Source organism: Lactuca saligna, chromosome 5 (genome assembly GCF_052625555.1).
Source record: "Lactuca saligna cultivar CGN05327 chromosome 5, ASM5262555v1, whole genome shotgun sequence".
In the NCBI taxonomy this organism is placed as follows: Eukaryota; Viridiplantae; Streptophyta; class Magnoliopsida; order Asterales; family Asteraceae; genus Lactuca; species Lactuca saligna.
In genome coordinates this window covers 123,930,396-124,002,484 of record NC_136421.1, presented here as the reverse complement: position 1 = coordinate 124,002,484, position 72,089 = coordinate 123,930,396, and the positions used below count along the sequence as shown (strand labels likewise).

General features: G+C 37.5%; 1 protein-coding gene and 1 long non-coding RNA gene across 2 annotated transcripts; one reads left to right on the top strand and one right to left on the bottom strand.

The window, feature by feature from the left end:
* Nucleotides 1-26,764: 26,764 nt before the first annotated feature.
* Nucleotides 26,765-34,988, bottom strand: DUR3 (urea-proton symporter DEGRADATION OF UREA 3 (DUR3)). The gene is made up of 9 exons (XM_078996322.1): nucleotides 34,636-34,988; nucleotides 34,461-34,568; nucleotides 33,075-33,170; nucleotides 32,901-32,983; nucleotides 31,418-31,638; nucleotides 30,564-30,826; nucleotides 29,519-29,757; nucleotides 27,923-28,572; nucleotides 26,765-27,362 (listed from the first exon to the last, which is right to left on the bottom strand). The coding sequence occupies exons 1-9, from the start codon at nucleotides 34,804-34,806 to the stop codon at nucleotides 27,085-27,087; spliced, it is 2,109 nt and encodes a 702-aa protein (XP_078852448.1). The 5' UTR covers nucleotides 34,807-34,988; the 3' UTR covers nucleotides 26,765-27,084.
* LOC145047950 (uncharacterized) lies at nucleotides 27,043-28,750 on the top strand. The gene is made up of 2 exons (XR_013682584.1): nucleotides 27,043-27,155; nucleotides 27,263-28,750. It is a non-coding gene; the product is annotated as an uncharacterized LOC145047950 (long non-coding RNA).
* Nucleotides 34,989-72,089: the final 37,101 nt, after the last annotated feature.

The following is a 72,089-nucleotide window of genomic DNA, read 5'->3' as shown; positions in this document are numbered from 1 at the left end:
GTGGAGCTGTGTGGTTAACCGACACACTAACATGGACTTGTGAGAAGTGGCAAAGGTCTAAACAATTAAGACTATGATTACGACATCCCTTTTCATAGTTCTAAAATTGTTTAGACACACCTGTAAGCTATCTAAGATAAGGTGTATGATATTGATAAAGTTTTATCAAAGCAATCTAGTATCAGAAATCTGAACTTTGGTAAGAAAGTCAATAAAGTATTGTTTTTTCTAGAAGTTCAGCTGATTTCTGAGTACATGTCAAAGCTAGTGGGAGCATAAGTGTTATGCTAATAATCATCGTGTTAGTGGGAGCATGATAATTATGATAAAGGTTGCAAGTTAGCAATGTTAATTATAGAAAACAAAAGGTTTCAATTGGGAAAAAGTTGTTTTGCTATAATTAAGGGAGAGGAAATTATACTTCATCTCAAATCTAAAAGCTTAGATTGAGGTTTTAATCGTATTTAGTCAAGTACATATATGAATGTTATGTTGGAATGGCTCAACATAAGAGAATTCTAATATATGGGTCCATTATTTGCGTTCTAAAATTTGATTATGATTACGAAATCCCTTTTCATAATCTGAATTATAAGAACTTGGAAAATTGAAATGGAAATATTATAGAAAAAGACTAGTTTAGTCTTTATGTGAGACATCATAAATCGTGTCCCATATGCTTCGGATATAGGATCGATTGCATGTGATATATTCATCCTTTCTAAAATTTTCCAAATGTCTGGGGCATTAAGAAGGGAAAGGGTCTAGAATTGGATATGACTAAAAGGATTAAACAATTGTCGAGGACAATCTAAGGTTTACCAAATATTGGTTGCTCAAGGATAGTTGGAAGTATAGTGATAATTCTGGAAGGACCATATTGACATAATCTTTAAGGAGGAAACTCTTGTTCAGAAGTGATAGTCAAAATCGAATATGGAAATGTTTCAAAGTTAGAAATTATTCAATCTGTGTAAGATTAGGAAACTTAATGCAAGAAGGATGTTTCCAAGGAGTTGATCTCCTTTGGAATGCTCTGTAATGTTTGTTGTCAAGTCTTTCTAACTTTGTGCATAATCATTACAAGAGGATCAATGCATATAAGTTTAGAATCTAATAGATTTCAATAAATGGCATGAATTTGGAATTCTTGCATTTGCAGTAAGGATTTGGGACTATGAAAAAAGGATCATTGGAGTTATGTTCAATTGATCTATTTCACAAAGTAAAGATCATAGACAAACATAGTGTGCATACTTGGTGTATGGCATGACTAGTGTTTAGAAAACATAATGTACATGCTTGGAGCATGGGACAACTAGTGTTTTAAATTCAAGAATAAACTTGATAGATGAAACAGTATACAATGAATAATGTGTAATCATATGGTGATAAATAAAAGATGTTTTATTTATGTTCATAGGTTTTGATACCATATTCAATTCAATTATTCTTGTGTTTAATTTTGCATGTTTTGACTTCCAGAATAAACTAGGTCATTGTTCTGGATGACTAAGTTATTCAAACCATCCACAGTCGGTCATATGTTGGAAGTAGATATGAATTAAGATTGTCATGGGTTGGCTTGTAGAGGTCTAAGATGTTGGACAAAGTGCTACAACACTCATAAGTGCTCATAAGTTCTGAGTATTGGAATCAACCCGCGCTCATTGGAATCACTTCATGGATTTTATAACGAGTGATCATGAGACGATAATATCTTATATTCTTCAAACCTAGAGATATGAGTCGGGCCAGAACTGATTTCATTTGTTCAATTAGTCAGTCGTCATAAATCGGAAATCAGGAAACAACAAATGGACAGAGAGAATGATTATAATCCATGTCTCAGTCCATATGATATCTAGAATGGAGGAATATGTGATCCCTTATCTAATGGACAAGTCACTGACAAAGGTTAGAGTTCATCTACAAGGTCAGAGTTCGATAGAAGGTTTTGAGAGCTACGATTGCCAGTCGGTTCTTGAAGTCATACGCAATAATAGTTTTAGACTTATCCAAGTGGGAGACTGTTGGATTAATGTCTAAGTCCATAACTATAGTTGGTAAGACTTGACCCGACCCGACATGGTCCATTTGGGTTGCATGGAATCATGCATTTGGATAGACTATAATGAGAGAAATAACACTTGAGGTTGGTTAATATATTATAATTTCTAATATATTAATAAGATTATTTAATTAGTATTGATCAAGAATTAATCTAGGATTACTTAAGTGATCAAAAGAAGACTAATTAAATATATGGGTTGATTGTGTAAATCATCCATACTTATATAGTGGGCTAATGCTCCATGGATTATCTAGTTGGGCTAAAACCCATATGATGCTTCATGGATGCTCCATGGTGTTTTTGTACCCATGGATCATGGAAATGAAAGGCCATGTCAATTAGGGTTTACATGGTGTAACCCTAACTATATATGCATCTTATTCTTGACCAAAATCTTCACTACTATCATGTTAGAGAAGGGCTAGCTGATTTTCATGAAGTGTGAAGTTCTCTCAAGTCATTCCATTTTTGTATTTGGTGTTGTGTGAACCATTTGAGGTGTCACACTTGGGGCACTAGGCACTCAAGCTTAATGAATACATTCTACATCAAAAAGGTATGTATTCTATCTTGTTATATTCATTGTTTTATAACTTAGATTAGGATAATACCTTGGATGTTCATATTTGCATTTATAATAGAGAAAACATAGATCCAAGGTATTTAGGGTTGCATGTACACTTAGGAGTGTTAGAATGCTCAAAAGGCAACAACGACTACCTTCAAGTGTTCCAAGCCTGATGTTTCGTCATCACCTCTTCATCCCACCACAATCACACTCAAGGTAAGTTCATACCCCTACACTTTTTGAGATTTTTCTATATTTTTTTTTTGGGGGGGGGGGGGGGAATACAAGTAAAGCACAAGAGAACTTGTGTTAAAACACAAAATACTAAATACATTTTAATACCTTTTTGAACAAGGGTAAATGTCACTGTAACCCAACCAACTCATTGGTTTTGGTTTAAATGATCCCAAAACTTAATTTTTTACTTTTTAGGGTCACAAAGTGTGTGCTGACTGGTTTAGATGGTCCCTTTCACCGTTGAAAACTGGTTGCTTATGCCACGTTTAAATTTGAACCTGATGTGTCACCCACATCAGCATCGTAATTTCAGGTTTCCTTGATCACGATGATTTTTTCACTAAAAAAAAGAAATAAAACTAAAATTCAGCTTACATACTCATCCATCTTGTTCTTCTTCAACAAAGCTTTTTTGTTGCTCCCCATTCACAGAATCAAACCACCCATCTTCCTCAAACAACTTAAGATTGAAACCTCATCAGGACTCTACAGGTGGACTCTATGGCTATAAATTTTATTTTTTTGGGTTTTGTCAGCAGTCCATCTTATCGACTCTGCCATTGCAAGTGATTGTCCGGTGATTGTTCAGGGTCCGATCAGATCTCTGAAAAACAAATATCAGTGGTGGCTATGGAGATAGAGTCTTTGGGGATCAAACTAGAGAATCGATTCAATGAGTATCAACTTCTTAACCTCTTATATTGAATCAGTGAAATGGGTATTAACTCGCAAGCGAGCTCAATGAGTCCTTCCATTTTGGAGATACCAACCATTCTGACGACTATGATTTCTTCTCCGATGGAACCTGATGCATCAATTGATGTACATTCCTTAATTATCACTGTATCATCATGTGGATCCCAATTATAAACAACAACGCCTTCCGAGTGTTTGTGGTTAGTATAGAAAATTTGATAATGGAGATTATGTTTGTTTGTGACTAGATCGTATTTTGAGGGTGGAAGTTTGTTTATTAATGAGGTGGTGAAGGTGCAGATGGGGAAACGGAGGTCGAAGTTTGGTAAGGGCGGTTGAAATCGATGAAGTGATTTCTGGTCACTGTAGCAACATAGTCTTTTGGTAGGGTAAGGATATTTATAGGGATGTATCCTAATGACCTTGAATCCTATTTGAAATTGGTAGGGTTCATGTGATCTAGTATTGAAGGAAAAAGTGATAATTAGATGAGGGAGAGTCATCACCTTTAGAACAATGGTCTGGTTCTGAATGATCCATCGACTTCTTTACTTTTGTACTCATGGATCTGAACAAAAACAAAGAAGGTAATGAAGATGAAACTAAGCAGGCAGTGAGCGGTCAACAAAGGGAAGGGTTTCAATTGGGTCAGTGGACCTCTGATTCAGAGATTCAGATGAAGCCTCCGATTTAGGTGAATTTGATACACGTGAAAGCATGTTTTAGATTCTGGCTGCACGATACATATTCACTGAAATAAGTGGAATTTGGATGTGGTTTTCGATGAGGTTTCAGCAGGGAGAAAGGGAGTGGAAGGGGTAGCCAACGTGAGGAAAAGAAATGGTGTTGGGTATTGTTTTTTATTCCCTCTTAATGGTCTGTCTTCTTTGTGCTGATGATACGAGAGAGAGAGAGAGAGAGAGAGAGAGAGAGAGAGAGAGTTTGAATTCCTTTTTTTTATTACTCCAAAAGTAAAAATGCCATTTAATCCAAATTTAACTGGTGAAACCGGGAAAAATGAAATTCAATACCTTTTTTAATAAGTCAATTCTAAGTTTAAGGACCTATACTACCGAAAAAATATGTAAGGGATCTTTTAAAACAAAACCGGAAAGTTGGTTGGACTACAGTGACATTTAATCTTTGAACAAAAGTGCTAAACTCATGAAATAGTTTTACTTCCAAACTTGTGAAGTTTCCATACAAAGTTTTGCTAAAAACACAAAGTTAGGAAAAGCAAGCACAAATACGATATGTTATTCTTATGGAAACATATATATATATATATATATATATATATATATATATATATATATATATATATATATATATATATATAGAGAGAGAGAGAGAGAGCTAGGTTCAAATGTTTCTAGCAAATATTGTGTGTATGAATGCATTAACAGGAATTTAGTAAAAATAAATCATTTAAGGGAATTATAGTAATTTTTGCATAGTTAATTATGGTAGATCAACAACAATTCCTTATATCGCGCAAGAAGCAAAGATAAATTTAGAACATTATCCCTAAATCGAAATCACCATCGTTTCGCTCCTGCTTCGTCTTCTACGTGTGTGACCTCAATGATTTTTATCTGTTCAATCTTCAACAACAATATAAATAGTCATACCAACCACCAACAAAGAATCAATATTCATTTTTTGAATCCGGATTTCATAAACTGGTATCGAAGCATTCTCAATCTGTTGCGGCTCATATTCAAAACTAGAATCAAGAAATTGAAAGATTCATTAGTTTACAGGTAACATATCTTGGATTATTCACCGGTTTTTCTATAATTTGGGTGTATTCTCAAGAATTTTAATTACCTCTATTCTCGTACATTGTTCATCAAATCATCATTCATAAAGGTTTTGATTTTATATATTTAATGAATTTATTGCTTAAACTCTTTTTGGAAATTCTGATTATGTATGAAGTAATCATAGTTTTTTCTTTTTTTAATTCTAAATCCGTTCTTGATTTATTTCTTAAGCCCTTTTTGGCCTTTTCTATAAATCTATACATTACGGATTACACTGTACTTTATGTCCTTGCTTGCATATTGTATTTGCATTTAAATTCTTTTGTGGTATTGAACACAATTGTCTGGTTGGGGAAAATAGAATGAAATCTATTGGATTAAATGACTTTATTAGTTTTGTATGTTGAATATAAGTTCTTATGTTTACGAGGTGGAATATGGGTTTTTATGTTTAGGAGTGAATTCTTGAATATATCGCAAACAACCCCACCGGTCTCTTTATATTAATATTTGTATACTTAGAATCAATAGAACTTCTTATACTAGACTAGACTTAGATTAAATATGCTTTGTTTCTACATAGTCAAATCGATGAAAAAAGGACATGGGTTATTATTTCTTACTAACTCCTATTTTTGACACTAAGTTTAATCAAAATGTTATGTAAATTTGTGTATATGTGCAACACTAATGCAATGAACATTCAAAACATGGCCACTGTTACATTTTTTACAAGTCAATGATAAGCAATTTGAAGAAGATAAATAACTTTATGGTGGAGTTACAACTTTTTATCTTATCACTCAATTGTGAAAGACATTGTAATTTCAATTATTTCCAGGTGATATTTGTATAATAGGTTTAATTGCTTTTTTGTAGGTATTCTATGAGAAACTATGTACCATCCATAAAATTTATACCAAATTAAAAAATTTTAATTAGAAAAAAAAACAATAAACAATTGTTTACAAAAATGTTTTCAATTCATTATCCATCAGAGTGTCCCAAAATCATAACATAAGGATGAGGAGCGGTAAGGTCATGCCTTCGCCTTGCCATGATCTCCTGAAGTACCTGAAACAATAAACTGAAAACGGTAAGCCGTGGGCCTACAGTCTCCCCGAACCACTCATAGGGTATGTTGGCCTTCAGCACAAAGCAGGACCGCCTCAACCCAACCAACAAGCAAATAACCATGTGCGCATAACTATCATATACTGGCGTACACAAACATCAAGCATATCTATCTCACTGATCATCAATCATAGAATTCTCTTGTAACTAGAACACCGACCTATCAGGTCACTAACATACCAATCCCTACGGATCATAAAAGCATAACATACTGTCAACCCTGATTCCAATCGAGCAGATCAAAATTTCATGTAGCATACCATAACAATAACAACTAAAGGGTCGGCCTTGGTGCCATAGACCCTATCGATATAGTGAAGATAACTCACCTCGCAGATGTCGGCTCGGAAGGTAAACTCCAACTCTCGGATCACTCGACATAGGCTCTATCACCTATGATCATAGTACAATATACTCATAAGTCCTTAACCTTATAAGGTACTCCATAACCCACTAGTCAACCCCTGATCAAAGTCAAAGTCCTTAGTCAAGGTCAACAGTCCATGTTGACCTCGACTCGCCGAGTACCCTCGGCTACTCGCCGAGTCCCTTGAAGTACTTGCGCACTCACTGAGTCATTGAGTGACTCGTTGAGTTCCTTCAGTTTTCGATCGAACTCTAAAGCCACTCGCCGGGTTTCCCATGCGAAAAATGATGGATACATATGCATATACATCTTGGGGAAACTTCATCCGACTCGCCGAGTTGTTCTTCAACTTGTCGAGTCTTATGGCAATCTTCATCAGACTCGCTGAGTTGTTCATCCAACTCATCGAGTTCACGACCATCTTCATGTGACTCGCCGAGTCAACCTTGCAACTCGCCGAGGCCATTCAGTCCTTTTCCGTACAGACCTATTTTGAGCCATGCAGCGGCTCCAAATCACAGATTCAAGCTTCTAGTGCATCCTTATCACGTAAAGTTGCAAACTTTATGTGCATGCATGGCTTTAAAGGCTCTAAATGCCAAATCTAAGCTCTTAATGGGGCTTCATGCACAAGAGGGACGTCCACCACGACCCAAACTGTGACTTTATGCCTTTAGAATCCAAGGAGGGTCCAGATCTGAAGTTACAACTTCAAATCTAGTCCATAGCTCATCTTATCAACTTTATGTTCCACAAGAAACCCTAAAACTCAACCAATAGATGAGGTTTACAAGGAGAATGACGATTTGTGTACCTCTGGAAGATGATAACTAAGATAGTGTTGATTCCCACACTCTAATTGCTCCAATCTCCTTCTCCTCCAAGTCTTCTCCCTCTAAAGATTCTCTTTTCAAGCTTCACACACACACACGAATAATGGCTCTCAAGGATGTAAAGAGGTCCAAGGGAGGCTAAGGCCCCTTTAAATAGGGGTGCAAACCCCGAAAATTAGGGTTTCACCTGCCAGCTCCTACTCGGCGAGTCCCAATATGGACTCGTCGAGTAGGTCACTTAACCCGCGATCTCACCCCGCTGTTACTCGATAAGTAGGGAAACCAACTCGTCGAGTAGAGCTTAACACAATAAATCTTATTTAAAACAATACCTGAGAATCGGGGCGTTACAACTCTCCCCCACTTGAACTAGACTTCGCCCTCGAAGTCTGCTGGGACAAACAACGCCTGGTAATGCTCGCGCATCTCCGTCTCCGGCTCCCACGTCCATTCGGATCCCCTCCGATGTTCCCATTACACCTATACCAAAGATATATCCTTGTTCCACAGAATCTTCTTCTTTTTTTCCAAAATAGCCACAAGCCTCTCCACATAGTTCAGGCGCTCGTCGACCTAAATATCATCCAACGATACCACTGCCTCCTGGTCCATAATGGATTTTCGCAACTGTGAAACATGAAATGTGTTATGGATCGGGCTGAGCTCTTCCAGAAGCCTAGCCTATAAGCTACCCTGCCAACCCTAGCAACAATCCTAAACGGCCCAATGTAACGGGGACCCAATTTTCCCCTCTTCCTGAAGCGGATCACACCCTTCCAAGGTGAGACCTTCAGGAGAACCATGTCACCCACCTGAAATTCCAGCTCAGATCGGCGTCGGTCGGCATAACTTTTCTTCCAGGTCTGAGCGGTCTGTAGACGCTGTCTAATCTATTGTATCATCTTGGTAGTTTGCAAAACTACTTTTGTCCGACCCATTACCCTGTGCCTAACCCCGCCCTAGCAGACTGGGGTCCTACACTTCCGCCCATACAACAGCTCCAAAGGCGGGGCGCCAATAATAGAATGATAGTTGTTGTTGTAGGTGAACTCAACAAGGGGTAGGTGGGAATCCCAACTCCCACCAAAATCAATGACACATGCCCTTAACATATCCTCGAGGGCCTGAATGGTCCGCTCACTCTTCCCATCAGTCTGCGGATGAAACGCCGTACTAAAATGCAGTCTCGTACCCAGTTCCTCATGAAACTTCTGCCAAAAAGGGAAGTAAACCTGACATCCCGAAAACAATGGAAACTGGGAGCCCATGGCGAGAGAAAATCTCATGGACGTACAGGTCGGCCAACTTCTCTGCCGATGAACTCTCTCATATGTCTAGGAAATGGGCACTCTTCGTCACTCGATCCACGATGACCCATATAATGTCGCGCCCCTTTGCCGTATTCGGCAACTTCATGATGAAATCCATCGCGATCCGTTCCCATTTCCACATGGAAATCTACAGAGGTTGTAGCTTACCATGCAGCCTCTAATGTTCGGCCTTGACCATCCTACAGGTCAAGCACCTCTCAACAAACCAAGCGATATCTCGCTTTATACCAGGCCACCATTACTCGAAATCAAAACACGGTACATCTTGGTGGCTCCCGGGTGAATAGAAAAACGAGACTTATGAGCCTCCTCCATCACTGTCTGTCGGACCCCTCCGGATATCGGAACCCAAACCCGATTGTAACGGGTCAACAATCCGAGACTATCCTGAAAAAACCGGGTGCTTTCGCCCTTAATCCTCTCCAACTTCCAGTTCTTTGATCTCATACCCTCAATCTGAGCATCCCTTAACAAACCCACCAGCGGGGAATCCATTGCAATCCTCATACACCTGGCTGGGGTAGAGGATCCAGCTAACTTGCAGCTCAGAGCATCCACAACCACGTTTGCTTTACCAGGATGGTAAAGGATCTCGCAATCGTAGTCCTTGACCACATCCAGCCACCTGCGCTGCCTCATGTTCAGGTTCGGCTGATCCGTGATGTGTCTCAAACTCTTGTGATCCGTGTATATAGTACAATGGACCCCGTACAGATAGTGCCTCCAAATGTTTAGAGCTAAGACCACCACTCCCAACTCAAGATCGTGCGTGGGGTATCTCGTCTCATGCGGCTTCAACTGCCTCGATGCATAAGCTATCACTCGTCCCCTCTGCATGAGGATTGCCCTCAAACCTGTGATGGACGCATCACAAAATACCACAAAATCCTCAACTCCCTCGGGGAGTGTCAACACCGGCGCCTCGCATAAACATCACCGTAGGGTCTCAAATGCCCTCTGCTGCTCAGGGCCCCACCGTAAATCCACCCATTTCCTCGTTAGACGAGTGAGGGGTACGGAAATCTTGGAGAAATCACGAATGAATCTCCGATAATACCCTGCTAAACCCAAGAAACTCCTGATCTCTGAGGGAGATTTCGAAGTCTCCCACTGCATAACTGCCTCCACCTTGGCCAGATCGACCAAAATCCCCTCCTGGTTAACGAGATGTCTGAGGAATTGGATCTCTCGCAACCAAAACTCACACTTCAAGAACTTGGCATACAGTTGTTCTTGCCTTAGAACCTCCAACAGCTCCCTAATATGGTCCTCATGTTGCTCTCGGGTCTTGGAATACACCAAGATATCATCTATAAACACAATGACCGATCGATCGAGCATCGGTCTGCAAACTCGGTTCATTAGATCCATGAACACCGTTGGTGCATTGGTGAGCCCAAACGGCATCACCACGAACTCGTAATGACCATAACGATTCTGAAACGCGGTCTTCTCCACGTCTTCCTCTCTCACCCTGACTTGGTAATATCCTGATCTCAAATCAATCTTGGAAAACCAAGATGTACCCTACAGCTGATCAAAAAGATCATCTATCCTTAGGAGCGGATAACGGTTCGTCACTATTAAATTGTTTAGCTCGCTATAGTCAATGCACATCCTGTGCGAACCGTCCTTCTTCCTGACGAAAAAGATCGGTGCTCCCTAGGGTGAACTACTTGGATGAATAAACTGCTTACCCAGCAGCTCCTACAATTGAGATGATAGCCCCTGCATCTCAGGCGGTGCCAAACGGTACGGCTCCTTGGCGACAGGGGCCGCACCTAGCACTAGATCAATCATGAACTCAACCTGCCTCTCCGGAGGCAACCCGCATAACTCCTCCGGAAATACATCAGCAAACTCTCTAACCACCGGTACCTCTTAAACTGTGAGTTGCTCTCTAACCGCGTATCTACCACATATGCCAAATAACCGGCACACCCGTGCTGAATATACTATCGAGCCCTGACTGCCAAACAAAACCCTGATCCCAACCTAGTGCCCTCACCATATACTACAAGTTCTCCCCCACTTGGAGTTCGAACCACCACCTGCTGTCCCTTACAATCGATCATGGCGCCAAAACGGCTAAGCCAATCCATCCCTACAATCACGCATACATCCCCCATGGGGATAAGAATCAAATCTATCAGGAAGGACACCCCGAAAATCTCCAACTCGCATACCCGGTAGACCGAAGAAGCAGAGACCCCATGCTCGTTGGTGATCGAAACTCCCAACGGGCACTCAAGATCATCCATCGGCACAATAAACCCTCTACTAAAAGTCTAAGATACGAACGATCGACTCGCCCCCGAGTCAAAAAAACCAAAGCAGGCAAAGAATTCACTAAAAACGTACCTAATCACATGCACAACCCATAAGCATAACACAAATACAATAATTAAGACAGAGAATAGAAACGTACCAACAACCACATCTGGTGCTGCCTTGGTCTCCTCGGCCGTGAGCTGGAAGGCGCGACCCTGAGCCTTCGAAGGCTCCACCTTGACTGACCTCCCATCTCCAGTCTTTACAGTAGCTGCCGTGGAACCCTGCATCGGCTTGGCGGCGAGCTGCGGACAGTTGGTCTTCACATGACCAACCTAATGACAATGGTAAAAAATCCTCATATCTACTGCAGGGGCGGACTGACGGCAGTCCCTGGTATAGTGCCCCTCCTTGCCACATTTGTGGCATCCACCTCCTGCTCGACAAACCCCTGAATGAACCCTGCCGCACTTTCCACAAGTACGGCTCTGCTGACCCCAGACCGTGTATCAGTGGTCTTAGACCGCTTAGGCGTCGGCAGAGACTGTGTCGATGCATGACGCTACTCCTTCAGCTGAAGCTCTATCTCCAACTCACGACGCCTCGCAGCTTCCTGAAGATCCAAGAAGGTATCACAATGCTGTGTAGCTACAAACTGTTGTATATCCTTCTTGAGCATACTCATATAACGAGTCATCTGAGACTGCTCTGATGCAACTCCGGGCAAAACATAGCCCTCTCAGTGAACATCCGGGTAATCTCCATCACACACTCCCCAACCTATCTCAATGTCAAAAACTCATGAGCAAGCCGTTCCTGTTCCATGCGCGGAACGTAGTGGGTACGAAACATATCCCAGAACTACTCCCAAGTAATAGCAGCGCGCTGATCATCAGAATATGAAACTGTCATCAATCTCCACCAGTCCTTTTCCCTGAGCCTAAGCAGGTTCAGATCACATCTGACCTTCTGGTCAGTAGGACATGAGCACGTGAAGAAACATCCCTCCACGTCAGACAACCACCGCATAGCCCTGATCGCATCCTGTGTACCATCAAATGTCGGGGGCTTCGTATTATCAAAGTCCCGGTACTGGAAAGCCCTGCTGACTCCTCCTCCTACTCTTGTTGCGGTTACAGCCGAAGTGGCTACAATGTCTGCTGTCTCTGCTAGAGCTGCATATCACTCATCAAAATACTCAACCATCACTATCATGATCGACCCAAACATCTCTGGTAGCTGCGCTCGGAAAGCCGCAGCGACCTCATCATGCAGAATCTCTCGGATCCTAGCATCCAGCTCCTCAGTCCCAATCTGAACCACGGGCTTAGGTGCTATCAACACCTCTGACCCTCCATCTCCCATCCCCGATCCTGACCCAGATCCTGACTCAAATCCATCAGCAAAACGTCTTGTCACCACCATACTGTAAATATACTCAATATGTCAGATAAACAACATAATGTCGGGAGACCAATAGCCTCAAACCCTAGGGGTTGTGACTGCTACGTGTATGGGTCCTATGCTTTCGGTAGTATGAGCCCATACTACCTTCCACACCTACCCATATTTGTCTCAAGTATCACCACAACGCCCTAATACTATACTCAACATCATATGCGCTCAAACCTCACTAATATGGGACATCGTCTATCTCGCAACTAATCCTGCAGTTCTGCACAACTCATACATCTATGAAACTTCCATCAGCCCCTGCAGCGCTATTGTATGCTAGATGCACATAATTTTGGACCCGATAGACTTTCGAATATCCAATCCTACACAAATATCGAATCAGACATTCTCAGGCTATAAGATCTTGATTATATACCGCCATGATTCATGCACTAAACATCTACAGTTATGATGCCAATTCAATATACAAGAAACCCTAGGCTAATAGGCATCATATAATCAGGCAAATCTATCAGGCGATTCCTAAAGATCCCTATCCTAGCACTAGCATCTTGTTCTAACATATCAGAATATCAAATAATTGTATGGTATTTTGGGGTTTACTTACAGGTTTTGGATGATCGTACCCTATGCATCCTCCATCCTTATTATAAAAACCATTTTAAAACTTACTTTCTGAAAATCTCCTTGAGTTGAGACTGGATTCACACGATTGTTCCTCCAAATCATTCAAACCAAGGTTCTGATACCAACTTGTAACATCCATAAAATTTACGCCAAATTTAAACTTTTTAATCATAAATAAAATCTAACAAACAATTGTATACAAAAATGTTTTCAATTAATTATCCATCAGAGTGTCCCAAAACCATAACATAAGGATGAGGAGCGGTACGGTCACGCCTTCGCCTTGCCATGATCTCCTGAAGTACCTAAAACAATAAACTAAAAACTGTAAGCCCGAGGGCTTAGTGAGCTACCCCCAAAATACCAATACCACACTAACAAAACCATATCAGTAACAATCAATCAATCAATCAACATTCATACCGGGCCATTAGGCTGACTAGACCGCCCTACTGGGCCTATAATCTGTGTGGATCTATCCCGAGCCTTCGGCATGACTAGTCCGCCACGTGGGCCTACAGTCTCCCCTGACCGCTCATAGGGTATGTTGGCCTTCAGCACAAAGCAGGACCGCCTCAACCCAACCAACAAGCAAATAACCATGTGTGCATAAATATCATATACTCGCATATACAAACATCAAGCATATCTATCTCACTGATCCTCAATCATAGAATTCTCTCATAACTAGAACACCTACCTATCAGGTCACTAACATACCAATCCTTACGAATCATAACAGCATAACATACTGTGTACCCTAATTCCAATCGAGCAAATCAAAATCTCATGTAGCATACCATAACAATAACAACTAAAGGGTCGGCCTTGGTGCCGTAGAACCTATCGATATAGTGAGGATAACTCACCTCATAGATGTCAGATCGGAAGGTAAACTCCAACTCTCAGATCACTCGACACAGGCTCCACCACTTATGATCATAGTACAATATACTCATAAGTCCTTAACCTTATAAGGTACTCCATAACCCACTAGTCAACCCCTGATCACAGTCAAAATCCTTAGTCAAGGTCAACAGTCTATGTTGACCTTGACTCGCCGAGTACCCTCGGCTACTCGCTGAGTCCCTTGAAGTACTTGCCCACTCGCCGAGTCATCGAGTGACTCGTCGAGATCCCTTTATTTTCAATCAAACTCTAAATCCACTCGTCGGGTTTCCAATGCGAAACACGACGGATACCCATGCATATACATCTTGGGGAAACTTCATCCGACTCGTCGAGTTTTTCTTCAACTCGTCCAGTCTTATGGCAATCTTCATCGGACTCGCCAAGTTGTTCATCCAACTCATCGAGTTCATGGCCATCTTCATGTGACTCGCCGAGTCAACCTTGCGACTCGCCGAGTCCATTCAGTCCTTTTTCCATACAGACCTATTTTGAGCCATGCAGCGGCTCCAAATCACAGATCCAAGCTTCTAGGGCATGCTTACCACGTAAAGTTGAAAGCTTTACGTGCATGCATGGATTTAAATGCTCTAAATCTTAATGGGGCTTCATGTACAAGAGGGACCTCCATCATGACCCAAACTGCGACTTTATGCCTCTAGAAGCCAAGGAGGGTCCAGATCTGAAGTTACAACTTCAGATCTAGTCCATAGCTCATCTTATCAACTTTATGTTCCACAAGAAACCCTAAAACTCAACCAATAGAAGAGGTTTACAAGGAGAATGATGATTTGAGTACCTCTGGAAGATGATAACCGAGATAGTGTTGATTCCCACACTCTAATTGCTCCAATCTCCTGCTCCTCCAAGTCTTCTCCCTCCAAATATTCTTTTTCAAGCTTCACACACACAAGGCACACGCACACGAATAAGGGCTCTCAAGGACTCTTTAGAACTGTTGAGAGGTCCAAGGGAGGCTAAGGTCCCTTTAAATAGGGGTGCAAACCCTAGGAATTAGGTTTCACCTGCCAGCTCCTACTCGCCGAGTCCCAATATGGACTCGTCGAGTAGGTCACTTAACCCGTGATCTCACCCCACTGCTACTCGACAAGTAGAGCAACCAACTCATAGAGTGGAGCTTAACATAATTAATCTTATTTAAAACAATACCTGAGAATCGGGGCATTACAAACTAGCTTATTGTTTTTTTTTTTTTTTTGTAATTTCAATCATTCTTACCGAGGTTATTCTCATAGAATGTTATTTTCGTAAGAATTGACCTGTAAATTCTATCAGAATGAGGGCAATATTCTTTTAGAATAAAGAAGACTTTAGTTTGAGGAAGGCTACTATTCTTTCAGAATGAAGAATTCAAATATTCTTCACATGTAATCCTGCAAATTGATTGGACCTAGACAACCAAAAAAGGCAAGGAAGCTTTAATTTTATCCTTTGACAATGATTGTTCTCTAAGTTTGAACTCGAATTTTATTCTTTAATTTTTTTTCATTTCAGAATGCAAACATATGTTCATTCTATGAGAATATAAATATTACATAAAACATTCGTTGCTAGTAATTCTGACAGAATACATTTATACATGCTTTAGAATGTTTATGCATATATAAGAAAAGACTATGATTTAAGTGCATTATCTAATGTATTCTATTAGAATTTATTTATATAAATACATACTATTAGAATGTCTTTGAGAATGTTTGTTAACAATAAGTATATTTGTTTAACTAGTAATATTAATGACTAATGTATCTTATTCTTTCAGAATTGCATGGAGAAGGAATTAAATATTGATCATACATGAGAAATATTTTCAATCGAGTTCAAGAACAAGTATATATGTGAAGATCAAGTTGATTATATGAACCATTGAAGAGGATCAAGTGTATTTATTCAATAATTTTATATTCAAGAATGCTATTGTTTAAGAATTTTATTCATTTTTTGATGATATTCAGTTAGATTATGTATAACTATATTAAAATGTATAAGGATATTAGTCTGTAATAATATGTATGAATTTGTATTTAATTTCGGATGTATATTAAGAATAAAATCATAGACTCAAGTTGGATGTATATGAATAATATCTTATTCATAAATCAGGCCAATTATCAAATATAATTGCATTGGAAATGTATTTTGCAAGAATAAAACGGAAAATATATTTACTAGTTTATGGTTGGCATTCTGTCATTATGACAGAATAAAATCGGATTTTAAATTTGAATTAATTTAAACTATTCAAAATTTTAAAATAAAGGAATTAATTATCCCATAAATTCCGGAAATATTCTTTTTTAATATACGTAAATTGACCAAAATAACCTTATGCGGAAAATTGTGTGATTATATGGTGCATGTTACCCTATTGTAATATCATAGACTCTCAGATCATGACCTTTGATTCTATTCCATCCGATGGTCTAGATCTGTGCATTCTGGCACACAATAATTAGTAGAAACAAAATAACCTTAGTATATATATATATATATATATATATATATATATATATATATATATATATATATATATATATATATGTATGTATATGTATATAGCGGGTACAAATCGTATTACGAGAATAAACTATATAAGTATAGTTTATAAGACTTAAATACTTTTGTAATATGTTGAGCAAAAGTGTATAATTATATAAAATACATATATAATTATTTCATTCCATGTTATTATCCATCATGGTAAAATGATAATGGTACATGGAAGGGATTCTTCATATCAACAGAACATTTTTTTTTATAAACTATATATATATATATATATATATATATATATATATATAAGTTTAGGTTATTTTGTTTTTACTAATTCCAGGTTCTAGAAAATGTACCTGGACATCAAACAACATTATTGGTGGCCAAATTTGAAGGCAGAGATCACCACTTACGTGCGCAAGTGTCTCACTTGTGCTAAAGTGAAAGTGGGCTATCAGAATCCCTCGGGTTATTACAACAACCAGTGATACCCAGGTGGAAATGGGAAGGGATTACCATGGACTTCATAACCAAATTACCTAAGACAGCGAAAGGATTGGATGCTATTTGGGTGATTGTCGATAGGTTAACCAAATCCGCTCACTTCCTGCCAATAAAGGAATCGTCCAAGATGGAAAGATTAACACGAATCTATATAAAAGAGATCGTGAGACTTCATGGGATTCCAATATCTATTATCTCGGATCGGGAGAGTATATTTACTTCACGATTTTGGCAGTCGCTCCAGAAGTCAATGGGAACACAACTAGACATGAGCATTACTTACCACCCTCAAACTGATGGCCAGAGCGAATGAAACATCCAAACACTCGAATATATGCTCCAATCCTGTGCGATCGATTTTGGAAAATCATGGGATACCCACTTGCCCTTAATTGAGTTCTCGTACAACAATAGCTATCACACGAGCATAAAGGTTGCTCCTTTTGAGGCTTTGTATGGTCGCAAATGCAGATCGCCTCTCTGCTGGGATGAGGTGGGTGACACCTAGCCAGCAAAAGGGAAACCACCAAGTAGCACTCTTACAGGACCCAAGATCATTCGGGAAATGACAGAGAAGATAATCCAAATCAAGGCAAGACTCCAAGCATCGCGAGACTGACAAAAGAGTTATGCTGATAGACGATGAAGGACTATGGAATAGATCGGGTGCTATTAAAGGTCTCTCCCTGGAAAAGGATGACTTGTTTTGGGAAGCGGGGAAAACTAAATCCGCAATACATCGAGCTGTTCGAGATTCTTTCCCGAATTGGTTCGGTGGCATATAAGCTGCAGCTACCTGCGGAGCTCAGCAACGTACACCCTGTGTTCCACGTTTCGAATTTGAAAAAGTGCTTATCAGATGAAACCCTTGTCATTCCTCTGGAAGATATCGAAGTAAACAATAATATTTTATTCGTTGAAGAGCATATTGAGATAATGGATAGGGAAGTGAAGCATACAAATCAAAGTCGCATTCCGATTCTGAAGGTTCGATGGAACGCTAAGCGTGGACCGAAATTCACATGGTAACGTGAAGACCAGATGAAGCAGAAGTACCCTCACTTATTATGTCATTCATAGTTCTATCTTTCGAAAGAATTTTGGGATGAAATTCCCTCTAACGGGGGGATAATGTCACAACTAGTATTTTTGGCTAGGAAATTATGTATTCATGTAATCAACTCCAGTGTAACTTGTAACCTAAGTTGAAGTTTTGTGCAAATGATGATTCCAAAAACAACTAGTTGAATCGGAACTAACTCGTGAAGTCCAAAACTTAATTTAATCCATATCATATACTTAACTGTGGGTTTGAAACCCTAATATTCCGGTTCAAACTCAGAATAGACCAGCATCCTTTTATTGGGCCTAATGGGTCAGTAAACTCTTAATTTGGTTATTATGGGTCAAGGAACCCCATTTGAGCCTTAAATTGACCTACGTTCATTAAACTATAGCATTTTGTGCCATAAGACTTCTCATGGGCCTTCTTGGGCCTAAAATGTCTCACTTTGTTGTGATGGGCCTTACTGGGCCGTAAACCCATTTCTCTATTATTTTTGGGCTGTAAACCCCATTCCTTCATCATTTTTGGGTCGTAAACCCATAAGAAGGGCCCTATGGGCCGATACCCTTCATATTGGGCCTACAATTCGAATATGTTCAATATTAACCCAAACTTTCCTTTTTCTCTTATTCCTACCTCTCATTTTCTACCCCTATATAAAAAAAGAGAATGGATGAAGAGTAAACATAAGCATGACACCTCATGTTTAACCCCTATGTATCTAGAGAAAATCTCATGTTTCTAGGTAAGTAATTACCTCACAAATAACTAGATTAACATCTCCTTCTCTCTTCACTCCGTATTCTCAGCCATAAGGATCCCCACTCACCCCTCTCCATTCAATTACTAACACTCCAAGACTTCCTCTCAAAGACCATCTAAACTTTCTCTCCTCTTCACCTCTAAATTTTCGTGAGTTTGGGTGTGTTGTAGCACCTGGTTCCTGGTACGTAAAATTTATCTAAGTATTTGTCATTTTTTTAGCCTTGGACTCGGCGAGTTGTAGGTCCGACTCACCGAGTAGGGACGGGGTTCGGAACGCGTTTAAGTTGGCGACTCGGCGAGTCCATATTCTGGACTTGGCGAGTCCCCGCTGTTTGATGAAACCCTAAATTTCAAGGGTTTGCACCCTATTTAAACCCTCTTATCCGCCCCTAAGCTCGCCCCCTTCACCCTCAGAGCTCCCAACATCGTTTATACCCTTATTCCTTATGAGATTGAAGAGTTTTGGTGTGTTCTTGAAGATTTTGAGGAGAAAGAAGAGTAGATCAAGAAGAGGAGAAGGAGGACATGCATATTTGTGTCATCTTAGCGTTTTCCTTGAGGTATAACTTGTTTCCCCTCTGTTTTCATGCTTGTAGTCTCTATTAGCTACATGAAAGTCCTTCTTGAGCCATTCCCCAAGCTTGTTTGTGCATTGTGGGTTGTAATAAGTTGTTAGCCTCTAGATCTAGGCATGATTGAGCTCCAGGAGTGTCTATTACCTTTATGGAGCCATAGTGCATGAAAGCCCTAGATCTACTCTTTTGGTGCATTTTGAGCCCTAAAACCCTCATGGGTGTTTATTTACACGTAAAGTTGGAAACTTTACGTGTAAACCAGGCCCTAGAAACCCAGATCTATGAATGGCATGGGTTAGATTCAAGCAGAATCGCGTGTATAGTATTTGCATGTGGCTGACTCGACGAGTCGTTCATCTGACTCGGCGAGTCGAGTCACGAGTCCCCGAGTTTGTCCCCCTTTGCGTGTTTGCGGGTTTGAGTATTGAGTCATAGGGTGTGACTCAGTGGGTTGGAAGCCAGACTCACTCATGTAGTAACTTAGCAAGTCAATGCCATGACTCGGCGAATTCAAGGCAATCTTCTTACCTCTAGAACGGACTCGGCGAGTTGTTCATACAACTCGGCGAGTCTCAGCATAGAGTGTTCTTTAGATGAAGATGAACTCGACGATTTGTTCATACAACTCGGCGAGTAGGATGAAGAACGTTGGGTCATCAACTTAGAAGGAAAACTCGTCGAGTCAATGCCAAACTCGACGAGTAGAGATGGGATAGTGGTCAGATAAAGGGATAGGTACTTGGCGAGTTGGCAAGCCAACTCGGCGAGTCGGGTCAACTGGAAGTTGACTTTGACTTTGACTCATGGTTTGGTTAAGGATAAATGGTCAGTCTACCATGAGGTCAGTTAGCAGTATGTGATTAAGTGTTTGGTGGGATTTGCAGCCGGAGGATTTCCGGAGCAGCAACAACAGTCAGACAGTTCCCACGCAGAGCAGCAGCTACGAGGTAAGTTACCTTCCAGTAGCGGTGGGTCTACGGCCACAATGCCGACCCACCAGTAGGAGTTGTATGATAAATGTTTGTCTCCGTGATATTCATCTAGGGTTGCTACTACCTGTTATGGTTATGTGCTAGTATGATATGATGCTATGTGATATGTGTTAGGTGGTAGTAGTAAGGGGTGAAATAGTCCCCAGTATTCGGTCGCAAGGACCGAAGGGTAGGTCGGGCACCCAGATATGCCCGGCAGTATTCGGTCGCAAGGACCGAAGGGTAGGTCGGGCAACTAGATATGCCCAGCAGTGTTCGGTCGCAAGGACCGAAGGGGTAGGTCGGGCACCTAGATATGCCCGGCAGTATTCGGTCGCAAGGACCGAAGGGTAGGTTAGGCACCCAGATATGACCGGTAGTATTCGGTCGCAAGGACCGAAGGGGTAGGTCGGGCACTCAAATATGCCCGACAGTATATGCATGTTATGTGATTTTATGGTATGCGGTACAGTGGGGGAACTCACTAAGCTTCGTGCTTACAGTTTTCAGTTTTGGTTTTAGGTACCTCTTCTTCGAAGGGGAAAGAGCTGGCACGGTAGCGGCCCATCACACACACGCCTTTTATTCCGCACTATGAGATTTCCTGGGGCTTGTCCTCTGACGTTGTTATGTTTTTTTAAACTGAATTCCAGACACGCACACTTTTATGAATGATGTGATCGGTGTATGTTTTACTACTAATGTTTTGCTAATTATATGTTTTCAAAAATGAAATTTTTGGCTTGTATTTTTGGGACGTTACATCTGTACAAGAAGATTTATCCAAGCTTCATACTTAGGTAAGATTATGTAAACTCAAAGTGATTTATTTCATTTTATGATAGATCAATCCTCATGAACACATGTTTTGATGATCTTGCTCTTAGAACTTCCTAGAATTCGAAAGCTTAGCTCAAGGAACACTCTAAGACCAAAATCTCCTCCAAAATCTCCACCAAAACCAAATCCAACACCCCAATGTGAGTTCATACCCCCTATTTTCGGTTCTTACTATGTTTTGGTGGAGAATACGAGTTGTTTTGTGTAGATTTGTGTGGTTATGCATGATTTTGAGTGTTTTTCATGATATAAGTGTGATTATGTGTTAGAAACTTCATGAACTCGAAAATATACTAAAATATGATTATTTTTGTGGGACATAACATTTGAGACAACTTATTAGGCAATGAAAATGCTTAAAACATTTCAAGGTTGTTTAAACTAAGAAAAATCATATAAGAGGGCCAAAAATGACAAAATACCCAAAAAGTGAAGTTATTATGCATATCTCACGATTTTGAAAATATTTATTTGAATAACTATGGATCTTTATGGTATTTATGTTTTTTAAGGGCTAAAAGTGTAAACTTTCACAAATGGGCCTCATTTTGGGCTTTCACAGTTTTGGGCAAAATTTGTAAATTTTTGGGCTTTTGTGGACTTAAATGTCATTTTAAACAAATTTGAACCAAAAATGCAAAATTTTTAGTTAAAAAGGGTTGAAAATGTAATTTTATTAATTCTTGGGCCAAAAAGATAAATTGTTCACAGTTGGGCCAAAAATGTTAATTTTCATAAAATTGAGGCCAATACTGTTATTTTGACAAAATGGGGTTAAAAATGTTATTTCACGCGAATCAAGCCCTTAAATATAAACTTTTGGTTTTAAAGGACCTAAAGTGTCATTTTTACTAAAAATGTGCCATAATTGTAAATTTTCTGTCTTACAAACGAAAAAAATCTTTTTAAAAAAAGTGGGCATTTTATGTCATTTTGGTAAACAACTAAACTTAACAACAACAGATCAATTACATCATTCACATGCTTATTGGGCCTGGAATATAATTTACATATTTAGTGGGCTTTAGTTGTCCTTTTACATGTTTATTGGACCTGGAATATACCTTACATTTCTTTTTGGGCCTTAGTGGTCCATTTACATGCTTGTTGACTTCACACATTCACATACGTACTCTTTGGGTTTGGAACACTAAATACTTACACAGAAACAATATACACTATGCAATTTCATATATTCATAAATTTAGTTAAGGATCTTGTGGGACACTTCGTTTGGCACCTATCGAGTATACAACTGTAGCCTGTAGTTATAATCAGAGTCTCCTGGAGGGAGAGCGGGAGTTTTCATATAGATCTATATGGGGGTGACACCCTACACCTGAGCTATTCGCTACAGTTAGACTAGGCCAGTCTAGGGTGACAGACCTTACCTTAAACACGTCGGCGTCCGAAAAGACGTCATGATAGGTGGATTAGTCATTATTAAGTATGGTTATAACGACTCACATAGAGGAATTAACTCCATTATAAAATTTACGGAATACAACATTTTTTGATCACACAGTAACATACACACACTAGTACTCAGTCTTAGGGTGTTGAGATCACAATGTTTTATAAACAGACAACATCGGGTTGTCTGGGATCATTCACTTCATTCACTCAGGAACATCAACACACATGCATTAATACAAGATCGGACACAAACATTTCAAACCGTTTTTTAGAAAATATCGGATTTTCTGGTGTTTACAGAGTAATACAAAACACTTTTCTCAAACATGCTTATGAACTTACCAACATTATATATGTTGACCGTTTTCAAATTAACTTGTATTCTTAGGAAATCGGCGAGCAGGTTGGTCAACAAGAATACCTAGATATTTTGTTGTGTTTTGTTATCACCTTACGTTGGATATTTTGGCATGTAACATTGAAATACAATACTTGATGTAAACAATGATAGTTGTAATATTGCATGTGTGATGATGATGATGTTTTGTTTCAATTATATACACTGTGATGATATTACAAGAATGAAGTCACTCAAGCCCTCGGGCATTTCCGCCGTCTGGTTTGGGGGTGTGACATGTGTGTTGCATGGGTAATGTATGATTTATGTTTAGTAAATCAACCATGAAAAGACATAATGATATTTGGATCAACTAGCTCTTGAGATTTGCGATGATCATATCCTATTACAACTATATTCTCTCATTGACGCGCAGGTAAGCCACACATGTAACACCAAAAGAACATACTACAAGGTGTAAAAAATAAGACTTTTGTTTTCATTCTTTTTAAAATTGTTTTTTTTAATACTTTAAGTTAATACTTTTAACATGACACATCGTCCTATAAAACCCTTTTAGTAAATCCATTTATAAATGCAAGAAGATGGTGAGGTTGGCAAGCACTAACTCTTTTAAAATCCAACCTCATTTGAAATCGAAGAGAGCTCCTAAAACCTTCCTTATAGCGTAAGAATAGGTCAGTCTAGTCATGGTAAGAATGATAATGTGTTTAAACATGCGAGAACACAATGTGTCGTACTTTCATGTTATATATATATATATATATATATATATATATATATGTGTGTGTGTGTGTGTGTGTGTGTGTGTGTGTGTGTATATATATATATATATATATATATATATATATATATATATATATATGAAAATTTAAACTATTTAGATTATGTCTTTTAATTCTATTTTGACATGCGAGGCCACAAGTCAATAATTAAATTACAAGCATTTAATCAACAAGATCTATTCTTTGACTTTTAATCAATTAAGTAAACATTTAATGAACTAGCTAAACCAATTAGCTTATGATTTCCAACTTTAGTAAAATTGACAAGTTTTCATGTGCTAAAATCGAGGCACACAGGTAACCTCCGGATAACATTTTTATGGAACAAAGGCTACACGCCACATAGGTAGGCTTACGCGTCGCATACTAAGCAATTCATGAGATTTCAATAGATAAAATTTAGGGTTTACTTTTTCGATCTCTACGCATCGTGTAGAAGAAAACAATTTCTAAACCTAACGATTTTTTCGGACAATATCTAAAACATTTAAAACTAATTTAAAATTCAAAAACTAGATCAGATCTAAACATACAAACTCAATTAAACACAAAAGTATTGAAACCCTATGTGGAATAGATGAGAACGGTCGGATCTAATACCACTGTTGGGTTATGGGGAAATTAAAAGGGTCTCGAAGACGCACAACGAAAGCAACTAAACATAATACTTATACATCGGTCGCGGATCTAAGTTCTACCAATCTTATACAACTTAAATAAACAAGAGGGAAACTTAAAATACATACCTTTGTAGCTATTGAAACCTTTGTAGGTATTGATCAGATAATGAGTGTTAAGATCCCAATATAGAGCTCCTCTTTTATTCGTACCCATGAAGTAGGCCGAAAACATCCAACAACACCCGAAGCATGAACACACTCAACATCGCAAACCAGAAAGTTGGAACAAGGCCTACAGACCGGGTAGGAGGCTGCATTTTAGGGCTTTCAGAATTAAAAGGTTCTACCGAACACTAGGGTTTTGCTTGATACATTTCATCAGTCGTAGACTACTAACTCTGGCCTATGACCCCTGTATTAATATGGAAGTATTTCAATACTAAAAGGATAAATAATCAGTTACAAGACAATTATCCATATCTTTGGTAATTATCTGACTTTCCAATTCCTTTATGTAGAACTATCTAGATTACCATATTTCACTCAATTAACTAAATACTTAACTAATTAACAAATCAAATCCCTATAATTTTCTTATGTTATTAGTTACTTATTTATTTCCTTGTGTGTAGGCCAAAAGAAACCTACTCTTGATAGTACTATTACCAATTGTTGTAACTGAGAGCACCATATTCCAACAAACCCATCACGCTATGAAATTACATTATCATCCTTTTAAGTCTATTAAGACATACATGATGTGTTATCAACATATTAAGGAGCACTAGTATCTTATGAATAATAATTAGCATCTACATATTTGTCTTCTTGAAACATGTACCATCTTAGAACCATGAAAATGGTTAAAAGACTATGTATTGAGACTCACTTGTTCTAAAAAAAAACCTCTTATTTTCATTGCATGTGGTGTTAGGCATCGAATTTCCACATGCATAGATAATGAAAACCAACATTTCATTTGTAGATATAATATGTGTTAAATTGTTACATAATTATAGATGATCAATGGAATAATCATACTTTTGCTTAGAAGCATCTAATGACAACTAACCTAAAAGGTTATCCCATGACTGTAGTTTTTTTTTAAGGGTTTCTGAATACAAAAAGGATTTTCAAAACTCTACTGATTTAACAAATTTTCTATAACTTCTCCAAAAATGAAAGGTATTCGCGATCCCTTGCAAAGGAAATACACATTTATTTAATCTTAGACTTAAATGGAAATATGAGATGGGTCAAACCATTAATAGAAAAAGTTCATTCAATAATGGTAAATGTTACTAAAAGAAATGAAAGAAGTGAAGAAAGAATAGGTAAAGTAAATACTTTGATGATGAGTGAGGGTAGAGTGAGCTAGTTAAAGGAAATAAAAAGATCTAACTGTTTTCTTATAGAGGAAAGTGGCCATCGTTTTCCATAGGGGCATGTAAAGGGCTAACTAGAAGGGGTGGTTGGTGGGGCCGAATGTAATATAACAATAATGTAATTAAAATAAATAAAAAATATTTATTAAAATTATCTAAATGGTTTCATGGCCATTTACTGCGGCTCCATGCTTTGCAAAGATATCGAAAAGGCTTGCCCCTTGGGTAATATACTAAGACATCAAAGTATGTCACATACCCTCTCATAACCAACTCTAATCGAAACCACTAAACCTCCCGTATGGAGAGGTCAACACCAATATCCGGTAAGCCATCAAGAAATTAGTCACTTTACTTCACTCGTGGACTAAAAATGTTAGAAAAAAACAAAAATAAGGACAATAATTGCAAAAGGATTGTTTTAGGAAGCAAAATAAAAAATATTAGCTAAAATCAGGGACTAAAAATGTAATTTACTCTTAAAAAAAAAGGCCATACACGGAACCGCTCATCAATCCGCTTCTCCGCCAGCAGTTCTCTCTTCGCCGGCGATGCTTCTCTCTACTCCGTTGACAGAAACTTGCCGTCTGTCTTGTCGTCAACAAGTAAAATTCGATCTCCACCTGCAAAAACCTAGATTTTCTACATCTTTTCGCTTCATTTATTACTTGTTCCTTCTCAGTTATGGAAATCCCAATTAACATGTTTTTCATTAGGTTAATTCTTCAATCTACAATTTCGAATCATAACCATCAGAATTTGAAAATTGATCGTGTCACATCTGTTCCTACATTGTTGCCTGGTTGTAAGCACATTATACAAACTAGTCGATGGATGATCAATTGGACAATTTTGTACTTTTTCCCCATCCAAAAAAGAAAACAAATATACAAGAATCCATTTCTTTGCTTGATTACGTTTCACTTCTCTTTAATGTTCTTATTTACTTGATCTGAAGTAAAACGAAAGAGCCATTTTATGCTGAAGCAGACAAATAGCCCTTGATTCCGTCTACTTATCGGAATCAGGTCAAGAACTTTACCCAATTGGCTGTTTTTACACTGATTGTGATGTTTCATTCTTCTTGATCTTTCCCTTTTCGATCTGGTAAATCCTCTCAGCATCAGGTACAGCTTTAATGATGGTTTCTAGCTTCAGATTTAGTTCTTCAATCTTCTCTACAAGTCTATCATTTGTGAACATTCCAATCAATACATTTTGAATTGTTCTCCAGCTTTCCGCCAATGGTAGAACTATGATCACAGCTGACCCAATTGTACCCCATGCTATCGCCACAATTGCCCAGAAAGTGAAATATCCTTTGCTGAAGTCCTCTACAAAAAGTAACAAGGTAAAAAAAGAGCTTCAAATGAAAAAAAGGGTATTACACAACATGGGAATCCAAAGCAAAGAAAGTGATACTCATGTTCATCTTGAAAAAAAGGGTATTACAACAAGGAAGGTGTGATAATAATAAGGGTTAAATGCAAGAAATATCAACACACTTTCATTTATTTGTTTGTTATAGAATCTACTTTCATATATTTCTATCACAACATTGTATTTCAAAAATACACCCAATTATAGCCTTAATTGGGTATATATTTTAAGGTGTAACGCTTTAATAAGGAAAAAATTGGAAATACAATGTTGCGGTAGAATGAAATGAAAATCAAATGTCATAATAAACAAATATATGAAAGTAAATTGCTATTTCTTGCATCCTTAGTATTAAAAATAGTAATAAGAATAATAATAATTCTTATTATTCCTAGGCTTAAAACTCATACCTCATTTATAGATTCTCACATCCTTACTGCATGCAAGCATGAACAAAATAACGCGTACAACTTATTAAATTGAGACAACCAAAAGAGTGAAAAAGTAAACTTACTAGCGGGAAGTGACAAAACGGGCCATAATATGACAATCACAAACGTAAACCCGACACCCCACTTTATAATCCATCTCTTCGCAGCAATCAACTTCTCCTCCTTATACTCATCAACTGCAATCCCACTCTTTTCCTTCTCAACAACCGTTATCTGCCTCGTGGACTCCCAATCATAATCTTGTGGCTTCAAGAAACTACAAACCGCATGAACGGCCCCACCCGTAAGAATCGAGACCAAATTCCCAACAAGCATCGGCGCGTTTCTTCCGGTTGTGTCGAGATTGACCCGCCCGTATTCAACCCTAGCAACCACTAACCAAGTAATGATACCTAAAAGACACCCGGAAATGGTCCCTAAAATGGCACCGAATGCATTGGCTTTTCGCCATAGGAGCATGAAGGCTAAGGGCATAACTGCGGACCCGATGAAGACGCCCATGGCTAGGTACATCCAACCGAGGGACACACCGACTTTGTTAAGTATGACTGCTAATATTCCCATGAAACATCCGAATGAGAAGACGACTGCGCGTGAAACTTTTAGGATTTGCTTCCCGGTTGCGTCGGGGTTGATGTATGTACGGTAGATGTCGTAGGTGCAAAGGGATGAAACCGCGATTAATTCGGAAGAACCCGCGGAGGTTACGGCCCTACGGAGTAGTTTGATGAAGCGTGTGAGTTGTTTACGTTAATTCGAGACAAAGGGTAGAATGGTAATTTCGGTGAAACATCAAAACTGTATTTTGTCCATAGTCCATACAATAATTATCATGAGAAAATTAAGAGGTCTATGGATTAATACTAAATTGAGAAATGATGTTTATGTGATATTGTGATTGTGGAGTAAGTGTTGTAAAAACAAAAGGGTTTTTTTTTTTTTTTTTTTTTTTGTGCTTGAATGAAGTGTTGTCTAAATAAGAATGAATCGACCAGTTTGGTCTAGAGTAGATGGCGAATTAAAAATTATCGTTTATTTGAGGACCCAATTGAAATTGAAAACATTAATCAGAGAAAATTCGGAAACCTAATTAAATAGTGTTTTTTTTTTTTTTTTTTTTGACATAACTAATTAGAAGTGGAATTATATGATTTATATTTTGAGTTAAATGAAGGAAACACCAATATATTTTTATTTCTTTGTTAGTTATAGCATCCTAGTTTCATTTCTTATTACGATATTGTTCTTTGAGAAATCTACCATGTTGTAGAAACGCAATTTACATACAAAGCAATTTTCATTGCTATAAATGTGTAGCGTTTTCAAAGTACAATATCATAAGAAAGAAAAAAAGGAAAGTAAAATATTACAATTGGGTACATTTTAAAGGTAAATTGCATAATAAGAAAAAGATTGAAAGTACAACTTTTTAATAGAAATAAATAAAAATAGGATGCTATAATAAATAATTGCATGGAAGTATTTCGCTATTTCTTGCATTTTCCCTTTCATTGAATCAAAACATGATTAATATATGATGTTTCCTTTTGACCAATGCAAAAAGAATTATTTTTCCTCATTTATTTCTTTCCACTTCCTCAACTGTTCCTTCATTTTCTTAAAAAAAAAGAAAAAGTTGGCTGAAGTTTTTAACTTACATGAAAAGCATGGTGAGAAGGAGAACAGACCCTCCTTTTCCCATCAATGCAATAGCTGTAGCAGGAGGCACAAGCCCTCGGCTGGCTTCACTAGCGGTCAACGGAAGGTCAAGGGCTAGAGCTCCTAAACCAAGTGCTGTTGCTAAAGAAAATGGCACAGCGAACCATACAAGCCCACCTAAAAGGTAGCCTTTGTGAGTCGATTGTGGTCTAGCTGCAATGGCACTCACCCAATATCCCTAAACATAAAAATCAAAAACCAACATTTTATAATTAAAACATGTTTTGTTAGGTTTTGTTACACATGCACACTGTATTGTGTTTGGCGTGCATTGGACTGCAATCGAGACTAAAATCAATGGCAAAAAAAAAAATTATAGTTTTTTGTCACAAGAAAAAAATGAAACAAGGTTGGATGGGGACTCGCTCACAGTTTCTCGTCTATAAAAAAGACATAAATGTCCTTATTCTTATCATTGGAAATAGCCGTAAAAAACTTTTTGAGTCTCGTCTAGTCAAGTCTAGTCCTTTCATGTCATCTCTTGTCCCGTGTAACAATCATGTAACAATTAGGATTGTTACACGGGACAGGATCACACGAGATGGGACTGGATTAGACTGGACTCATGGGGGGCGTTAGATTGGGGGGGGGGGGGGGGGGGGGGGGGCAAAGTGAGTAGTTACATTGGGTCCAATTTTTTTTTTTTATTATATATTTTTATTTAAAAAATAAAAAATTATAATAAAGATAAGGACATTTTTTTTGTTCGTCCTGCACCTTTGAAAATATTTAATTTCTCAGGACCGGTCCTGACTGGACTGCTCAATATTAGAAAACCTTTCTAGTATTATTTTCTATATTAAGTACGAGAAGGGTATTTACGTTTTTTGCACATAACCGAAATTCACAAACTCTTTGTCCAACCTTCTTCCACCTTTTTGTGTGTGACAAAATATTTTAATTTTTGTCTCATTCACGAATCATGTCATGTCATGCGTATAACAAAGAGGGTCTTATGACCTTGATTTGATAATTAGAACTTACATTGTCAACAAAAACTGTGCCAAAGTTACCAACAATGTTGATTATACCAAAAACGAACCCACCGGAGCTTAACATTGTTAGGTAAGATCCGTTGTAGTTCCCGGAGACAGGGCCACAAGCTTGCCCATTGTGGGAGAGAGGTTCTTGACACGTTCTAGATCGGCTCGAGACCTCCAATAGACGTTGATAGACAACACTTGGGCTACCTAGCTCACTACTTGCCGTGTAGACCAAGAATACAAAAATGACTAACACCACATGAACTGTTAACAAAAGCAAAGCAATACACAAAAATTAAGTTGTACGTCAAAAACTAATCATTAAGTCAATACAAATCTTTATACTTAAAGGGTTAAATGCAAGATATAGCAACATACTTTCATATATAGGTTTATTAGAGCACCTTGCGTCCTATTACAAAATTGTAGTTTGAAAAATCTATCCATTTACAACACTCATTCGATTTTTTTTTTTTTTTTTTTTTTTTTTTTTTTTTTTTTGCAATAATTGGGTAGTTTTTCCAAAGTATAATATCTTAATGGGAAAAAAACTTAAAGTGCAATGCTCTAAAAGTTAAAGGTGCTATAATAATCAATAAAATGAAAGTACACCATTATTTCATGCATTTAGTACTCTACCTAAATATGAATCTCTAGTTTGACTGTTAAAGGTCAATATGACTGCCTTTCATTTTTTAAAATTACTTTCAAGAACTTTTTACTAACAAAATAACATAAAACAAACGGAAAATTTTTGCTATTGCAAATTTTGACAGCTATTGATTTTGAAAAAAAAAAAAACATGACAAGTTTGACATGAAAAAGTCAAACAAATAGAGAAGCGTGTAAAATTACCTATGACAGAATGTATATAGCTAGCCAAGAAAGTGGCCTTCAATCCTCCGGCCAGTGTATATACGATTACACCAAGAGGAATTAAAAAACTGGCGGCATAAATGTTGACTCCGGTGAGTGCATTGACCACCGCAGAGCCGCCAAGCAGCAGCATCGCGGTTACAATGATATTTGTCATGAAACAAAAAACTAAAAACACGACATGTGCAGCCGTTCCCCATCTGATAAAGACAAATGAAAACAAATTAAACATGATAAAAAACTATTAGAACTAAATTAGATTATAATAAAACTATAGTATCTTCTTCTTCTTTATGCAAAAAGAACTATAATTTAATCCAAATCATGAAATTTCAAAGAGAGATTTTTGTAATTAAAAATTACATATATAAATAAGGAAATTGTAAAGGTTAACGATGTGCATTACTTTGGCTACCAATACGGGCAATGTACGTTAGTTTTTACCCATGATAGCAATGCAATCATATTTCTTTATTGATAATACCAATGTACTTTATTTTTTCCTTAATACCAACATACTTACATTTTCTACCAATATGGGAAATGTACTTTATTTGATATGTATTGCAATTATATTTATTGGTAAAAAAAAATAAGTATGTCACTATTATGAGTAAAGAATTGTCGGTACGTGTGTAAAGTAAATGTATGTTGGTTGCTATTTTGTGTTCCATATTGGAATTGAAGAATCCTGTTGTTATGGGTTTTATGCAGAAAAGTTTAATTATTTTGGGAAATTTTTTGATAAAGTCCTAATTTTTTATTTTAATAGAAAAGTCCCGATTTTTTAGCATATTGTCCAAATTAACGAAAAAGTTTTCTTTTTTATTTTAACAGGAAATGATAGATTATACGATTTTCCGAAAATCATAAGACTTTTTTCTTCAAAAAAAAACATTTACGACTTTATCAAAAAAAAATTTCAAAATAATGAGACTTTTCAACATAAAACCATGCTTGTTACGGGTTAATAAATGTATTCAGGACCGTTTCTAAAATATTTTGGGCCTTGGGCAATAGAGAAAAAAAAGGCCCTTAAAATACAAAAAAAATTTATCAACTTTTTTATATTAACTCGATAATCGAAAAAAATTACTTGTATGCATTTATATATAATGAAGTCTATAAAATTTTTAGGCCTCCTTAAAACATGGCCTCTGGATGGTCGTCATTATCGCTCACCCTCTGGGACAGGCCTAAATGTAGTATATTACTATTATTGCTAAATTAAGATAAATACCTTGCTATTTTTGCAATTCAACCAAATAAAAATTGTTTATATTTCACTTTTTCATTCAACTTCATAATGGAATGAAAAAAAAAAAAAGATATCTCATGTTTCTATTAGCAAAACAATCAGTTTTTTTATATTAAACATAATGAATCCTTTCAATCCTTTGTTTTTAAACTATCATGTTAACCAATAAATACTACTTAAGATATCATGTAAGGATAAACATACCGAGCTTTGACAATTTCACATACTGTATGAGCATGAGCAGCCTTTCTTTTGATCTCTATAGCCATGACACCAAACAAGAGTACCTGTTTTAAGTAAACGTACAACTTTTTATGCATCAAGTACAAGATATAAAGCGTGATAGATGTAATTAGAAATGTGCGGTGGGACTAGAACCTGGATGGTGGCACCACTGGCGTACCAGAATGGACCGCTGACTCCGTACTCCCAAGCAACATTTGAACTTTGTAATATTGTAGCAGCCCAAGTCCACTTTCAATACATTTTTTTGTTAGATCATATATAAAAAATCAGGATTAAATGCTAAAATAAAAAATTGCACTTTGTAGAATCTATATCTATTTTTTTTTTTATCCCAAATCTTAAACTTGACATCTTTCAACTAGATATCTAATTTTAGCAATATTTTCTAAATGCAAGCAAGTTGACATTGATATGATTGGATAGAACTTTTTAAATATGATATTGTAATCAAAGAACATTAACTATTAGGCCATCCATAGTTACTCTTTCAATCATACCACATCATCTTTGCAATTATATCTGTATCCCTGTAATGTTAATCATCTTTCAAAAATGGTCCACACCGCCATAATACTAACCATTTTATTATTTATATTTTATATAAAGATAACATAAATAATAATAATAATAATAATAATAATAATAATAATAATAAATAAATAAATAAATAAATAAAATAACATGAATATAATTATCTATAAATCAAATAAAAATAGTCAAACGTTTATGAAAATCCAAATATTACAAAATTGATCATCGGCAATATGCTGATGAGCATATTGGTTCTAAATTCATTTGTAATTGAGAAATGATATATATAAAATTGGTTTTGATATTTGATTAATGCTATTTGATTAAACAATAATAAAAACCAACTTTGGAAGCCCTTTCAAATTGTGAAAGACCAAAGCCTATGTTACATTTACAATTCCTAGATGTGGAAGTTCTTATATTGCAACTTCATAGATTTTTATTATAAAATATAGTAATAGGAAAAAAAAAGTAAAAGAAAATTAACAAATAAATAAATTACAGTTGACTTTTTTTTTAATAAATTAAATATTTATTTTCTACTCAGTATAAGCTAATATAAGCTAATAACATACGAAATTTACTATTTTTCTAATCAATCTCTTTTAATTTTAACATTTATCTTGATTTAATAAATAGTCATATTTATAAAAATAAAAATTACAAGGATATTTGATTTTTTTTTTTTAAAGACATCCTATAAATTATAAAACATTCATAATAAATATAAATATAAATATCTACAAGGATTTTTGGTAATTTTGTCCACTCTTCCAAAACCCGATTGTGCACGTGCCTGTTTTTTACGATTGATTTTCCTTCTATAAAAGTAATTTAATTTTACATGCAAATTGCAATAAACGCAAATATATAGTCCACTAGTAAAGTTTGACTTTTCCTTTGGGTTCGGAAGAGTCAACTGATCGGAGTTCAGCCAATCTACAGTTCCGATCAAACTGAACACACAAGAACCTCCAAAAATCTTACCTGAGATACAATAACACTTGCTATGAGTCCAGTTTTGACGTTTCTTCCGGCGGTGTTGAACCACTCCGACGTATGGCGAGCTCCGACATAACGTTTCTCCACCCAAACCTACGCCGACAATATATCAAAAATGTGCAAGTATGGTTGTACATGATGCAGATGGAGTAGTACTTACCAGGAATGAGGTGAAGAAAGCAAAGAAGGCACCAAATCCGAGAATAACAGAGTACCCAACACCTTGATTAAGGACGGCTTTCCCGCCAAAGAAATTGCTCTGCCGCAAACAGGCGTCGCCGGAAGTTTGGTAATACTTGCCGGAGAAATCGAAGGGAGGGCAGCTTGCCATTTTTTTGTGTTTATGAATTGTGAATCAGAAGTGAAGTGAGAGAAGCGTATGAGGTTGTGATGTTGGGTATTGTTGACGGAGGGAATGAGACAAAGTCAAACAATTAGATGAGGGGATCAAGGAGGAGTATCTTTTAATTGGTAGTATAGGAATCTGTTTATCGGCATGGTCGATTCCAAAATGGGCCCTAGTTTTACCAATTACTTAATTTGTTTAATATAAAATTCGATGATTTAATATCAGGTATTATTAAATGAATTCTTATAAATGGTCATTTTTGGTTTAGTCTAGGCCTCTCGAAATGATGAAAATAACTGATCGATTAAGTTTTAATTTGTGTAGATCGGGTTTTGGGTATGAAAATTCGATTATTCGATTATCCGAAATTTAATTTAGTTCGGGTATCGAGTATGTTTAATAAGTTTTCGAGTATACCTGAAAACTGATTTTTTCAGAGTTTTTTTTTTTTGTATTAAATATATTTCATTAGTTTAATTATCATCGTAGAACGAGTGAGATGACAAAAGGGCAACAAACTGTACCGATAAACCTTTTTGTATGATAAAGTTAAATCTTCTAAAGACTACATTCATAAATCTAGGGGATAAAACATTGTTGTGTATGATCCGTTGTACATTATAAAGAAGCTATACCGACACAATTACAATGAATCAATTAGTAGCAAACATACAAATATTGTACAAGTCTAGCAACAAAAGTCTCATCAAAGAATATTGTACAAGTTTGATATTAAGAAGCTCTACTACATCATACCTAATTAAAATGATTCAATTAGTAGCAAACATACAAATATTGTACAAGTCTAGCAACAAAAGTCTCATCAGAAAATATTGTATAAGTTTGATATTAAAAAGCTCTACTGCATCATACGCAATTACAATGATTCAATTAGTAGCAAACATACAAATATTGTACAAGTCTAGCAACAAAACTCTCATCGGAGAATATTGTACAAGTTTGATATAGTAATTGTGATTAAGAGACGATTTAACTACCGTTATTGTAACAATCACAAAAACATTATGCTAAAGGCTACGTTAAAACACCATGTTGTGACTCAATAAATACATAGTCCAAGGTTGTTGAACATAGGCTTGGCATGCTAAAGTACTAATACTCAAAATGCATACATTTCTTTTTTGATATGGACATGTATTTATTATAATAGATAAAATTACAAAAATGGTCTTTGTGTTATATATTTTTTCTGAAGTTTAGTTCAAACTTCCATTTTTTTAGGTTCGTGGTCATTTTAAGTTAATTTACGTGTAGTTTTGGTTTTTATCCAAACTAAAAAAATTTTAGTTTTTATTTTTCTTTCACTTTTTTAAATTATAAGTATTATTAAATATAAAATTAGGTCGATATATCCTCTCTCTCCCATAAAGGTACATCGGTCTCTCTCTCTAACACCCTCCCTCTCTCTCTCTTCGTAAAGTTACATCTCTCTTTAACACCTCTGTCTCTCTCTCTCTCTTGCTCGCTCTCTTTCTCTATATATAAAGGTACATCTCTCTCTCTCTCTCTCTTTCTCTCTCTCTCTCTCTCTACTACCCATCCCCTACCCCTCATCTCTCAACAATCATATTTTTAATCTTAAAATATCCCACCTTCATTTCATCTTCTTGAACTCAATACAAATGTTGGAACTTACACATGATACAACTCCAAAAACAAGCAAAAGAACACCCTCAAACTTTAATTTGACCGAATTGTTGGGTGATTTCGATTAATTGTGTCATGTGGGTCTAGAGCCTCACCGGAGTCTCTTTTAGGGTATAACTCTCAAAAGAAGAAGCAGTCGATGAAAAATGATTATTAGATTAACCAATCTGCTTTCAAGACTTATACTCTATTTCTTTGGGTTGTTCTTTTCAGCAATAGCATAGATCTATTTGGGTTTTAAACTACAAAAATTACATAAAAGTAGGATACTTGATACTTGCAAGGATCCAAAAGCATTTGGATAGCCTCAACTTCCTGTGTGTTTTTGCATTGCATACGTGTTTCGTTCAGGGATGTGAGAGAGGGAGTTCTGCTATCGAGGAGTTCAACGAGATCAGAAATTGGAGATGAATCTTTTTGGACCAAATCAAATTCAACAGAAGAAACTTCAAAAACACCAACCTTGTTATGCTCCTGCTAAAAGACGGTGACCTTGACAAAGCACTAGACGACGGAGTTCTGCTATCAAGGTGTTCATGGTTGTTAAGTTTTTTGTGGCTTCAAATGGTGTTTTGGTGTTGTGTTCGAATAGGGTTAGGTGGCCGGAACTATAAATCCGTGATTGGATCTACATATTGGAAGTTGGGATATGCAATGCAGATAGAAAGTGCAAAGCACTTGGTTCCTGCTAGAAAATAAAGAAACTAAAGGGTTTTACTGAAAGTGATGGTGTTTATCCAATGAAGGCTTGGGAGGTGCTTTGTGGGGGCAATAATGGTGAGAGAGAGAGAGACAGGACCCTATTTTTCTTTTATAAATATAAACATTTTTAGAAAAAAATGAAAAGGAATAATAATAAAGATAATTTAGTCATTTCAGTTTTTGGTGGACCAAATTTACATACAAATTATCAAGTCAAAAAAAAGGTTGAACAAAACCTCGGAAAAGTTGCATACCACAGGGAACATTTTTTCAATTTTGTCACTATAATATTAGTATTCTTTTTGTTCAATAAATTATGGGTTTCTATTTTGATTTATATATAAGTATATTGTCATATATGATTTAGAGGATTTTATACAATTCAAATCCCCATATTGATTTGTATATTATTTTCCTTTTTGTGGTTATTGACGACAACGGGTTTTCTTCTACATTATTTATTATTGATTATAGTGGTTTTCTCGTATATCAAAGATGAAATAAAAAATAAGTTATTATAACAAAAAAGGAGTTTGTTTAACCTGTATCAATAGATGAATCTCTTGGTGATTTTTGTATCACCATGTCATTTTATATAATTGGAACTAACATGTAAGCTAAGGGGCTTCATAATTTATACTCTAATATATGTATGGGTATCTGCGGAGTGCACGTATGTATAAAATCAAATTAGAAATTGGTTCGACGACAAGTCAGTGGTACGGGGGCAGCGCCCCTGGGTCCGGGGTTTCCAAAGGGGGAACGACCCTTTGGTGGGGCCTAGGAGCAGCACCCCTAGTGGGGTCCAAGTAGTAGAGCATTGAGAAGATGGAAGGGTGATTATGGTAAAACTGACAAAATTCGTCTATTTTGGAAACCCATGACGGCCAACCCTAACAAGCAAACCCTAAATCTCGTTTATTATATAAACGACTCTTCTTTTTTAGAAGAAGAATGCAATCATTAGCTCTTTTTCTTTAAGACGAACATAGAATCCTTCTAGCAAATTGGCTTACGATTTCTATGCCTAGATTCATAGGTATCCTCTTGGATTATCCTTGGCTGAATTTCTTGCAACCCATGCATATGGTAGAAATATCAGTTCGGAAAGTGTTCACACGATCCAAGGGATATCCGTTGGGTTTTCTATGCATCAAATACACTCTAAACTAGGCAGCGGAAAAATCGAAACAACGATATACTTAAGTGTACATGCAACCTATGGATCTATGGCTTCATGATAATTACATCAACCCTAGAATACATAAAACATAAGTAAGAAAACATACCTCTTATGTTGCCCTTGATCTTCATGCTAGAGATCTTGAACCTCCATGAAGTTGTTGTTAGATTAGTGTCTAAGGCTGTAGCTATATTTGGTAAGTACTTGACCCGGTTGTGCATGGTCATTTTGGGTTGCCTTCACCATAGCAACTTGACAGGATGATTTGTTAAGAGAGAAGAGATATTATTGATTAATATATTATGAGAGTAATATATTAAAGGAATAATAATATTATTTGATTGATATAAGTCATAAATTAATTAAGAATTAAATTGGTGACTTAAAGAGATTAATTGAATATAGGGGCATAAACTGTCAAATGTGTGATAGTTATGTTTTGGGCTATGTATCCTTATAGATATAAGGGTGGACGGATTTTAGGGTTAGGACACCTTAAAATCATCCAAGCCTCATATCTAGGAGGCTCTTTAGATTACTTAGGGCCTAAGTTATTCAATTAGGGTTAAGGGTGAAGCTCTAGTAGCTCATAGTATAAATAGACCCTTAGGGTGAGGGAAATCGACATTCATGCAAGGAAAGAAACCCTAGAGCCGATTTCTCACCTCCCCCCTCTCTCTCTCTCTCTCTCTCAAGATCATCGTCTTGCTAATTGGTATTTGTAAGCCATTAGAGGAGTGACAATTGTGACTCTAAGCTCCAAGAGCAATAAGTTTCAAGCAATCAACTTAAGGTATTCTTCTAGATCTGATTTCATATGATTTGATTCAATTGTTTACACTAGATACAGAATTGTAAGCCTTAGATACATTGCATGTTCAATTAAAGAAACCTAGATCCAAGCATTTAGGTTTGCATGTGCACATAGGAAAGTTCTTATGGCTCAAACCCATCAGTTGTTTGGATGAAAGGACCCAAACCAGAATCCCTCTAATGGTATCAAACCCAATGACACTAAAGGGTGGAATAAAAATAACTAGGAGAAGGGTCAATTTCACAAACCCAAAGGGGTTAGAAATCGTCCCTAAGAGGAGGAGGAAGAAGGGTTGGCAAAGCTTCATGCCAAGGTGCAAAGAGGAATGAAATCCCTAAGGCCCTATTTATAGCCTTGGATGCCTCCTAGGGTTTAGTACTCCTTCCCATGTGGGATGGAGGCCTAACCACGAACTTTCATCCCTTTCCCATGTCGGATGACCTTGGACACTATTCCAACAGTCTCCGACTTGGACAAGTCATCAACTATACGTGGATCAATATTTCTTCAATAATCAACAGAGAGTTAGTCATCCAATGCAACTACCGAAATCTTGATCAAATCAAGATTCAGCCCTTAGATAAGTGATCAACTATCCCTTCGTTCTATGATATCTGTATGAGTTCGAGACATGGATAATGGTCAATCTCAAGAATTCAAGATTATGTTTCCCGATATAGATTTGTCACGACTGCATCTGACTACTAAATTGAACACATCAATTCCAGTCAGGGCTCGGCCAAGCACTTTAGATGTTAGCACCAAATCATCGAGGGGCCCATAGATATCGCTTCTCTAGTTAAGGCAGAAGGAATAAATAAACTTTGACTACATAGTTTTTTTCTATTTCATCATGTCACACATGGACATACCCTCTATAGCTACCAGTTACGGTTAGCGTTGTAGTAGACCAATGCATAACAAAATCATAAAGAAAAACCCCACATGCATCTAGGCTTGAAGAATAGAAGATATTATCGTCTTAGAATTACTCGTGATTGAATCCATGAAGTAATCTCTAAGCGTGGGTTGGTCAAATACTCAAATCTTTATTAAGAACACATGAGTGTTAGCGCAATCTCTATGCTATGTCTAATCAATATGGACAATCCACTAATTCTCATGAAAGTCTTGAATCACTACTTACTTCCATGAGTACGACCGACTGTGGACGTTTGAGTAAATTAATACTCGGGAATTGGGTTCTAAACATGCAAAAGTGAGAACGCGGTGATAAGCTAATTGAAATGACTAAAATCCATCATATATTAAGATCACAACTTAATAATCGCTAAATCAAATCAACATTTATACTGCTTTAAGTTCTCAAGTTTTAAAACAAACCAAACTAGGAGTTTTTAAGCCAATTCACTTGCAAATCTAATGCCTCTAGACTTTGTCTGACTGTTAGACTTGGTCAATGACATCGGCTTACGAATGGATCTACAAGATTATCTTTCGTTATGACATATTGACTATGATGTCTTTACATTTGACTCACTTTCAAATGTGTTGGTACTTACTGAGTATGGTTCATGTGAGCTTTTATGACTTGGGATCCATACTCGAGGTAAGTTCACCCAAAGTAACAAGAAACTTCATAAGGACCATCAATGATTGAATTTCAACAAATATGTCACTAATGAATCTCTTTTAGTCACATTTTCCACTTTGCAATTTAACCAACTGCAATATACTCTAACTATGTTAAATCCACTATGGTGTATTACTTGGTACTCTTCCAATCTAATATATCACCATTCAGTAAAAGCACGAATTCGAACTGCGAACGAAATTGCCTTTATTAGTATGGAACTTAGCATCAATGTAACTTTTACAGTGATCTCTTTTATACCATCAAGAGCACCCCTTTTATCCACCAAGGACATTTAAGAATGTTCTTGATCTTGATTAGTTGATTCTCACCAAATTGATCTAACCCAACTTGTCATGCATAAGGCATACGATTCATCAGATTTGGTACATGTTATGGCATATATGATCGATCCCATAGCAGAAGCATGTGGGACACGACTCATAACCTCTAGTATAACTAAGACATTATCATCGCTCAATGTAATGCCATATTAAGCATGAACCTTTCAATTTATGCATGTCAACTTTCGTCAACATATCATGTACTTTAGCTCAATCCAACGAATCACTTAGATCTATCTTCATAGATCCTTATTATGTAAGTGTGTTGTATCCCCCATGTATATCATAGTGAAGCAATTCCCATACAAAGCCAAGATTTTACACTTGCTAATATATAATATAGTTCTCTATGAATCATACATAATCTGTATAGAATACAAGGATGACTATAGTGCTCCCACTAGCACTGACATATATATGGCTTATGTATGTTTCTCGAAATTCAAACTCCTTCAATATTTTCATTGAAAAAAATAATCCAATTACTCCCACTAGCTTTGACATATATATGGCTTATCTTTATTTCTTGAAATTCAATCACTTCGAACTTTCTCATTGAAATAATGATCCATCTTGCGAGATGCTTATTTCAATCCATAAATGAACTTGTTAAGCTTACACATCCTTCAAAACCTATCTTGGTTTAGTTATGTGCTTGCTCCTATCCATGATTGTCTCTACTTGAAGATCCATTTGCACTTAAGGGTTAAGGTCAAGTGTTTAATCTATCAAATTACAACATACATGGATTAAATCTCACGTTCCAATTCCTCTTTCCATGCTTTTGCCTTTAGGGCCTACCCTAACTTCCAATAGCTGGTACACTCTGATTGCTATCTACCAGTGACTCATTTACCTCAGCAATATAAACTCTTATATAACTAGGTTCCTGATGTCTTCTATCAAACCTATAAGGAAAAGGTGGAAATATGTCGGTTTCCTTATTAGCTCTTTCAATTCCAAGTTAAATGTTGTGTCCAACTATAGGCTCTTCGTTGGTTGACTCTTGAATCTTAGCATGATCAATGGTGCTCCTACTAACCCTTTTGGAAATCAGATCCCTTTCTTGGAAGACTGCCCTTTGAGCAACATACACTTTGTTCTCAAAAGGATTGTTAAACAATTATCCAAAATGCTTGATGGGCTCTCCAACGAGATAACACATCTCTATTCAAAGTTCTAGACTGTCGAGCGCTTTATGATGAGCGTAAGCCTCATAATCATAGACTTACGTATGTGGTAGTGAGGAGTAAATCCCACTTCATATACAATATAGTGTTTCATGAACCCACTTAGTTGGTATAAGATCAAAGGACTTCTCGTAACACTATTCATGGTACAATCCATGATTTGTTAGTTTGCATAAGGCGACTCATCTTGTACAAAATCAATGAACTACTTGTTTCTCTATCCAACTAACACTTCCTAGTGGTAGTGTTTTGGGTGGAGACAGATTGTAAAACTCTTTCACAACCACTTAGATGATCGATAAAGTTTTTGACTAAGATTCTCACTATGAGTGTCTTATCCTATTGCCCAGTTGATTGTTAACTTCACTTTATGAGACCTCTAAAGACCTGAAAGGTTCCACACTCAAATTCATATGAAAATGGTCTCACCATGTATCGTGGTTAATCTGAATGGTCTATTAGAGTGAACTAATTCCAACAGATACTCACATCACCCAGTGACTTATTCATCATCTATCTTGATAAACAAGATTTGCATTTATCATAATATTCGAGGACAAATGATATCCAAAATCCGATCCAACTGGATACTTGGTAATGCATTTCTCATTTATGTACCCAAGACTATGATGCCACAAATACATTTCACCCAAAACTTTGGATGTATTTGAATAAGTACATGCTGTGATTAATATGAACCATCCTTTCACAATAAAACACATTTTTCAAATATTTGAATCAACTTTGAACTATTGTTACTATACTAATTTCATAGTATAAACAATTTAAAATTATAACACCATAGACTACACATTTTGAAAAGAGTTTTCTTTTGATCCTATGAATGTAGTAAGGGCTTGGCATTCATGATCATATTATCTTTTCCATGTTTTAGTCTTCTTACTTCATTTTAGTAATTGCACATTCTTGAAAATGTTAGTACTTAATCCTTAGTAAAATACTCAAGGTTTAGAAGTAATGTTTTGATAGCATTATAAATCCATATATTTGATTGAATACCAAACATGGAAGAACTAGTTATCTTTTGATCCTATGGAAAGTAGCATGGGCTCGTGATCCATGATCAAGTTTAACTTCTTCATGTTTCAACCCTTTCACCTCAAATATACATTTGGTCAATTTTGCTTTCTTAGTCCTTTTCTTGTTATGGAAACGAGCAGCTATGAGAACATGTCTTAGAACCATGGGCAATTGGCTTTCTTCTTGACACTTCTATTCATGATCGTAAAATATGGGAGTTCTTTGAAGTATGGGTTTCTATGATTGCCATGTTAATTCCAAAAGGAAACTTCAACATGCTACACAACTCCTTTATGGTCATTCCAAGTTGTTCATATTAAAATCAAAATGAATTGATTATATGCACATGTCAGCTAGTTGACTAACCCGAGTCAACTTCTAACTCAAGGAAATTCCATTTTACTTCAATATGTCCTTTTACAACGTACATTTGATAATTGCTCTTTCTAACAATTTAGAATTCAATGCGTGGACTAACCTAAGAAAAGCTTTATCAAAGGAATGATCTTTTTTTTTTTTTTCGTTTATGAGAACTATTCCCAAACTAAGAATTTTGGCAAGATTGATCATCCTCATAGCTAATCCTTTAAAAGGTTTTATAGCAGTAGATTTTAGTGAATAAGGTTATGGACATCATTCAATAAAAAATTCCGTTATAGTTTGTTTCACTTATCCTTAGAAAATAATCACCCTAAATAAAATTATTTTAGAAGGCTAGGATTCATATTTGGCTTCATGATGTGTAAAGGGATGCTGTAAACACACCATAAAGTTATTTAGGTAGGCAAATCCCTTTGCCAATTTCGATCACTAGGAAACTCCTAGATCTTTGAGATTCATTGACTATTAATGGCATGTTAATCTCGGATTATGTTCATCTCACATCCAATGACGGGGTCTCCGCGGATCATTGAATAGATGGTGAATCGACCATACAAAATCTCATGGTCCCCGACTCAGGTTACGCTTGAGATTCGCGAGTTCCACATCATTATCCACCTATACTCTCAAATCAATGTGCCGGTTAACCACGCGAGCTCCATCAACATGTTATAAAGAGATTGTGCAACTTTTATGGATAACATAAGATTCACATTAAATAGATTGAGAATTAACCTTGCAAAATCCCATGGTCCGCGACTCAAGTTACGCTTGAGATTTACGAGTTCCATATCATTCTCTACCTATATTCTAGATTGATGTATCGGTTAACCACACGACCTCCACCAATAGAATATGAAGAGAATGTGCAATTTTCATGGATAATATAAACTCACATTCTATTAATAAAACGGGATTTTGTTTTATACTTGTATTTAGATTACTTTTAGATTGACTATTATCACTATCAAACCCTTTCGGTAACTCCATTCTCACAATGCAATAGGGCGATGAGGGTGGTAAGCGCGAAGCATATTAAAAACCGACCTCATTAGGAATCAAAGAAACCCTCTTAAACCCCTACATTAGAACGAGTGAGCGTAGTCGAGGTAAGACTGACAATGTTAATATTTAAACACGTGAGGGCGCATGTTGTAACTTTCTTAGATATATATATATATATATATATATATATATATATATATATATATATATATATAATAAGCACAATTCTAATATATATAAATACAAGGGGTAAATTTAAAACTCATTAAATTTAGTTGTCTATTATTAAATCTAATTAATTGTAAGGACATAATGTAACAATTAATAAATCATGAGGGGGTAATTTTTAAATTTATAAATCCATATTATAAATAATATTAAATATTTAAATTCACTATTTAAATAATAAATAAATATTCAGATTCAAATAAACACATTTAAACAATATATATCAATAAATATTCAAATTCAAATAAACATATTTAAATAATATTTATCCATTTTCAAATAAATATTCAAATTAATATAAAAACATTTAAATAATATTTATCAACTTTCCACATTCAATAACAATTTAAATTAGGTATTTATCCATGTTTATCAAAGCTACATATTCGAAAAATAGAGAAAAATCGAAAATCCTGATTCTGCTGAGTTCACGTCGTGAACTCCTAGTTCACGCCATGAGCTGCGACTAGGGTTTTAACATATTATGAATTTTTCAATTGTTCTTTCTTCATTCAATTTAAAACAAGTATTTTCAGAAAACATGGATCTAGGGTGAAAGTAATCGTGAACCAATGGCTCTGATATCACTGTTAGGTTTTCTACGCATCAAATACACTCTAAACTAGGCAGCGGAAAAATCGAAACAACAATATACCTAAGTGTACATGCAACCTATGGATCTATGGCTTCATGATAATTACATCAACCCTAGAAAATATAAAACATAAGTAAGAAAACATACCTTTTATGTTGCCCTTGATCTTCATGCATGAGATCTTGAACCTCCATGAAGTTGCTTGGATGAAAGGACCCAAACCCCTACATTAGAAACCAACCTCATTACGAATCAAAGAGACCCCCTTAAACCCCTACATTAGAACGGGTGAGCGTAGTCGAGGTAAGACTGACAATTTTAATATTTAAACACGTGAGGGCGCATGTTGTAACTTTATTGTATATATAATAAGCATAATTCTAATATATATAAATACAAGGGGTAAATTGAAAACTCGTTAAATTTAGTTGTCTATTATTAAATCTAATTAATTGCAAGGACATAATGTAACAATTAATAAATCATGAGGGGGTAATTTTTAAATTTATAAATCCATATTATGAATAATATTAAATATTTAAATTCACTTTTTAAATAACAAATAAATATTCAGATTCAAATAAACACATTTAAATAATATATATCAATAAATATTCAAATTCAAATAAACATATTTAAATAATATTTATCTATTTTCAAATAAATATTCAAATTAATATAAAAACATTTAAATAATATTTATCAACTTTCCACATTCAATAACAATTTAAATTAGGTATTTATCCATGTTTATCAAAGCTACATATTCGAAAAATAGAGAAAAATCGAAAATCCTGATTCTGCTGAGTTCACGTCGTGAACTCCTAGTTCACGCCATGAGCTGCGACTAGGGTTTTAACATATTATGAATTTTTCAATTGTTCTTTCTTCATTCAATTTCAAACAATTATTTTCAGAAAACATGGATCTAGGGTGAAAGTAATCGTGAACCAATGGCTCTGATATCACTGTTAGGTTTTCTACGCATCAAATACACTCTAAACTAGGCAGCGGAAAAATCGAAACAACGATATACCTAAGTGTACATGCAACCTATGGATCTATGGCTTCATGATAATTACATCAACCCTAGAAAATATAAAACATAAGTAAGAAAACATACCTCTTATGTTGCCCTTGATCTTCATGCTTGAGATCTTGAACATCCATGAAGTTGCTTGGATGAAAGGACCCAAACCAGAATCCCTCGAATGGTATCACACCCAATGACACCAAAGAGTGGAATAAAAATAACTATGAGAATGGTCAATTTCACAAACCCAAAGAGGTTAGAAATCTTCCCTAAGAGGAGGAGGAAGTAGGATTGGCGAAACTTCAAGCCAAGGTGCAAAGAGGAATGAAATCCCTAAGTCCCTATTTATAGCCTTGGTTGCCTCCTAGGGTTTAGTACTCCTTCCCATGTGGAATGGAGGCCTAACCACGAAATTTCACTCATTTCCCATGTGGGATGGAGTGATTTTCATCCAACCCTAATCCTATAAGGGTTCTAGAACATTCTTGATTAACCAACCATCGATTAATGAACATTCAACCCTTTAATTAATTAATTGATCTGTTAATTAATTCCCATAATATATTTCCAAAATATATTTCCAATTAATTTCTAATTAATTATTAACCATAATAATTAATAAACCAATTTCTCCTTTATTTATTCTACTCAATTTGGGTCTTGAGGGCAACCCTAAAGGACCCTGCTATTATTAGAAATTTGATCGACAGTTAATGACCTTGCACATTGTTCCAACAGTATGCAGCCGCTCTTATATATTTCATAAGGGTTCTAGAACATTCCTGATTAACCAACCATCGATTAATGAACATTCAACCCTTTAATTAATTAATTGATCTGTTAATTAATTCCCATAATATATTTCCAAAATATATTTCCAATTAATTTCTAATTAATTATTAACCATAATAATTAATAAACCAATTTCTCCTTTATTTATTCTACTCAATTTGGGTCTTGAGGGCAACCCTAAAGGACCCTGCTATTATTAGAAATTTGATCGACAGTTAATGACCTTGCACATTATTCCAACAGTATGCAGCCGCTCTTATATATTTCATAGCGAAACAACTCCCAATCCACGTCTTAAAACCTTGCAACGTCGGAATATCATTTCCTATAAGGAACATGTCATCCACATAAAACACTTGGAAGACTACATTACTCCCACTAGCTTTGATATATACGCAGGACTCTCCTTTACTTCTTGAAAAACCAAACTCCTTGATCTTTTCATGAAAGCAAACATAGTTTTGAGTTTCTCCCTATTAAGAACTGGCATTAGAGAGAAGCTTGAATTTTGAGTTAGAGGAGGAGGAGGCAGATTGTTGTTGTTGTTGTTGGCTTGGTTCGACATCTCAAATTCAATGATTAAATAACATTTCTCCATAAATATTCAAAAAAAATAAAAACACATTTAAACAATATTTAATTTTCCAGATCTAATCCAATTAGCTATTTATCCATGAAAGATAAAGCTTGAATTAGAAAAATAAGCAAAATTAAAATCCATAATGCTGATCAGTTAGGCTCATGTCGTGAACTACTGTTTCACGTCGTGAATTAGGGTTTTCATCAAATTACGATTTTTTCAATTAAACTTTCATCATTCAGTTCCAAAAAAAAACATTTTACAGAAAACATGGATCTAGGGTGAAAGTAACCATGAACCAATGGCTCTGATACCACTGTTGGGTTTCATACGCATCAAATACACTCTAAACTAGGCAGCGGAAAAATTGAAACAACGATATCCCTAAGTGTACATGCAACCAATGGATCTATGGCTTCATGCTAATTACATCAACCTAGAAAACAAAACATAAGTAAGAAAAAATACCTCTTATGTAGCCCTTGAACTCCATGCTCGAGATCTTGAACCTCCATGAAGTTGCTTGGATGAAAGGACCCAAACCATAATCCTTTTAATGGTATCACACCCAATGACACCAAATAGTGGAAATAAATAACTAGGAGAAGGGTCAATTTCACAAACCCAAAGGGGTTAGAAATCATCCCTAAGAGGGGGAGGAAGAAGGGTTGGAGAAACTTCAAGCCAAGGTGCAAGGAGGAATGAAATCCCTAAGGCCCTATTTATAGCCTTGGATCCTTCCTAGGGTTAGTACTCCTTCCCATGTGGGATTGGAGCATAACCACGAAATTTCACTCCTTTCCCATGTAGGATGGAATGATTTTCATCCAACCCTAATTCCATAAGGGTTCTGGAACATTCCTGATTAACCAACTATCGATTAATGAACATACAACCCTTTAGTTAATTAAACTGTTAATTAATTTAAAAATATATTTCCAATTAGTTTCTAATTAATTATTAACCATAATAATTAATAAACCCATTTCTCCTTTATTTATTGTACTCAATTTGGGTCTTGAGGGAAATCCAAAAGGACCCTGCTATTATTAGAAATATGATCACAGTTAATGACCTTGGACACTATTCCAACAGTCTACGACTTGGACAAGTCATCAACTTTACATGGACCAATATTTCTGCAATAACCAACAAAGAGTTAGCCATCCAATTAAACTACCAAACTCTTGATCTAATCAAGATTCAACCCTTAGATAAGTGATCAACTATCCCTTCGTTCTATGATATCTGTATGAATTCGAGACATGGATAATGGTCAATCTCAAGAATTCAAGATTATGTTTCCCGATATAGATTTGTGACGACTGCATCTAACTACTAAATTGAACACATCAATTCCAGTCAAGGCTCGACCAAGCACTTTAGATGTCAGCACCAAATCATCGAGGGGCCCGTAGATATCACTTCTCCTATTAGGGAAGAAGGATCGAATAAACTTCGACTATATAGTTTTTGTCTATTTCATCTTGTCACACATGGACATACCCTTTATAGCTACTAGTTACGGTTAGCGTTGGAGTAGACCAATGCATAACAGAATCATAAAGCAAAACCCCACATGTATCTAGGTTTGAAGAATAAAAGTTATTATCGTCTTAGAATTACTCGTTACTAGATCCATGAAGTAATATCTAAGCGTGGGTTGGTCCAATACATAAATCTCTATTAAGCACGCATGAGTGTTAGCGTAATCTCTATGCTATGTCCAATCAATATTGACAATCCGCAAATACTCATGATAGTCTTGAATCACTACTTACTTCCAAGAGTATGACCAACTGTGGATGATTGAGTAAATTAATACTCGGGAAGTGGGTTCCAAACATGAAAAAGTGAGAACGAAGTGATAGGCTAATTGAAATGACCAAAATCCATCATATATTAGGATCACCACTTAATAATCTCCAAATCAAATTAAAACTTATACCGCTTAAAGTTCTCGGGTTTTAAAACAAACAAAACTAGGAGTTTTTAAGCCAATTCACTTGCAAATCTAATACCTCTTGACTTTGTCTGACTATTAGACTTGGTCAGTGGCATCAACTTAGGAATGGATCGACAAGATTATCTTTCGATGTGATATATTGACTATTATGTCTTTACATTTGACTAACTATCAAATGTGTTGGTACTTACTGAGTATGTTTCATGTGAGCTTGTGTGACTTGGGATCCATACTCGAGTTAAGTTCACCCAAAGTCACAAGTGTCACTAATGAATCTCTTTTAGTCACATTGTCCACTTTGCAATTTAACCAACTGCAATATACTTTAAGTTTGTTATATCCACTATGGTTTATTACTTGGTACTCTTACAATCTAATATATCACCATTCAGTAAAAGCACGAATTCCAACTGCGAACGAAATTGCCTTTATTAGTATGGAACTTAGCATCAATGTAACTTTTACATTGATCTCTTCTATCCTCCAAGGACACTTAAGAATGTTCTTGATCTTGATTAGTTGATTCTCACCAAATTGATCTAACCCAACTTGTCATGCACAAGGCATACGATTCATCAGATTTGGTACATGTTATGGCATATATGATCGATCCCATAGCAGAAGCATGTGGGACACGACTCATAACCTCTAGTATAACTAAGACATTATCATCGCTCAATGTCATGCCATATTAAGTATGAACCTTTCAAATTATGCATGTCAACTTTCATCAACATATCATGTACTTTAGCTCAATCCAACGAATCATGTAGATCTATCTTCAGAGATCCTTATTATGTAAGTCTGTTGTATCTCCCATGTATATCATAGCGAAGCAATTCCCATACAAAGCCAAGATTTTACACTTGATAAGATATAATATAGTTCTCTATGAATCGTACATAATCAGTATAGAGTACAAGGATGACTACAGTGCTCCTACTAGCACTAACATATATATAGCTTATCTATGTTTCTCGAAATTCAAACTCCTTGAACATTCTCATTGATACAAAGAATCTAATTACTCCCACTAGCTTTGAGATATATATGGCTTATCTTTATTTCTTGAAATTCAAACTCTTCGAACTTTCTCATTGAAATAATGATCCATCTTGCAAGATGCTTATTTCGGTCCATAAATGAATCTGTTAAGCTTACACATCCTTCAAAACCTATCTTGGTTTAGTTATGTGCTTGCTCCTATCCATGATTGTCTCTACTTGAAGATCCACTTGTACCTAAGGGTTAAGGTCAAGTGTTTCATCTACCAAATTAGAACATACATGGATTGAATCTCGCGTTCCAATTCCTCCTTCCATATTGTAGCGTTTAGGGTCTACCATAGGTTCCGATAGCTGGTACACTCTGATTGATATCTACTAGTGACTCATTTACCTTTGTAATATAAACTCTTATATAACTATGTTCATGATGTCTTCTATCAGATCTATAAGGAAAAGGTGGAAATATGTCGGTTTCCTTAATAGCTCTTTCAATTCCAAATTGAATGCTATCTCCAACTTTTAGGCTCTTCGTTGGTTGACTCTCGAATCTTATCAAGATAAATATGGCTCCCACTAGCCCTTTCGGAAACCAGCTCCCTCTTAAGGGAGACTGCTCTTCCAGCAACATACAATTTGTTCTCAGAAGGATTCATAAACAATTATCCAAAATGCTTGATGGGTTCTCTAACGAGGACAACACATTTATATTCAAAGTCCTAGATTGTTGAGCGCTTCACTACGGGCGTAAGCCTCATAATCATAGAATTTCATATATGACAATGAGGATAGAATCCCACTTCAAATATCATAGAGTGTTTTAAGAACCTACTTAGTTGGCATAAGACCAAAGGACTTCTTGTAACACTATTCATGGTACAATCCACGAATTGTTAGTATGCATAATGTGACTCATCTAGTACAAAATCAATGAATGATTTGTTTCTATATCCAACTAACACTTCCTAGTGGTAGTGTTCTTGGTGGAGATATATCGTTAAACTCTTTCACAATTACTTACATGATCGATAAAGTTTTTGACTGAGATTCTCATTATGAGTGTCTTATCCTATTGCCCAATTGATTCTTAGCTTCTCTATATGAGAGCTTTGAACACTTGAAAGGTTACAGACTCACATTGATACGAAGTTGGTATCATCATGTATCATGGTTGATCTGAATGGTCTATTAGTGTGAACTAATTCCAACAGATACTCACATCACCCAGTGATGCATTCATCATCTATCTTGATAAACAAGATTTTCATTTATCATAAGGCTCAGAGTCAAATGATATCCAAAATCCGATCGAACTGGATATTTGGTAATGCGTTTCTCATTTATGTATCCAAGACTATGATTCCACAAATACATTTCACGCAAACCTTTGGGTGTATTTGAATAAGTACATATTGTGACTAATCTGAACAATTCATTCACAATAATACACCTTATTCAAATATTTGAATCAACTTTGAACTATTGTTACTATACTAGTTTCATAGTATAAACAATTTCAATTTATAACACCATAGACTACACACTTTGAAAAGAGTTGTCTTTTGATCCTATGAATGTGGCAAGGGTTTGGCATTCATGATCAAATTATCTTCTCCATGTTTTAGTCTTGTTACTTCATTTTAGTAACTGCACATTCTTGCAAATATCAGTACAAATCCTTAGTAAAGTACTCAAGGTTTAGAAGTAATGTTTTGATGGCGTTATAAATCCATATATTTTATTGAATACCAAACATGGAAGAACTACTTATCTTTTGATCCAATGGAAAGTAGCATGGACTCGTGATCCTTGATCAAATTTAACTTCTTCATGTTTCGGTACTTTCACCTCAAATATACATTTGGGCAAGTTTGCTTACTTGTTCATTTTCTTGTTATGGAAGTCTTAGAATAAGCCTTCCTTTGTCCTAGGTATTTGGGCCTAAAATAGGTATACCAACACTAATCGCTTTTTAAACCATGGGCAATTGGCTTTCTTCTTCCTGACACTTCTATTCATGATAGTAAAATATGGGAGTGTTTTGAAGTATGAGTTTCTATGATTGGTATGTTAATTCCAAAAGGAAACTTCAACTTTTTACACAACTCCTTCATGGTCATTCCAAGTTGTTCAAATCAAAATGAAAATGAATTGATTATATGTACATGTCAGCTAACTTGTAACTTAAGGAAATTCCATTTTACTTCAATATGTCAATTTACAACGTACACTAACAATTTACAATGAAATGTTTGAAGTAACCTAGGAAGAGCTTTAACAAAGGCATGGTATTTCCTTTCATTTATGAGAACTACTGTTATACCCCCGAACCGTCAGGAAAACAACGATGTAAACGTCTGGGGGCAGTAGACGTCATGCGTAGTATCACAACCATTGTACATAGTAAGCATAGTAAACACAACCATTACATTATAATAAGAATATTTACATTTGTTTAAAAGCATTGAAAATATAGTTATATACATCAGTATAAACAAAAGTAAAGACGAGACTTCTATATGCTCTGCTTTCTCCAAAAGTGAGCGAGATACCTATCTAATGTGGACCTGAGAATACAAGCGGTTTTAAAGAATATCAGCATAGATCTTGTGAGTTCATAAGTATGTTTTTGTAATGAAAACTGGTTACTAAAATTTGTGAGAATACTTCATTTTCATTAACTAAGAATGCACTTGATATCGAAAACCATTGTTACTGGGTTATGAAACACGCATGCATGTTTTCCAAGAAAATCCCATATTTTCTAACATGTTTGTTGGTTTCTATATGATAAGAAAACCCTGGTTACCACCAGTAGGTATAGTAGTTTTATTACTTAAAATGAAACCATAAATTCTGTCCCTGGAATACCCTCCAATAACTAGATAGGTAGTTTTATTACATAAAATAAAACTATAGAAGAAAGAAATTCTGTAAATAGGGTTAGTTTATACATATTGTGAGTCGTATAACCATACTAATTTGACCCGTGACCTCCTTGATGTTCTTCAGGCATCGTACGATTTCCAAAAATTGTCAACTCAGGCGTGCCCGCCTAACTGTAGCTAGCAGTCTAGGTGTGGGATTGTCGGTACCAAATAGATCTATTCACAAATTTCACGCTCTCCCTCCAGGAGACTCTGGTTATACTACCAGAGAGGATTTCTTGGTACCCCGAGGGGCATAACGAAGATAAGTCTCACAAGCTAGTATTAACTAATTCACAGAATGTTTGGTTATTCTCGAGTTCGAAATCGTTTGGAACAATTTGGAGTATAAACAATTATACATAAAATAATTATTTAGCATGATACTCTAGATTAGTAATGGATAAACTAAATCAGACATAGTTTATATATTTGACTTTGCATGAGATTAAAATCTGTAAAACAGGTAATGAAATCCCAAACTATACCCATAATAGTTTGAATGGTTTGTTAAGTTGCCATGCTGTTTTGAAAACTATGTAGTTATATTTAGAAAGTGTCCCTTATGCTCCGCATGTTACAAAAGGGATAAAGGTATCTAAATGTTTGATAGAAAACCATTGTAATTACATCAGTTTTTAAGTTATGAAATCCTTCATGTTTAGCTTTTATTCCCCCCCCCCCCTCTGTAAACATGAAAACCTTGAAAAAGTGTAAGGGTATGAACTCACCTCAATTAGGTGGAATGGATGGAAGTGTTGGGTAGGATGCTAGGTGTCAAATGAGGGCTTGAACACACCCTCAGATCCTATTTAACATGTATTGATACATTTAAATATCTAATTAGTCACTTAATAACTAATTAAGTAAGTAAAGACACTCTAATGCGTGAAAATACTTTGATTCAAGTGCTAGGAGTGATACGGGTTGCATCTAAGGAGTGTATGGCCTCACTATGGAGTTTACTCCTTAAATGGGGGACCTTAGGGGTGTTTACGGTTGAAGGACCATATCCCCCATGAGTTTACAGCCATAAACTCATAGGAATGGTGGGTTTTGGTGCTCAAAGGTCTTAAACTACTCAAGGACTTATGCTAGACTCGAATCAAGGGCTATGGAAGTGATTGGGGCTTGAAAGGGCCCTTATTTTGAGTTTATGGTTTTTGAATCCCTCCTTGGGGAGTTTACGGTCGTAAACAAATGAGTTTATGGCTGTAAACTCATGTTTGTCACTTTCTTGCATGATTTGGTGCTTCTAGGGTAAGCATATAAAGTTCTAGCCATTTATACAAGACATAGAAGGTGTTAAGGGCATTTTAAAACCCTTAAAAGGTGTTTACGATTTTGGGATATTCCCCAATCGTAAATCATGATTACTCCTTTCATTTCATGTTCTGGGGTTCTTAGATCATTTATACAAGTTCCTAGATCATTAGCCAAGCATTGGAAGGAGTTTAGGGCACCAAAACCCCCTTTTGGGGTGTTTACAGTTTTGGGAGGTTCCCAAACCGTAAACCCATGTTCTTGGGGTTTTTAGGTGACTAGTCCATGGATTTGCAAGTATGATAAGCAAACAACTAACTAGGAGGGGTTTACTTATGTGAAGCTTGATGGGGTGTTTTCTTGTTAAAAACCCAAATTTTATAGAGAGAGATTAGGGAGAGAAAGTTTCTAGGGTGTGAAAAAGGTGGAATGAAGACCACTCAACCCTTATATAGGGTTGAGTTTACGGCCAGGGTGGTGGTCCACCAAACACCAACCACAAACGATGTTTTTCACGTGAGTTTTCTTTTTCCGACACGTATGAAATTATGACAATAACCCTAATTGATTTACTTAACTCAAGAAGTTAACGAAAAACTTTTAATAAAATAAATTTTTATTAACAGAGTGGGTTACACTGACGAAATAAATTTTGGGTGGTCACATCATCCCCCCGTTAGAGGAAATTTCGTCTCGAAATTTGGAATTAAGATACAAATCATGGATTTGGAAAGAGATGCGTATATTTCTGTTTCATTAAATCTTCGCGCTCCCTAGTGAATTCGGGTCCCTGCTTGGCATTCCAGCGAATCTTCACTATCGGGAAGCGGCTTTCTTTCATACGTTTGATCTCCCGATCCATGATTTCGATTGGTTCTTCCACGAAGTTGAGGTTCTTGTTGATTTCGATCTCATCAAGAGGGATCACAAGTGTTTCATCGGATAGGCACTTTTTAAGATTAGAGAGGTGGAATACAAGATGGATGTTGCTAAGCTCTTGAGGTAATCGGAGTTTGTAGGCTACTGGACCGATCCTAGCAAGGATCTCAAAAGGTCCTATGTACCTTGGGTTAAATTTCCCGTGCTTCTCCAAGCATATCATGCCTTTCCAGGGTGAGACCTTCAACAGGACACAATGTCCAACCTGGCATTCCAAGGGTTTTTGTCGTTTATCGGCATAGCTCTTTTGTGTGTCTCTAGAGGATTTCAATCGTTCTCGGATTTGGATGATCTTTTCGGTTGTTTCGCGGATGATTTCAAGGCCTGTGAGAGTACTATCGGGGACTTGTCCCTTGGCTAGCTGCGTGTCCCCCACCTCGGCCCAACACAGAGGGGATCTGCACTTGCGACCGTAGAGGGCTTCGAATGGGGCAACCTTTGTACTGGTGTGGTAACTGTTGTTATAAGAGAACTCAACCAAGGGTAAATGAGTGTCCCACGACTTGATGAAATCGATGACACATGCTCTTAACATGTCTTCCAAGGTCTGGATAGTTCTCTCACTCTGCCCATCTGTCCGAGGATGATAAGCTGTGCTCATGTCTAGCTTAGTTCCAAGAGCCTTTTGTAGGGACTGCCAAAATCTCGAGGTAAACTTGCTATCTCGATCGGTGATAATGGACACCGGTACACCGTGAAGTCGGACTATCTCTTGAATGTAGATTTGCTTCAGTCTTTACATTTTGAACACTTCTTTGATCGGTAGGAAGTGGGCGGATTTTCTCAATCGGTCGACAATTACCCAAATGGTATCGTACCCATTTGGAGATTTGGGTAGTTTGGTAATGAAATCCATATAAATCATTTCCCACTTCCACTCAGGTATCTCGGGTTGCTGGAGCAGGCCCGAGGGCTTCTGATATTCGACCTTCACCTTGGCGCAATTCAGAAACTTGCCCATGAAGGTAGCGATTTCGGCTTTCATGTTTGGCCACCAATATAGTTTCTTGAGATCCATGTACATCTTATTCGAACCTGGGTGCATGAAGTATCTAGTCTTGAGAGCTTCGTTCATGACAACCTCCCTAAAACCTACGAACTTTGGGGTCCAGATCTGATCCATGAAATAATAGACTCCGTCTCCTCTTATCTCAAGATTCTTATCCATTCCTCTCAAGGATTCATTCAACATGTTCTCTGGTTTTAAGGCTTCCAGGCGAGCCTCTCGGAATTGATCGGATAAGTGCGAATTGATGGTCATTGTTAGTGTCTTCACCTTGCGGCCTGAGCTTTCTTTTCGGCTAAGGGAATCTGCCACCACATTGGCCTTGCCGGGCTGGTAGCGGATTTTGCAATCTTAATCGTTGAGTAGTTATACCCATCGCCGTTGTCACATGTTTAAGTCTTTCTGATCGAAGATGTGTTGTAGGCTTTTATGGTCAGTGAAGATCATGCACTTGGTCCCGTAGAGATAATGTCTCCAAATCTTCATTGTGAAGACCACTGCTCCCAACTCCAGGTCGTGAGTTGTATAGTTGACTTTGTGTGCTTTCAGCTGTCTTGAGGCATAAGCTATAACCTTTCCCTGCTGCATAAGCACACAACCTAAGTCCTGGTTAGATGCATCGCAGTTGACAATGAAGTCCTTCGTCCCTTCGGGCAGGGATAGGATATGTGCGCTACACAGAGCTTGCTTCAAGGTTTGGAACGTGGCTTCTTGATTTTCATTCCAACAAAAGGGTGCACCTTTCTGAGTCAGAGTAGTTAGGGGTTTGGCAATTCTGGAAAAATTATGGATGAATCTACGATAATAGCCAGCGAGACCCAAAAATTGATGAATTTTTGTAGGTGTATTCGGTGCCGACCAATTCTATATCGCCTTAATTTTGAAAGGGTCCACGTGTATGCCTTCCTCGCTTACCACGTGACCTAAGAAGGTTACCTTCCGAATCCAGAATTCGCACTTGGAGAATTTTGCGTATAGCTTCTCCGATCTAAGTGTTTCCAGTACTAATCTCAAATGTTGTTTGTGATCTTCCTCACTTCTTGAATAGACAAGTATATCGTCAATGAACACGATAATGAACTTGTCCAAAAATGAACGATACACCCGGTTCATCAGGTCCATGAACACTGCCGGTGCGTTGGTTAGACCAAAGGGCATCACTACAAACTCATAGTGTCCATATCGAGTCCTGAATTGGAAATATCACTCTCATGAACTCGTAGCTGATGGTACCCTGATCTAAGGTCTATTTTTGAGAACTAACTGGCTCCATGAAGTTGATCGAAAAGGTCATCTATTCGAGGAAGAGGATAACGGTTTTTGACGGTCAGCTTGTTCAATTCACGGTAGTCTATACACATTCGAAAGGATCCATCCTTCTTCTTCACAAATAACACTGGGGCTCCCCAGGGTAAGGAACTCGGTCTGATGAATCCTTTGCTGAGTAGCTCATTGAGCTGGCTGGATAACTCTTGCATTTCTGCGGGCGCTAAGCGATATGGAGACTTGGCTACAGGATTAGCTCTGGGGATTAGGTCAATGCGGAACTCAACTTGGCATTCGGGAGGAATTCCCGGGAGCTATTCGGGAAAGACATCAGGAAAGTTTCAAACTTCAGGAATACTCTTGAGGTCTTTAACTTCCTGTTTCTCGTTTATTACATTGGCTAGGAATGCATGGCACTCCTTTCGCAGAAGTTTTTGGGCTTTGATGCATGAAATGATGCGAATATTGGAACTAAGTTTATCACCATAGATCATGAGGGTTTGGCTAGAAGGGAGATTGAGACGGATAGCTTTTCTGTAACAAAGGATATCAACATGATTGGGGCTCAACCAATCCATGCCAATGATAACATCAAAGCTTTTTATGGAGACTTGCATAAGGTCGATGGGAAAAGAATGATCGTTGAGGGTAAGGGTGCAACCTATGAATATATCGTTAGCGTTCTCCTTCTCACTGTTAGCCATCTCGACGGTCAATGTTTCAATTAGCAGTTGAGGATTATGTTTAAGAAGTTGCTTGAATGTATGGCTAACAAAACTTCATTCCGCACCAGAATCAAAAAGGATGCATGCATAAGAGTTGTCGAGAAGGAACGTACCTGTGACAACGGTAGGATCGGCGACTGCCTCCTCTTGCCCCATTGCTAGAACTCTCCTGGTGTTTCTAGTCGTTGTTGCTTTGGGGTAGTTTCAATTGTAATGTTCAACCTCACCACAACCGTAACAGGCTTGACTGACACCTGCTCCGAATGCTTGATTGGTTGGTTGGGCTGGTGTTCTGCAGTTTTGAATAAGGTGACCCTTCTTGCCACAGTTGTTGCAGAGCATATCACGACATGGATCGGGGATACAATGGTGGTAACTGCACTTGCTGCACCAAGGGAAGGTACCAGTATATCCACTGGTAGGTGCTTGAGCTGTAGGAGCGGCGACAGGAGTGGTAGCAGCGTGGACTGTCACAGTTTGTTTCTTTTTGGAGGATGCTTGCGAACTTTGACCCTTTCGCTTATTCTAGAATTTCGTTTTACTCTCACCACTCTCCTTTACTGGTTCCGAAGGGCTTGTTACTTTATCCAGATCGCCCCAGTGATCTATAAGGGTCTGCTCCAGGCACTTGGCGCTATCAAAAGTGTTTGGCCTAGCAGCCAAGACATTCCCTTGAGTTGGGGGCGTCAATCCCCAAATTTATCTCTCTATCTTCTTGCTTTCTGGGGTGACCATTCCCGGGAAAAGGAGTGCTAGGTCTTCAAACCTAGAAGTGTAGGCAGCAATATCGGAACCCATCATGTAGGGTCCGTTACGTGTTGCGTCTTGGGCTCGTTCATTAGTCCAATTTTGTATCCGGATTGGGCCTGTCCATCCGTGATTTATTTGCTAGGGTTTAGTATTTATAGATGCTTGCATGCATCTTTGTATGTAAGATTTTGAGTCGATCATTCACAGCAAATACTTTTTATCAATTGTAACCCTAAAGGCCTCTACAGCGGAAGTTCTTTGTCAAGCTCTGCTGAGGCTTGTATCTATTGAATCATTCAACGTATTTTGATTCATTCTTGTGTTTGATATTTCTGTTTACATTATTCTGATTAACCTGTTTAAGATCTAAACGATCTAAGAGTTTTTCAATTCATCAATTGGTATCAGAGCAGGTGACTGTGTAATTCATACACATCTCTTCTGTGAAAGAAGCGATTAGGGTTCATTCCGCATTCATTGTTATTTAGTGAGCCGTCACTCCATAATTGATGTATCTCATTAATTATTCATCTTGCCCTAATATTACGTATTACAAAGTCTGATCTTATTATAGGTTAAACGATCAATCATGGATGACTCTCAATCCAATCCCATCAACATCTCTAACAGCATCGGATTAACAACCAAGATTCCAATCCTCTACATTCAAGACTATGAAGTGTGGACGCACCATTTTGAAGATTACATTATTCGATCAGAAGATAATGGGTATCTGATATGGGAAGCTATCACAGTAGGCCCCTTCACTCATTCAAGTACTTCAAAAATCATTAAAACTCAAAAGAAGTATAATGATCTGTTAAAAGATGTGAAGGACGTCGCTCAGGATGAAAAACAGAAGTTCCAATGCAATATTAAGGCATTGAGACTAATTCGATTTGCTCTTCAATCTAACACATTTCGATTAGTAAGTTCTTGTGGTACAGCTAAGGAAATCTGGGATCAGTTGCGAGAGTGGTACTCCACAGATGAAGATCTGGAGCACTCAATTCAGACCCTACTTCTCTCTGAATTTGGAGAGTTCAAGCAGAAAACGGATGAGGTCGTTACACAAACATTTGATCAATTCAATCATCTTCTCAGCAAGATGATCAAACATGATATAGAAAGAAAGCTCATCGAACAAAAGGTCACTTTCTTGAATGGCCTGAGACCCGAATAGAGGGCAGTTGTGTCGACAGATAAAGCGCATAAGCAGTTCAAATCATATTCTTTGGCGAAGCTGGTGGGGATTCTGAAATCCCAGGAAAAGATTGTGCTACAAGAGAAAAGCGTGGTTTCAAACTTGCGGTCATTGGCCCTTCTATCTAAAGGAAAGAATGCAGCAGAAGAAGAAGAGGATCTGAATCTCGGAGACTACAATCTGACATCTGAAGATTATGCTATGATGGTGTCAAATCCCAAGAGTTTCATCAAGAAGAAGTTCCCTACCAACAAAATCCGAAATTGGCAGGGAAGCTACAGCTCTGAAAAAGTGAAAGAGGAGCTGAAGGTTGAAGAATCTAAGAAAGAAGCGAAGGGTGAAGCTGATTCTGGTGTCAGCTGTTTCTACTGTGGTGTGAAAAATCACTACGCAAAAGATTGCGTGTTGAAGAAAATGGTTGGGAAAGATGATGAGAAGGATGAAGAAGCAAGTCTCCTGAAAAGACTGGAGGAGATTAAGAGAAAGAAAGCTACTGCTAATCCCTCTATGAATGTTCTTGTTGTGCAGGATTCGGTAGATGATGATTAGTTCGGTGGTGTACAGGTGTGGTCAACCGACTCAGAGGATGATGAAGTGAGAAAGCCTTCTCATGGAAAGGATTATGTGGCGAAGAGTGGTGATGCTGGTGGTAGATGTTTGATGGCGACAGATGTATCCCAGATGAGGGGATACAAAACTGATGGTGGAAATGAAGAGGATAAGGAGCGAGAGGACGTGTGCTTTACAGCGAAGCCTCTCAGCGTGTAGATCAGTGAACTAGATGAACTGATCAAGAAGGTACAATCCATTTTTGTTTCATTTAAAATTGCACAAGCATCATATGAAAAAGAATTAAATAGCTTGAATTCAAGAATTTCAAATCTAGACAGTTGTTTAACTCAAACACGTGTCACGAATTCTAATCTATCTGACCAAATAAGCAGGGTATCATCCAAGAGTGAGGAGCGAAGGATGTGGATTGAGCAGAAGGAGTTGGAGCTGATTAAATCTAGGGATGAAAACATTTATTTGCAAAGAGACCATCTTAAATTGTTAAAACAGAGGAATGTTTTTTGTTTAATTGCAAAAAGACTTTATTCTAACATTACTTAGTTGCATTTAGACTGTGAAATAGGCCAGAAGATACATCACATGATTTTTCCCTTCTTTGAGTTAAAGGAGGATGAAATCGATGCTGAAGCATACAACTGCGAAAGTGTTGTATCTTCAGATGATGTAAATCCCACTTACATGTATGGTCTGGACAAAATTGAATCATTTATAAAGTCCAAAGACCATAAGGACATGCTTCAAAATCTTTTGGATGAGAATGATAAGTTGAAACTCAGAGCCGAAACTATACAAAAATTTGACTCATTGAATACCATATTAAGTTCAGAAAACAAAATTGATGTTGAAAATGCATCTGAACTTAATGAGGACGATGACATGAGTGAAATCTCTGTAGAGGATGAGGTTGACTGTTCAGAGTTCATTAGGAGCGAACCTGAAAACCACAAAAACTTGATTTCTGAAAATTTTGTGGAATTCGGTCATCTGTCCAAAAATAAGTCCCCAATCCTTAAAGAGAAGGCGGTTGTTTATCAAAAGGTGAGAACCACTCCTAATCAAGTTTATAAGGTCACAAGAGTCACTGAACATCAGACAGCTAAACTCACTGCATTGGTGAATGAAGATAATGCAAATGGATATGATGAGTTTTTCTGGTCTGCACCGATAGACAACGCAGATGAAACAGTTGGTTTGTCGGAGCGAACATCATGGAAGGCCAAAGGTAGATATGTGGCAGAACCACTAAATAAACCTACAAGTTTTGATGTACCTAGTACCAGTAGCACAAAAAAGGTTTCGGTAGAATGCGTCTCTTCCACAAGCGAAACCACTTCCATGGAAAGTGAACCAGTTGTTCAAAAGCCGAAACAAAAGGCAAACATTCACAGACAACTGAAATAGGTGAAAAATCAAAAGCAGCATAGAAATCTGAGATACAATAAAAATCTCTCAGAGCGAAAGAAATTTTGGCTCTCCCAAAATCCTCACTATTCTCACTTTGATAGAAATTCCAAGCCAAAAGGAGAAGAAAATAAGAGTAAAAGGAGCTTCGGTCCATTGGATCAAAAGAATCAAAAGAAGACTTTCGGGCCACAGGAAGAACAAAACTAAAAGGACAGGTTCGGTCCTGAAAGTAACAACAACCAAAAGCTTGGTTTCGGTCCACCAACCCACAACAACCGAAAATCTAGTTTCGGTCCATCAACAAACAACAACCGAAGGTCTAGGTTTGGTCCTTTAAATGATCACAACCGAAAGGATCATTTTAAACCTCAAGTCAAGAAAGATTCTCATTCTAAATTCTATTCTTCTAATTCTTCTCATTCTCATTCTTCTTCTAAGCCTAATTCTCGTCCTACACCAAGCTCACAATCGACGAAGGATTTGAAAGGAAAAAGGAAGATTTCCTCAGCAGATGAAGACCGAAAGCAAGCTAAAGTCCAAACTCCTGAACCTGAATCTAAAATACCTGCATCTAACTCCAATAAAATCAAAGTGTTTACTATTAAGAAGAAAGATGAAACAACCTTAATAAAACGAACATATCTTGTTGATGTTTCTCTTGCTATTCCTGTTTCTGTAAAAGGCTCACGAGGACCCAAGAAACTTTGGGTTCCTAAATCTGCTTAATTTTTTGCAGGTTATAAGTGACGAGCCAGTTCGACGACGAATGGTACATAGACAGTGGTTGCTCACGTCACATGACAGGAAGGAAGGAAGAGCTAAGGGATTTTCGGTCACTTCAAAACGGTGGCAATGTCAAGTTCGGTAACAATTCATATGGAACGGTAAAGGGTTATGGGATGATAACCAATGGATACTTTACAATAAGGAAGGTGGCGTATGTAGAGGGATTGTAGCATAACCTCATCAGTGTGTCTCAACTGGTGGGAGGTGTAGGTCTTAAAGTCTCGTTCGATTACGAAGGTTCAGAAATAATAGAGAAGAAATCCAACAAAGTCATTCTCAAGTCAGATCGAAAAGGTGAATGTTCCCTCTGAATCTCAGACCAATCAAAGGGAATCCGGCCATATGTCTTTTGTCCAAAGCTCATTTAGACGAAAGTTGGTTGTGGCATCGAAGGCTCTCACACCTCAACTTCAAAGACATCAATAAGCTAGTCACCGGTGGTCATGTTCGGGGTCTTCCACTGCTTAAGTTAGATCGAGAACACTTCTGTGTTGCATGTGAAATGGGGAAACAAAGTCGTCAAAGTCACCCAACAAACATAAACACCAAAGTTGTTGAACCACTTGAGTTGCTTCACATGACTTATGTGGTCCATCATCAATCGAGAGCATTGGCGGTAACGAGTATATCCTTGTTATTGTTGATGACTTCTCACGTTTTACTTGGGTATTCTTTCCAAAGCACAAATTTGAGGCGCTCCCAAGCTGAAGATCTTTATCAAGCAGGTCGAAGTCCAAATCAGAAAATTCATTCGAAACATCAGGAGCGACAATGGACTGGAATTCAAGAATAAAGAATTTGAAGATTTCTTAGCAGAAAAAGGCACCAATCACAATTTCTCAGCCCCCTATACACCTCAACAGAACGGAATTGTCGAAAGGCGAAACCGATCCCTGTGTGAGATATTACCTCAACAAGCTTTTCTCTCTCACCCCTTATGAGATCATTAACAACAAGAAGCCAAATGTCAAGTTCTTTCACGTGTTCGGTTCAAGGTGCTTCATCTTCAATTCCAAAGAGCATCGCAACAGGTTTGATGTCAAAGCTGATGAAGGTATCTTTATGGGATATTCTCTTACTTCAAAGGCATACACGGTTTTGAATAAGCGTTCTAAAAGAATTGAAGAAACCTATTATGTGACGTTCGATGATAATTATGTCAAGAAGTTGAAGTCTACCGATACAACAATTGGAGAGACTTTCTCTCAAACAGGTCAAGTCACAACCTCAATCGCCAATTTATTTGATCAGTTCATGGACTTATTTGATGAACCTAAGAAAGCCACTCTTTCGGAAGCCAAGGAAACAGACAACAAGATCAATTACCTTAAGCAGATTATCGAAGATGCAGCCAAACAACTGGAAGAAGGAGAACCAGTTCGAAACGAACCTCCCCAGAGCAGTACTTTGGTCGAGGGGGAGAATCAATTCTCTTCAAATCAACAGGACTCACATATCCAGGGGGAGAATCCAATCTTTGTCGGACCCGAAAGTCCTGTAGCACCCGAAAGTCCTGTAGCACCCGAAAGTCCTATAGCACCCGAAAGTCCAGTGACAACCGAAATCCGGATCAGCCCGAAAGCCCAATTGAAGAAAGAATTTGTGGTTCACATCCAAATGATTCATCATCTGTCAAGGGGGAGAATTCTGATATGCTCTATAACGATAATGTTCAATCAGAATTAGAAGAAATGGTAAATGTTGAAGTGGATCCGTCCCAATCAGAATTAGAAGAAATGGTAAATGCTGAAGTGGATCCGTCCTATGACCCAAATTATCCTCCACTCACCAAATGGACCAGAGATCATCCTGTATCTCAAATAATGGGTGGCGCATCAAAAAAAGTTCTAACACGATCACAACTGATGGCGAAGCAAACTGCTTTATTCTCCAAAGTAGAATTCTGCATGTTTAATTCTTTCGTCTCCAAAATTAAGCCGAAGACCGTCAATATTGCTCTTGATCATTCTGATTGGGTCCAGGAAATGCAAGAAGAACTCAATGAGTTCGAAAGAAATAAAGTCTGGAGACTCATTCCAACACCAAAAGATGCCTCGGTTGTCGGTCTCAAATGGGTGTTCAGGAACAAAATGGACAAGGAGGGGGAATGTAATCCAAAATAAGGCTCAGCTAGTGGTGAAAGGATATTGCTAGGAAGAAGGAATTGATTACGAAGAGACATTCGCTTCGGTAGCAAGGCTAGAATCTGTTCGAATATTTCTTGCCTATGCTGCATACAAGAATTTTGAGGTCTACCAGATGGATGTGAAGTGCGCCTTTCTGAATGGGGAACTTGAAGAAACAGTGTACGTGGAGCAACCTCCTAGCTTTGTGAATGAAAAGCATCCATATCACTGCCTCATCTTAGATAAGGCTGTCTATGGTCTGAAGCAAGCACCTAGGGCATGGTATGAAACACTAACTAAGTTTTTAAAGATGTCTAAATTCAAACAAGGTTCGGTTGACCCAACCTTCTTTCGTAAAAAAGAAGGTAACCACCTTATGATCGTTCAAATCTATGTCGATGATATCATCTTTGGCTCAACGAATCCTAGCCTAATAGCTAAATTCAGAAAGTTGATGGAGACTAAATTTGAAATGAGCTCAATGGGTCCGATTAACTTTTTCCTTGGTTTAAATATTAGATAGGGACCCGAAGGCATCTTTATCAACCAGGAAGCATATACAAAGACTCTCCTTGCTAAATTCGGCATGATGGGAGACTCCAAGGTCAAAGTCCCTATGGTGTTCGGCACCAAGCTCACACCATTTTTGAAAAAACCGGCAGTTGACATAACGCTATATCGCCATATGATTGGTTCCCTGATGTACCTCACAGCTAGCAGGCCTGATAATGTTTTCACTGTGCTATTGTGCCAGGTTTCAAGCAAACCCTCGTGAACCACACATGTTGGCAGTAAAGAACATATTCTAGTATCTGAAGCGAATGACCTCTCTCGGTCTCTGGTATCCCTCAAACTCAGGTTTCTTTATTCAAGCCTACTCTGATGCAGACCTAGGAGGATGTGTATTAGAGCGAAAAAGCACTACAGGAGGCTGTCAATTCCTCGATGGGAAGTTGGTGAGCTGGCAATCTAAGAAACAAACATGTTTTTCTCTGTCTACAACCGAAGCAGAGTACATTGCAACAACCTTTTGCACATCTCAAGTGATTTGGATCCAAAGCCAACTACGGGATTATGGACTCAATATGAAAAAGATCCCACTATATTGTTACTCAGAAAGTGCAATTAGGATCTCTCATAACCCAGTGCAACACTCCAAGACCAAACATATTGCACTGAGGTATCATTTTATTAAGGATCATGTAGAGGATGGAAACATCGAAAGTCACTTTGTTCGAACCACTGATCAACTGGCCAACATCTTCACCAAATCCCTTCCTGAATCAAGTTTCAATAAAATTCTACAAGGCCTAGGTATGATGGAATCGGAGTCAGTATGAAAAACACCCTCTCAAAACTAAAAGTTGGAAGCGAAATGAACCGAACGCTCGGTCTATTTCGGGTTCGGTTCACACGGGAACCAAAATGAACCGAACTCTCGGTCTATTTCGGGTTCGGTCCCACTGCACTTGTTTTCGCTTATCTCAATAAGGTGTTGTGTTTGGTTGTATATTTTTGTACAATTGTTTTCAAAATTCCAAAAAAAAAAAAAAAATCGAAACCGAAATGAACCGAGCGTTCGGTCCATTTCGGGTTCGATTCAAATTTTTTTTGTTTGTTTTCTTTTGTTTTTCTCTTTACAAAAATATCAAAAATTCCAAAAATATTTTCTTTTCTTTTTGTCTCTACTTTTATTTATGTTCACAGTTTATGAAATATCAATGGGGCAGGTAACATTCTCACACTTTTTACTAGCTAAGTGTCCCTAGAAGCATGTTGTTGCATGTTGTCCAAAGCCTCAACTGATTTTGAACAAAGCCTTACTAATTGGGTATAAACAAACCTCGTCCTCCCAATTAGGCTACTAAATTTATTCTAATCGTGAGCTACCTTACTCTTTTCTCATATGAGTTAAGAGTTTTCTGCTTGGTCACTATTTTTATAGCAGAGGTACTTTGGTTTCTTTACACCACCTCAAACATTTTTCTCCATCATATTCGCTTCATATATGTAACCCTTGAGACTCTCGGAAATTACCACTGAGGTTTATGGTTACACAGTCTCTGTGTTTGTGATCTTAGCTTCGTGTCACTACGTGCTAAGTGAAACCCACAATTCAATACCGATTATGCATTAACGGTGAACAATTAAATTTGCTCTAGCTTTCACTCATGAATTAACAAATCCACCCAAGTGGTTGTACCATGAAATCTCTAATTTTCTTTTTGTGTCATTCTTATGAAATTGTTACATACCATAACATTTCTTCCCTTAGAATCCAATTTTAAATTTTCTTGAGATTTCACACCGAGTATTTCAACATGTCACTAAAATACGATCCAACCTACTTGTTCAACAGACCACATTGGTCTCACAAGTACTTCATTCGGTTTCTATCTTATGTCAAGATCTAGAATTCTGAACTAAAGCAAAAGCCACCCCTCTAAGCCTCATTAAAAGATGCCTTTCAACACTTCTTAACAAGTGATTAATCGTAATTCAACGGGAAAGCACACAAACAGTTTAAAGTCTCTCTTGACTTTGAAGGAAGAGATTCGTGCTCGGGATCCATTTATTCGTGTCAATATTGACATCACAATTTCCCACATATATGTTGCTTTATTTCTTCATCTTTGACACTCTATGCACGAAAATCCTTTTGATTTTCCAAAAGTCTGGTTTGGTTCACTACAAGCTATTTTTATAGCTCTGATTTTTAATATTGGTGTGGTTTATCTATGAAGACAACTCATTTTAAAAGGATAAGACGATGACTCAGCCGGGAGACTACCGTTTCAGGAATCCAGAAAGGCATTTAATGGGAAGGCATGCAAAACGAAAGAGTTTTTCTCTCTCATGCGTAATCATAGGGGTTGCTAACCGTCACGCGTCAATCAAGTCAGGATCCGCTTTGATTTTCAAGAAGATTTAGAGGTGAATTTTTCTCTCTCTTCTACACAGTATAAAGGGTAAACCCTAAATTGTTTTACCTCTTTACTGCACCCAAAATTCAGAGAGCAATCAAAGATTATTTTCTCCCACTGTTCATTTTCTTCTTCGAAGTACTCAACAATGGCGGATTCCTCGTCTGTTCATGAAACCTCCTACATTCTCCCAATCAGACCCTAGCAAAGCCTGGTCATTGATCTCACACCAGTTTCATACGACGCCTTCATGTACCCCATTGTGGAGTGTCTCAAATATTCTCCACTGGTTCTTGCACTGACCAAGGTCGAAATAGTTCCTATGGAATGTCTCTCACAGATCTTCTCCACCGATCACTACGATAAGTCTGTTGATCGCATCTACTTCGACATTCTTGATACCAAAACCTCCATCTCCAAACAATGATTTTGTTCGCTTCTAGGGTTTCAACCTAATGAGTCGAGGGTTAACCCTGATTCGATTTCTGTGGGACAATTGTTCTCCATTTTTACAACATGGGTTACACTGAGAAACTTACTACCATCACGAAGTTCAAGAAATCGTGTCTTCCTCCTCAGTGGAATGGATTCTTTACGATACTATTCAAGGGTTTATCAGAAAGAAGTGCAGGTTCTGATGGGGCTAGCCGTCTGTTTATGAAGATTCTCTACGGATTGTACCATTGCGTTAATCTTGACTATGGCTCTGTTTTATGGAAGCAGTTGATCCAAAGCCTTGCCTCTACTTCTCGCCATTTTGAAATTTCTTATGCCAGATTCTAGACGCTTGTCACCAAGTGGGCAATGGATAAGTATCATGTCCCTGTTGTAGCTGATTCTCCACTCTCCTTGATTGGCGTCTTCCACACAACGAATATCATCGTGAATGATCCTTCTAAGTTTTTGTTTGTTGGCTCAATTCCTGAGTCAATGTATGCTTGTGTATCAGGGGAGAGTTGTATCATCAAGACCTAGAAGGATTTTATTCCTTTAGGTCCCAAAGAGCTTACTCCAGAGATGCTACAGTCTATTAATGATGCTGACAAACCTGCTCCAGGGGAAAGAAACCGGAAAAAGGGAAGGAGAAGAAGGTGGTCAAAGGGGCGAAAGGCCCTTCTCCTAAAAAGAGGAAACCGATGAAGTCAGCCCAATCACCTCCACCAAAGAAGAGGAAAACCCAGCCCAGGCGAAAACTCATTCTTACCTCCTCCTCCCGTGAATCAGAGGATGAGAGTTCAGACTCAGAAGAGTCGATGCGAGGCGACTCTCCTCTCCGTTCGCCTTCACATGAGGTACCAGTTACAACAAAACCCGTCTCTCCTCCCCCAATCTCTATCTCTATTTCCATTCCCCCATAACCTCCACCACTCAAATTCCTTCTACTTCTATCCCTGTACCACCTCCTATTTTCTCAGAAGCTACAACAACAACCACCACTGGAGTTTGAACCAACATATCTGATACGGGGGCTCATACTTCAGCACCCGAACACACACCCTCAACCGAACATACTCCCACAACCGAACCTCCACCTTCTCCTTCATCTCCCAATCACTCAGCTGAAACCGAGACTTTTTTTGGAGGGGAAGACATGACCTTCGACTCTGTCTACTACAGTCCCTACCGGGTTCAAAGCGATGACGACAATGATGCTCCTGTCGCCAAAAAGCACATCAAGGAACTTCATGAGAAAATTGATACTCTCATCGCTTCCTCCTCCTCCTCTCGGTCCAATATCTCAGAGGATTCCATTCAGGGCATGGTTGATACTTTCACCAAGGCACATGAAGCCTCTATCCATGTTGCCACAACTTCTATCGATGCATCCACGAAGGCTTGTGCTGCAGCGACCGAAAAAGTCGAAAAACTAATTCATGATGCTAACGTTCTTTTACATTCTTTACAGGGGGCATCTGAATCTAGTGCAGTGAAGTTTGATTCAGTTGTTGAGAAGCTGGCTACATCCTTTGCATCAGAACAACAACACTTTGCCGGTCTTCGTCAAACTCTTGAAGTTGACAATAAGTCTTTCCAGGCTGTTATTGAGGAGTGATTGACGAAGCTCCAAGAAGACCTAGCTTCAGAGAACTCTGTCATGGATGCGCTTGCACGAAAGACAACTGCTCTAAAGATCAAGAGTGTTCAACTTTCCCTGTCAGAAAAGGAGGTTAATTCTCTTCGATCTGAGCGAGCGGTCATTGTAAGTTGTGTTTTGGATGTCCACGGTGCCCTCTCCAACATCCTTGAAGCACATGACCCGATTCTTAACTATTCAGTGAGGCGAACTCTTCATGAGAAGCTTGCTCCTGCCCTTGCCCTGCTAAGCAAAATTGAAGGGCTTCCTGCTTACGTGGCCCATCCAAAACAAGAGGGAGAAGGAGTTTCAAAGGGCGATAATCAATCTCAACCGCCTCCTACTTCTACATCAGCTTCAACTAAAGCAACCGAACCACTAACAACTGGTCATGCTTCAGGTTCGGGTGCTAAAGATAAAGGGAAGAAGATTCTTGATGACAGTAATGGTGATGATGACAAAGAAACCATTGCTGATCTCTTGAAGAAACAAGCCAAGGAAAAGGATTCAGACATGAATGCCCGGATCGCTAGAGAGGCAGAAGAAAACAAAAGAAAGATGAAGGAGGCTCATGATCTCCTTGAAAGTCGAAAAACCCTATTCCCTCCATGGACTCTCGAGAAGCTTATCAAAGAAGCTATCGAGACCCCCAGCATCTTATGGCTTGAACCTGTTATCTCCTTCGATAGGGTTAATTATGTCGATTCTCAGTTCGACATGCCCTTGACCCAAAAGGCCTTTACATTTCATGCATTTTCCCACATTGCTAATGTCCCCAATCCTCACCCGAAGGTCGATAGGGAGCTTATTGACTTCTATCTGAGGTCTGTTCAGCCTCAGTATCAGACGTGAAGTGCACAGACGATCATCAATGTTCAGGTCCTCAAACCCTTTCGGGAGGGTAACTTCACAAATGTTAGGTTCAAAGTGTTGAGAGGGTCAGGTAAAGCCGAACATGCCATTTCTCTCGCTGATCTTCCTAACTTGAACCCACACGATTGGATCATCCTGCATAACATCCTCCTCACCAATGAAGCTGAGTATGGGCCGATCATAGATCACTTCAAGAGGATGTTAGCTTGCTATCTCATGGAGGTTGCTAAAATGGATCAAGAAATTGCAAGAGTTTTCAAGAAGAAACCCACCATCTCCCTAGTTGGTTCTGCAAGTGATTTGAA

Coding starts and splice junctions, on each gene's coding strand:
- DUR3 (XM_078996322.1), bottom strand. CDS start 34,806: ATGGCAAGCTGCCCTCCCTTCGATTTCTCCGGCAAGTATTACCAAACT. Junction 34,569..34,635: donor CTTTCTTCACCTCATTCCTG/GTAAGTACTACT, acceptor TTGTCGGCGTAG/GTTTGGGTGGAGAAACGTTA. Junction 29,758..30,563: donor GCACAGTTTTTGTTGACAAT/GTAAGTTCTAAT, acceptor TTTTATGTTTAG/GGATATTGGGTGAGTGCCAT.